This window comes from Elaeis guineensis, chromosome 11 (genome assembly GCF_000442705.2).
Source record: "Elaeis guineensis isolate ETL-2024a chromosome 11, EG11, whole genome shotgun sequence".
Classification (NCBI taxonomy): domain Eukaryota; kingdom Viridiplantae; phylum Streptophyta; class Magnoliopsida; order Arecales; family Arecaceae; genus Elaeis; species Elaeis guineensis.
The window spans coordinates 111,600,953-111,673,041 of NC_026003.2; the positions used below are offsets into that span (position 1 = coordinate 111,600,953).

At 36.9% G+C, this 72,089-nt stretch overlaps 3 protein-coding genes across 3 annotated transcripts in view; 2 read left to right on the top strand and 1 right to left on the bottom strand.

The window, feature by feature from the left end:
- LOC140852465 (bifunctional dTDP-4-dehydrorhamnose 3,5-epimerase/dTDP-4-dehydrorhamnose reductase-like) overlaps positions 1–9,375 on the top strand; it is a 20,882-nt gene extending 11,507 nt beyond the window's left edge. Inside the window, exon 2 of the mRNA XM_073245596.1 lies at positions 8,504–9,375. Within this exon, the coding sequence (XP_073101697.1) occupies positions 8,504–8,956 (453 nt within the window). The 3' untranslated portion in view covers positions 8,957–9,375. The remainder of the gene's footprint in view (positions 1–8,503) is intronic.
- Positions 9,376–33,814: 24,439 nt separating this feature from the next.
- LOC105054160 (bifunctional dTDP-4-dehydrorhamnose 3,5-epimerase/dTDP-4-dehydrorhamnose reductase) lies at positions 33,815–37,004 on the top strand. The gene is given in 3 exon segments (XM_010935606.4): positions 33,815–33,980; positions 33,983–34,386; positions 36,418–37,004. Coding segments are annotated over 3 exon segments (1,008 nt in total). The 5' UTR covers positions 33,815–33,829; the 3' UTR covers positions 36,871–37,004.
- A 3,500-nt stretch (positions 37,005–40,504) lies between these two features.
- On the bottom strand, positions 40,505–42,705 carry LOC105054159 (transcription factor PCF2). The gene has a single exon (XM_010935605.4). The coding sequence runs from the start codon at positions 42,456–42,458 to the stop codon at positions 41,415–41,417; it is 1,044 nt and encodes a 347-aa protein (XP_010933907.1). The 5' UTR covers positions 42,459–42,705; the 3' UTR covers positions 40,505–41,414.
- Between the last annotated feature and the right edge of the window lie 29,384 nt (positions 42,706–72,089).

Below are 72,089 nucleotides of genomic sequence, written 5' to 3' on the forward strand. Positions count from 1 at the left end.
CCGGGAACGAGCGCCTGCAAAAAAAAGAAGTCCGCACAGACCGGAGGTGGCTTCGGCGGGGACCCTCCGACGGTCAAGTCAGTGAGGTGACTGGGCAACAGTGAAATGAAGACAGAGAGCGCAATCGAGAGAGAGAAAGAGAGAGTTGGAGGGAGCAAGCCTGTTGTTTTTCAGACCCCCTGCACTGTTGCCTTCCCCGATATATATATAGTGGAGCGTGGTATGGCGCCGTCATTAATGGCGCGGACAATTGAGGAATTGTCAACTCACTGTAGACTGTCAGAGTCGCCGTGAAAGTGTCACATCGCCGTGGGGCTGTCAAATCACTAGGGTTGACAATGCCCTAGGCGGGATAATGCCCTTAGGTGGCAGTGCCGCATGTCGCTGTCAGGGCTGATAGTCTCTGGCGGCTGTACGGCGATCGGAGGAGTCGACCGACCCTAGGTCGGTGGCCATTTGTGTGGCGTTGGGCGAAGATTCGGGCCCCTCTGATAATCAGCCGGGCATGTTGCGAGAGTCGGCCATCGGACTCCCCGGTTCTGTCGGTAAAGGGCCGTTAATCGGGCGGTGATGGGGTCGGTCGGTCGGTCGGTCGGGTATGTCCGACCATGAGCCGTCGTGAGCGGGAACGGTCGGTATCCCCCAACAGGGCCCATGAGGACTTCCTTTCATTTGCCCGTGTAGGAGTATATGGTGTTTAGAAATATAAGCAATATGCTCTATAAAATTAAAAACTTCTGCATGTATTTTATTATAGGTAGTATAAGTTTGATCAGGACATGAGATACAATGAGATACATCTGTTCACTTATTTGTCTTTGATTAGAATATTTGGCTTTTAACCATGGAGAACAATCCTCAGGAGAGTGGATGTTGATTTTCAGATATGAACTGCTGAAAAATTATAAAAGAATTAATAGGAACTGTTGAAAATTTTGACAAGGCAGTTAGTCTATTGCTGTTTGTTAACTTTGTCATATGGATGTTCTCTTGTAAGTTATATACTACAACAGAGTTTTGTTTTTCTTTTCCTTGAATGAAATTGTAGAATTGACCAATTTCTGCTAGAGCATCATATTTGAAGCTGCTTTTGTTGCCTGTCTGACTGACTTTGCTGTTGCTATGAGATTTTTTACCATGAAAGATCTTATGCATCTGCTAGATGCATGCATTCAACCAGTTTTCTAGAAGATTATACTACATGCTAGGAACACATCTCTGCTTCATCCACCATCTCTGATTAGGTGAAAAATTCTGTCATATGTATCTTGATGAAATTTTTTCAAAATTCAGTCTGGTGCTACTTCGCTCTTTATTGTGATTTGGCCATCCTTTAATTAGTTTTCTAGAAAGTCAATTTTTTGTGCCCTTCAGTGCAGCTAACTTTCAGACTTGTCCATGCTCTTCTTAACTAGGTATTTAATGCCACTCTTTAGTAATAGCACAATTAGGTGGTTGCCCAAATACAAACTGCATGTTAATCTGTGAGAAATGAAAATATCAATATGTTAACTGAATGGTCATATCAAGGCTGACTGGAGAAATAACTTGCTAATGCCCTCATGGTCACTTTTTCCACTTGGCATTGCTTTTCCATGCATCATTGGTGATGTAATAATAACTATTTAATTCCAAATGTTAATTGGCAATTTAGATTAGACATATTCAAGAGATCTTTGGATCTCTATAATCTAATCTATAGACAGAGAACTCATGAAGGCAACGAAGACTCTACTTTCCTGATTGTCATTCCAGGAGTTCAATGGCAACTTTGACTCATTACCCACCGAAATTTCATTCTTTACTTAATCTAAAATATATATATAATAGAATGGAACAAAAAGCTATAATTTGAGAGACTCTAATACTCTATTTTGTATGAGATATTTAATTTTTTTATTTAGAAAGGTGGCGCCATTATCTAAATGATGTAGGGTCTTAGAGTGTATGAACTACAAAATGAAGGAAGAACTGTATCCTCTGTTGTTATTACAGATGCATAATTGCATAAAGGGAAATATTAAGATTTGAAAACATGGAAGAAAATCATGTGTTCGTTGCTCCTTCATGGGCTTCATGTGCTAACAGGATAAGATTTCTCATAATTATGTAGCCTGGTTTCATAGGCTTAAAAAATTCCTTAGCCATAATAGTAAGAAGAATTTTTGGACTTAATTATTTCTCAAGACAATAAATGCTTGGCCTTTTGACAATTCTTGGGGCTTGAAATGAGGTGTGTGGGCAATCACTCTTGAGGCCTGAGAATTTGTGAACTAAAATTCTTTTGTAAACTCAGAGTGTCAGCACCACGCCATTGATAGGTTTTGAAGATAAAGAATGCCTCTCTATAGAAGTCAAAGGATGATAAGAACTGGGTGAACAGGTTAACAAGCCTCTGTTAAGGAGAGATATTAAGATTATAGTGAACAGGAAGTAGGGGAACAATATTAAATTTAAGAATGTAAAGTTAAAATACGATGTGATGATTCTTGGTTGGAATATGAAGGGCATGGACTGGGGAGACATGAATCTTGTGAAGTAAGTTTAGAATTTATGCTTCTAGATAAACTTTATTGAAAGATTGTCGTTTTTGTCAATATTAAGCCAGCGATGACTGAAATTTTAAGTTGGTGTATTAGGATAGGTAAAATGTATTCCAGTTTGCATCTGAAAGATGTTTGCAGAGTTTTTCTGGAGGGGATGACCGATCTCCTTTGTTGAAATAAATCCACAGTATTCTTGCAGTGCAAGAATGCACCATGTACGCTTTGTTTTATTTTTCTTGCTTAAAAGTCCCACCATCATAGGTGCTTAAATTAAAAATGACTGCAAATAGGATTGTTGAGCCTCAAATTCTCTGATGCTTATCAGCTGAACATCTTATATGTGGTGACCATTTCGCTTGGTTTTCAGAGGTAAATTAAATGGCTACTGCTTTTTGTTATTCAAAGAGCTCTTATGAGACTTGAAACTGGTGTAATGCATGAGATTTTGTCTATTGAAATGAAATTAATGAGGGATGCAAGTGAGCTGAGTGAAACTTTGGGCTGTTCAACTTTGTCTTGGTTAAATCAAAGAGGTGTTCAGCCCCTACTTGAGCTAAAGCAAGCTCAACTATATGCATTCAGGCAGGGCTGTTGAGCTGGTTAAACAAGTCAATTCTCCAGCCAAGCTCAAATCAACTATATGTGTAACATCATCTGGTCTTTGAAGCATATGAGAATTAATGGGCCACATGGACAGCCAAGTCTGACCTGTTCATGAACTTGACAGTTAATATGCAGGGCCATAATTTAATATGCAGGGCCATAATTACTTATCCTGTTTGCTGGAATGGATGGCAAATGGCAAACAAAATACAAAGATGCCAAAGGGATCTATATTTTGTCTGAAAAGTAGAATGAAACATGATGTGATACTAGCAAGCGGTTGAAAGATATTTTGCATGTTTTGAAATAGAGTCTTATGGCAGCTTAGGAAGATGCAAAGAAGTAACGATATAAAAGATGATTTCAGTGAAGAGAACAACATAAGAACTATGGAAAGTTATCTGGACTTCGACAATTCTTTATATGGGTTTTTCCCCTTTAATCTTCAAGTTAAAAATAGGTTGGATTTGGGATAATTTCATGGTAATGCAGGTTTTATTATTTGGAAACACAAAAAGGGTCATAAAGTGATGCAAATCGTTCTGCACCAAACAAATGCTAGATGGAGGTTAAGAGGAATTTAAAAGGCTCGAATACTGAAAAATTATTAATAAATCATCTAATCTCGGATGTTATATTTATGGAATATAGATAGAAATTCTCAGGGGTTATTCAGATAAACCTGTTTTATGTTTGATAAATTCTGGAGGAAGACTAATAAGATGGAATATATTTCAGAACTTTGAAATAACTGTTAGACTTTTTATGGCAGAAAGTGAAGCAAATATAAATAACAACCATGAAGATCTGAGATAATAAGGGTTGAGCAGCATCTTTGCTTTGACACTGTGTTGGCATCATTTTGTACTGGTTCATATACTTATGATAAGGAGGGAGGGAGGATGGGAAAGGTAGAAAGAGGAGGAAAGAAATATAAGATCAAGAGCCCTTTTCTGAGCTGTAGAACATATATGCAATGGACTTAAAGGATTATTTGTGGCTCAAGGATCCAAATAATAAAACCATTCACCAATTAACTAATGGATGAACCAGTTTGAGAGGTCTAATCTTTTTCTGAATATGTTAAAGTTTTTAAAGCGAAATGACTCAACGCTTGGTAGCTATGGGTTCACATCCTGACTTCTTCACTTGTTTCTGATTGTTCTGCCTCTCTTGTAATTATAATCCAACCTACATTGTCTTAAATTTCTGTTGTACCATGATTGATGGGCCATTTGGTTACTTATTTCGTGTGCTTCCTAAAGCATATCTCAGATTCTCTGCTATGACAAGTGACTTCTAAACCGTACATGTATATGTTTCTGTTTTTTTTCCTTCTCCTTGTACTTTGGTGTTTGGTATTATTGGATGAAAAATGAACTACTTACATCCTAACCTAGTTCTATATCCGTGAATCATACTTTAGTTTATTGAGTGGCACATGACCAAAGTGGTAGGATCATTTAATTCATTCTTTGTTACTATTTGGCGCCAAAAAACAATTAAAGGCTTACAATAAGCTAGAGATAAAGAGAGAAGGGAGGTCAATAAAAAAATTTAGGATAAATTGCAGAAACACTCCCTCAAATTTAGGCCATTTTCACTTATACCCTCTGTATTTTAAAAAATGTCAAACTGGTCCCTAAAGTTTCAAAACATTCCAAAGAGACCCCGACGTTCACTTAACCACTGACGGTGTCCGCTTATTGTTACAATGGACAAAAATACCCCTCTCAATTTTAGAGTTTTTTTTTTCCTTCTTCACGGAAGAGAGGGAAGAGAGGACCCGTGCGTCCTTCTCTTCCTCTTTTGTTTTCTTTACTGAACAGGGAGCTCTTGCTCCCCCTATTCCCGGCAAGGAGGCCCTCCACCTTCCCCCCCCCCCAGCCGTCCACCACCTTGGCCGGAGGAGTAGGCCCTGGCGACGCCAACCGGCAGGGTCCGATGACTGGCGGCAGCCAAAACGGCAACGAGAAAATCCAAAACAAAAGGAAAAAAATAGGAAAAATTTTAACAGTTATTTTTCAAAGATTTTTCAGCAATTAATCGACAGAATTTTTGGCTTAGAATCCCATAGAAGATCGAAGGAGTGAGGAGATTACCTGGCTTTTGACGGGCTTTAATCGGGTTTTCCGGCGGCCAAAGCAAGCTTATTCCACCAGAAATCAGAACGAAAAGAGAGAAAAAAAATCAAAGATTGATCGGTGGTTTTCGGTGAGAAGGAACCAGAGATTGAGGCCTTTAAATAGACTTGCACAAGCAACCTTCAAGATCTAACCTACAATTTCCTGATTCCTTTGGGACATTTCACGGTTCACAGCTTCATAGTACTGCAGTTGATCTCTGAGACGAGAAATTTCATAATTTTTTGAATGAATGACTTCCTCAGCCGCAGCTTCTGCTTCAGCCTGTACCAAACCTCTTTCTATAGCTTCAGTTCAGAAACAAATCTTGAAACTGTGATCTCTTGGCAAATTGCTGCAGAATTTATCTCAACTTGAACATCTTCAACATGCTGGATTACTGGAAATGATACTCTTGTACAACTAAATGGCACACTTTGTGATACAACTTGATATCTTTGTATACATTTTGATACACCTTATGGTAGTTTTATATTATGAAATGTGATACCATTTGGTTGCAAGCAGCTTGGTTGAATGTGATACCTTATCTTTCAGTTGATTATGGCACTTTCAATTTTGTTTTAGTTGAATATGATACTTCGAGAAGCTTGGTTGGTTTGCACAATGTTTAGAATTTAAGTATCAGCACAATCTGCTGATACTTAAGTATCAACATATGTTTCGGCAGGTTCAATTGGTTTTTGTAATATTTAGAACTTAAGAATCGATAGGTTGGGCTGACACTTACGTATCAATTTATATTTCAGTATGTTCGATTGGTTTGCATAATGTTTAGAACTTAAGTATTGGCAAGTTGGTCTGATACTTAAGTATCAATTTATATTTCAGCAGGTTCTCTTGGTTTGTATAATATTTAGACTTAAGTATCGGCAGGTTGGGCTGATATTTAAATATCAACTTATATTTCAGTACCAGCTAAGTATCAGTAGGTTGGGCTCAAGTCATTCTATAACCTCATTCCATAAATTGAAAATGTGATTCCATAACCTTACAAGTATCAGCTATAGAGCCCTTAAGTATCAGTTGGAGTATGAGCTGGTTAGTGCTCTTAAATATATCAGGCTTAGTAGCTGAAATGTGATTGTATTATGTTGAAAAGATCATAAACATGATATAGTTAGCACCAAATACCATCTATGCTATGTTTCAAGGAGTCCATGTCATAGTCGAAAAGATTGTCTGTTTGAGTTCTGTCAGGCATTAGAAGCAATAAACTATTCAATGGAATCAAATAATAGTGTAGGTGCATCGCTCAATAGGGAAGCTGACCTCTTGACATTATTAAGCTGACTCATTTTGCGTTCTTTGATTCAGTTATTGTGGACTTATGACACTAATGCTAGAGACAATGTTATACATTGTTTCGCGACCTATAGAAACATACCTGCCATGTTATTCCTGGGCTGTAGGATTATTTCTGTGTCAACAAACATGCAAATTAATTTCCATGTTTCTCCAGCATTGTTCTCTGTCAATGAAAAAATAGAAATGAGAGAAGGATAAAACACTTGGCTTAATTTCATAAAGAAAATGACCTTCTTTTCTCTGGTACAAGTGTTTTTAACTTGTAGTTTTCTACGAAAGTGAAGTTCTTGTATCATATTTAAATTTGGCTGTTATTTAAGACCTCTCTGTTTTGAATGCATTCTTCTCTTTATCTTGCAGTATCTTTACTATTGAGGTGATGATGAAACCTCTTTTCGACCTCTCTCTCCTATTTTCCTTTTGCAACAGTGCATGGCAGTTGGGGCAGTCCATTTCTTCATAAACAACTGCTGCAGTCACTTGTTGAGAGGATTGCAGCAAAAGCATGTGAGGGTCCATGTGGATGTTTGTTTAGTCTGGGAGGTCATAGCAGGGCAAGGACATTAATTCATAACCTTCTGCTGATGATTAAACACTTAGATAAATCAGCACCACTAAGAAAAGGTTTCTCTAAGAAAAAGAAGTGAGGAAAATAATTTAAAAAGTTTTTTATATTCTGGATGAATAAGTAGTTGTTTTCAGACATTTTGGTTAATATTAATTTACCAGATGAATTGGTCCCATTGGAAAACAATTTCTTACGAGACTACCTGTTCCAATCAAACAGAGGCTCTTCGACCCTCCCTTTTCTGTCTCCATCCTCATTCTTTGACTTTAAGGAAAGAAAAATTTTGAAGAGGCCGTCGGAGAATATGGGGAAGGTCTTGGCATGGTATACATCTAACCAGTATGTGATCGGGGTGATGGCATACATGAGAAGATCCAACAGATCCAGGAGAGAGAGGTCAGTATCTTGAAGAGGTGGTGGAGGAGATCAATCGGAGAAGAGGGAGGAAAAAGGAGAGGCGGTAGAGGAATGAGTGAAGGTTAATCGGAGGAGGAGGAGGAGATCAATCGGAGAGGAAGGAGGGAGGAGGTGGACATAAGGGTATTTTTATCATTTTATAAAATAATAATATCATGTGATGATCATGTGACAAGATTTTATTAACGGAGATGGACGGAAAGATCTCTTTGGAACGTTTCGAAACTTTAAGGATCAATTTGATACTTTTTAAAGTACAAAGGGTGTAAGTAAAAATGGCCTAAATTTAAGGGGGTGTTTCTGTAATTTATCCAAAAATTTATGTGATTTCAACCCCTTAAGCTGCCTATTGTCCATTTCAGCAAACTATCATTTGATTGTTATTATCAATTAGCATTTTTCACTTCAACAGAAGGCCTCTCAAGCTTTTAGCCAATAAAAAAAGAAAAATATCATTTTTCAAGAGAACAATCGTCTACTTTTGTCTGCATCACTCAAGGCATGGCATTTTTAATCTCTTTATTGTTCTGGTTTCTAGATATGGTTGGGTCTACCCAGGCAACCCTAAGTTCCTCTTCTCCTATGAGGACAGTGGATTTGATTTGTGAGCAATTCATTTCAGATGGTCATGAACTATGTGACATCACAAGCTTTCTGCCTGCCCTACCATGCACCTAGAGATGGCTTGTCTGAAATTGTTTATAATAGACAAAACCTCCTGTTTCTGCAATAGATCTTTCCGATGAGTTATCAGCTTCAGTTTCTCCACTGAAGTCATTCTGGATGGTTCATAACTTCATATCACTTCATCACATGCAAATGTATATTACATAAAATTTTTAATACTGTTATGACTAGTTTCCTGCCAGTGTAATACTGTGCTTTCTTGATGCTGATTCTGCATATGTCACTGACAGGTTGAAGAGCTGCTAAAGAATTATGAGAATGTTTGTACCCTCCGTGTTAGGATGCCCATCTCATCAGATCTTTCAAATCCACGCAACTTCATCACCAAGATCACCAGGTATGAGAAGGTTGTTGACATCCCCAACTCGATGACTATCTTGGATGAACTTCTTCCCATCTCCATTGAAATGGCAAAGAGAAATCTCACCGGGATCTGGAACTTCACCAATCCTGGTGTGGTTAGCCATAATGAGATCCTGGAGATGTACAGAGACTACATCGATCCAAACTTCACTTGGAAGAATTTTTCTCTAGAGGAGCAGGCAAAGGTGATAGTTGCCCCTCGGAGCAACAATGAACTTGATACCACCCAGTTGAAGAACGAGTTCCCAGAGCTTCTGTCCATTAAGGAGTCCCTGATAAAGTATGTGTTCAAACCAAATCAGAATACTTCTGCAGCCTGAAAATCGAATCTCTGTTTACTCAGCTGATGATAAATGTAGTACTTTCTGGTAAGAATGAATGCAGTTATTTCAATTAGTGATGGCCACGCATTCATCAAGTAATAAAGAGTGATGATTAAATGTTTGTCATTGCCGGATACCCTTTGCCTATCCGGCTCAGTACTCTGAACAGCAAAGAGAAAGTGGAATCTTATCTCATCCGGTTGTTATTGTCTATGACATAGGAGCAGATTAGGCCTTCTTCGCTATGTACTCCCTTGATTTCTGTAGAAAAATGCTTATGCAAGTTTGTGTTTTTCTTTTGGTAGTATTTTTACGGTTATATGTAGTTCATTATTTTTTGTACTTCAGAATGTCAAAATAATAAGTTATTGATTCAAAAACCAAAAAAGTCAAATTAAGGTTGTTTAGATGATCAATTTCTCAAATTAGTGTTCCATGGTTTATCTTTGAATCTTGCATCTGTGCATCAACTTTAGATGATTTCTTTCATTTCCTGTTAGAAAAGGTTGGTCAATGGCACCTGGTATGCCGAATTGTTTATTCAGCTGCATAATGGTCTGTGTTCTGGGAACTCTACCGCCAGAAGTTCGGTCGTGCACTGGAATCATTTACTGCTTTAAGGTTGGAAAATTTCCTCGCTGTCGTTGAGTAGTTCAAATGACCGGAGTCTAGTCTTTGATTGAACTGATCGCATCAATCAACATGTTCATGTTCTTTAGCGGACTGCGTTCCTTTCTTGGATCTCCTATTGCTTAACGAAAAATGTGTGTGAGAAAGAGAGAGCAATTGAAATTTCTTTTTCTACCCAAAAAATAAAATTTTCTGGAAGAAATGATGCAGCTATTCAGGTGTGATAATTTTGATGAATGCATGTGACTGGGGGAAATGCGTTTGCTAAACCATGCCCTGAAGGAACTGGTTTGTTGTCACGACTGCTTTAGATCAAAGGAAATCTCAACCGTGAGAATGTAAGGAGGAATTCATGGTGGACACTTTGGGACGAACACTCTTAGTTTTGAGACCTTCTCCAGGCAAGGTGGGATTCAGAGGAGAGAAAAATGAAGGGAAATGAGAGGAGAAGAGAAGAGAAGAGTTTCGCGGGGAGAGAAAAAAATAGTCAGACAAAAAGATTTCTTAACAGTGATATTTAAGTGTTAATGCATGATTGGGACTTCGGATAAACACCGATGGCTAGATTTTTCCAGGGATATGACTTCAATAGAATGCCCTACTTACCTGCTGTGAGACATGGTCAAGAATCAGCTGGCTTCCCTTAGCTGGAGAGGTCTTGAGCTCGACTCAATCTACACCCATTGTTATGCAGAAAGGATAACAGGAAAAAAAAGTTAAAAAATATTTTTTTAAGTTTTACTTGTTATCGGACACTGCATGCAATATGATTTGGTAAGACTGAAATCAGATCGGATATCAGTATATCCATATCTATATTTATTTTATCTATAGATATTATTCGGATATAAAAATTCATATCGATATTTATTTTAAACAGATACAGATTTAATTCGGATACTGAAAGTATCGGTATAATTACGGATATAACTTAGATAATTAAACTTTATGATTACAAAAACAAGGATATTACTAGATAGGTGCTAAATAAATTAATAACATATTTATATGATTGTATATTTTTCTTAAAGATTAATAAATATTATATAAAATTATTTATAGTCACATATAGATTCAGATATTCGGATACGGATCAAATAGTTATCTATTCATATCCATCTTTCTTTGACAGAAATGGATATGAATACAAATATTAGTTGAATTCTCAAATTTCTGTCCATATCTGGATTGATTTGGATACAAAAATGAATCCAGATGGATAATATTTATGCCACTTTCACTCTTAAGGAGTTTAGAGCTAGATTAAGCTGATGATTGACTAATTCATAGCCGTATATTTCACATGATAATGTAAAGTGGATAAGTAGTCTAACCAAAATATTTTCGCTGCTATCATATGATAGCTATGGCAACATAGTAGCTCATCTTAAGTTTACAAAATCATCAAGCATGCGCATAGCTGCAGCAATCTAGTTTTAGATTTTATATACTCTCAATTTATACATAAAATACTTCAATCATTTCCGTTATAAATGCCATTGAATAATTGAAGGACAAATAAAAAAACTATTTGGCTTAGGCCATTGATCTAACAAAATCTTCATTAATTATGGGAAATAAGGCAATACTAACCCTCTCAATTGCTTCGATCACCTTGACGCTGATGGGCATGTCAAATGTGGGAAGAAATAGAGGGAATAGTTTTTTTTTTTTAGCCTCATAATCACTTCGAGATTGATTGGCATGTCACATGTATGAAGAAATATAAGTGAGGATTTTTTCTAGATTTTTTTTTCATGATATGTCCATGGAATGGAATGATAGATTTAGGCGTAACAGATTTAGATAAATTTTGGATTGTTTGTATGTTTTAATTTTTTTTATATATTTATTTTTGAAAAATAACAAATTTAGACAGAGATCGATATGATTCTTTTTTTATGGACTCTGGGCACTTGCCTTAGTTTTTTGTGCGGACTCTTAACCAAATACTCTAAAACAATAAGCATCGCCCTCACACCACACACACACACACACACACACACACACACACACACCAACTAATGCCTATGTAACTCACATTTCCCTAAAAGGAAAATAAACTTTAATATAAAAATAATATGTGAAGAATATTTTCACAAAAAAAAATAATTTTAAAAAAAATATGTTTAGAATATTTTCTAAAAAGAAAGTAATTAATACGAAAATGATATACTAAGAAAAGTCCGATTAATTTGAAATTTATGATATGGTATATTAGATTCTTCTATGATTTTTTAATATTTTTATTAAATTTTGAATTCATGCTTCTTTGAAAGAAAACTAATATTAATATGAAAATTGTTGCTGTGAGACTCAAAATCTGAAGCTGGGGTAGATAGGATGAAGTTGGACTGGAGGTCGGTAGCAGTCCAATCTGAAATGCTTTCAAAAAAACTTGCAAAATAAGTCAAAAAATTGGATGGGATTCTTCGGTTCTTGATCCTCCGATGCTTAAATTAGTTTTGATCCCGAGAACAGTAGATGGAAAAGAGTAGTAGAGCACAAGAAGAGGATGAAACTAGAGAAATTGAACTGAGAAGAAACTAGAGAATTGGACTGAGCAGGAACTAAAGTCCTTTTTCAAGAACTAGCAAAGTTTCTACCAGTATAGTTTTATTCTAGTTTTGAAATTAGGATTTAAAACTTACCATTGGAGGATCCCTAGCTTTCTATTTATAGAGGGGCTAGTGAGGCTATTACAGAGTTTGTTGGGCCGTTAGAGGAATTTGTTAAATAGTTATAGCGAGCCGTAAGTGAGCTAGATTACTGTACGTATTAGCTGAAAGTGAGATCATACTTAGCTGTATCTGCTAGTTGTGTATGAGATCGTAGCCAGCTATGTATGAGATCATGGCCAGCTGTGGCTTAGCTGTAGGGATCATGAATAAACTCTACAAAATGATTGTTGTAGATAATATAGAAGCTAACATCGGCTATAGGCTGATGTGAACCCGACAAGATCGGTTATTAGCTCATTTGAAGTTGATATTACAGATATAAGTATTATTGATGTACCTTCCTTCAAGTTGGTGAACTCCCGAGCTTGTTACTTGTTAGCAAGTTTATTCATGGCAACTCTGAACTTTGAGATCAGTAATTCAGTGATCTTATGTGATGATGCCATGTAGCATAAGGTCGGTTTAATGCACTAATATTTTACTTTCCACTTTCTATATCTAAAGCGATAGTTATTAGATCGGATATGGGAAGTAGAAATATCTGTCAATTTTTCCCATCAGAAATAAATACGTCGTACCTCGATAATATCAAAATTTATTACTTGGTTGAAAACGAAGAGACATGCACTCCTCTCTGGAAATGATACGGCAGATCTTCCTGCTATCATTATCTGAAAAGGCAGTTTCGAAAATATCAAATAGATATCTGTCATTTATTAGCACTTGATTAATTAATCAGTCTAAATGCGGATCGGTCCGACGTGGCAAAATCTGATGAAGGCATGCCGAACCGTCGTCTGACAAAGCTGTTAGATTAGTGCCAAATGTTACAAATTGGTGATAGGATCAGTTTATCTAAACCGTTGATTTGTCTATAAAAGACTTTCATTTCAAAACAATTGTTTATGTTCACTATTTTCCTACGAGGTGCTGCCGGCTTTTCTTCAGAGGTCTCCTCATGCTCAACGACCGTTGGAGTTCATCGAAGGTGGAGAAGAAGGGTTCTTTTTCATCTCTGGGCGAGTCTCATCAAAAGTTTTTTTGGTAGAAAATTTTTTCTTTCTGTTTCGAGCCTTTCCGTTTCAGTTCTCCTTTCTTTTTCTATTCTTCAAGTTTCTTTACCTTTAATTTTTCTTTAGAAAAACCTCTAGGAAATCATGCCTGCTCAGGGTGGTAAGGGAAAGGAGGTTGTAGGTGATCTAAGGATTCAGTCGACCCAACTTTTGTTAGAGTCTAGAACATCGTGCAGAATCTTCTGTACGTAGTCTCTTAGACTACTTCGGTCCGAAAATGGAGGAATCCATTCTGATCGAGAAGAACCTGATGACTCTTCGGAAAAACTATAACATCTCTAATAAGTACGAGATGTTGGTGCCTGGTTCGAAAGGTTAGATTTCTAAACCCTCAGAAGGTTGCATAATTTTCTATTATGAAGCCCTCCGATCTGAACTTCGATTTTCACTACATCCTTTTTTCTGTAATATTTTTGATTTTTATAAGATTCATCCTATCCAGATAACCCCAAATGCCATTAGGATGATCATAGTGTTCATAATAATGTATAACTTTCAGCACATAGAGCTTAAGATCTTCCTCTTTAGGTTTTTAGTAGTTCTGAAGAAACATCCATATGAGAAAGGTTGGTGGTATTTTTCTCATCGAGAAAACTATAAATTCAGACCTGGCCTTCCTTCCTCCATTCACGACTAGAAACGTCATTTCTTTTTTGCCTGAGCTCTTATTCCATGAGATTTTAGACCTTCCTGGGGGTGTCCAGATATCAAGTGAAACTCTCATTATGAAATTCTCCTTGGGGATGAGGAGGCGCACACACCTTTGATTACCACGGCAGTGCTCAAGCTATCAAGGCTTATTAATGATCAGGTATTGTACCATACTGGTATCAGTCTGTACTCTCATCAGGGTAAAATCGATTTATTTCTTCTTTGACTTTTTTCTTTTGCATCTTCTTATTTCTCTAAATATATTACTCCTTTGTGCAAAAATGAGGTTTGACCCGAAAAAGTTGATAGATGCAAAGAAGAGGAGAGAGGATCCAAAGCAAGCTTCTATTGCCCTCGTACCAAAGAGAATTAAAGATGCAGATCCTCCTGCAGCTCGAGCGCCTTCTCGATCTTCTTTAGCCACTCCATCCCTAGCCACTTCAAAGAAAAGCGACCCTCTAAGAGTCGCACAGAGCAATCCACCTCAGGCACCATCATCTGAACCTTCATCTCGCCCACCAACTGATGTGAGAAAATTAAGGAAAAAGGATAGTGCTTGTCCTGCCCCTCCAAAGTCAAGTCAGAAACCTACTTCCGCTATGGCATTGTCAACTTCGACTGAAAGAGATAGCGTCGGGCGGATATCTCTGCTGGAGCAACCTCAACTTGGTCACAATTTTCTTACCTTGGTGTTGCCAAAGGTCGATATGGAGGCACACTGAAAGAATAAATTGGAAGAGATAACGAATCATGGCTTTAAGCATTTCATTTATGTAAAATTCTTTTTCTTTTTTTTCATCGGTGTTTAGCCAATCTATTATTTTTTCTGTGCAGGTCGTTGTTGACTTTCAGGTCATATATGAGAATATGGCTTGGCTTGTAGAGAATAAAAGGGCTATGAATGATAATATGCTGGTCATCGAGGAGCAGAGAAAGATGGCTGAAAAGAAAGCTGAGGAGAAATCTCAGCTTGCTGAAGGACTCAAAACTCAGCTCAATGAGAAGATGACCACACTAAAGAAAAAAAATCAAAATCTCCTGGACCTTTAGTGTAAAGTAAATGAACAAGAGATAAGTATTTTTAAGCTACATGAACAAGCCAGGAGGAACGAGGAGTTGGAGCTGAGACTTCAGGAGGCGATGAAGGCCAATGAAATTCATGAGAAGGCCATTGAGGCTCTTAAAAAGCAAGTTAGACAAGAGCAAGATAAGACAGCCAAGGCAGTAGAACAGTACAAGGCCTTCAAAGAGTTTCAGGATGAAGTGACTGAGTGCTCTGAGTGGGCATATGACTTCAGATTCTTTCAATGTCGGAATCTGGTCAAGAAGTTGTTTTTCGAAGTTGACATTTCCAAGATGACTTTGAAGATTGCTGTTGACATGAGCATTGAAGGGGAGCTCGAATCACCTGTCGAAGTATCTGAAGAACAAGTTAAGAAGGTGGATCGAGATGTTACCAAGGTCACTGTCGCAAAGCCTATCCCAGTGGTTCCTCTAGCTATGACTGAAGTCCCCAGTACCGAAGTCATATCTATAGAGTCTCCTATTGTTGAGGCTGCTAAGGAGCTAAAACAGATTAAAGAAGAGACAACTCCAAAGAATTTCGATGCTCCTGTCGTTATCTTGTAATTTTTTTTTGGATGTATTGATCCGATATGGGTCTTTTTGATCTGTAATGACCCGATGTGGGTCTTTTTCTCCATTTGAAATATAAGGACCTGGTGAGGGTCTTTTCTCAACATATTTTTCTTCCAGATTAATGAAAGTAGAATTTTTGATGTGTTTTGATCTAATGTATACATCTTTGTCACTTGGACAGATTTTTATAATTTTTTCAAAGTAAAAGAACTTTGTATAACTTGTAGGATCATAATTCAATCAAACTAAATAATTAACAAAGAAAATCTTATCAGTTAATAACTGATTTAAAGTTAAGGTTCAAATGAATCCTTTGTTTGATATGGCCTGGAATAGATCGGGCTCTTATTAGAACCTCAAAATTTGATCTCGATCTTGAGATTACTATTTGATCTTGGCTTTTGGATATATTCAATTGATCCGAAGATTAGATGGACATAGGCTTGATCTGGAGATCGTCATTCATTATCCGATGTAGCTTTGAATAAGTCAGATTCTTAATTAAAAGATAGTCTCGATCCGGAGATCAGTGCTCTTTATTTGATGTAGCTTCGAATAGGTCAAATTTTCAATGGAACAAAATAATTTTGATCAGAAGATCGGATTTTAATTGATCAGGAGATCTTATCTTCATCTTGGCCTTTCAAGACTCGAGCTCAATCCGAAGATCGACTTTTCACTAATCATGAGATCTTATCTCCATCTTGCCTACCTAGACTTGCCGATTTGAAGATCAAATTTTTATTTATCCGAAGATCTTATCTCTACCTTTGCCCTTTAGGGCTTATCAATTCAGAGATTGAATTTTCATTGATCAGAAGATCTTATCTCGATCTTGATCTTTCAGGACTTATCAATCCGCAGATCAGATTTTTATTGATCAGGAGATTTTATCTTCATCTTTGCCCTTTGGGGCTTACCGATTTGGAGATCGAATTTTTATTGATCAAGAGATCTTATCTCCATCTTAACCCTTCAGAGCTTACCGATCTGCATATCAAATTTTTATTGATCCAAAAATCTTATCCCCATCTTTGCTCTTCGATGCTTATCGATCCAGTGAATGAATTTTTATTGATCAGGAGATCTTATCTCCATCTTTGTCCTTCGGGGCTTGCCGATCTGGAGATCAAATTTTAGTTTTCTCATACAATATATGATGTGCAAGAATGAGCTTCTTGGAGTATTTTTATTGATAATACTTCTTGAGATTTTTAGAATTTTAGGTATGAAGAATAGAAGACCTATCTAGGTTTATAATTATATAAGCTCCTAGGCGAATAACATTAGTGATTCGATAAGATCCTTCCCAATTTGGAGCGAGTTTGTCCTGTTCATTTGGTTTAGAAACTTCAGCTCGTCTCGGGATGAGTTCACTTTTTTGGAATGGCTTTGATTTTATCTGAGCATTATAATATTTAGCAACCCTCTGTTTATAGGCTGCTATTCTGATATGGGCTTACTCTCTTATCTCTTCAAGAAGATCTAGATCGGTTCTCAACCGATCAAAATTTGTTGCCTCATAAAAATATCTTACCTTATCAGATGGTAAGCCGATCTCAACTAGAATTACAGCCTCGGCTCTAAAGATAAGTTTAAAATGAGTTTCTCTAGTTGGAATCCGATATGTGATTTTGTAGGCCCATAGAATACTATAAAGTTCTTCAACTTATAATCTCTTCACTTCTATAAGCCTTATCTTTAATCCTTGAAGGATAGTCCTATTCGTGACTTAGACTTCACCATTCGACTGTGGATGCTCAACAGAAGTAAGCCGATGATTGATATGAAGTTTGGAATAAAATTCTCTGAGCTTGGGATTGTCAAACTACCGATCATTATTGGTAATAATTATCTGAGGTAAATCAAATTGGCATATTATTAATTTTCAGATAAAATTCTACATCTTTTTCTCAGTAATTTGAGCCAGAGATTCTGCATCCATCTACTTAGTGAAGCAATCAATAGCAACCATCAAAATTTTTTTTTGACCTATTGCCACTGGGGAAGGCCCCAATATATCCATTCTCCAAATTGCAAAGAGCCATGGTGTAGTAATAGAAATGAGTTCGACAGTAGGCTGACGTTGGATATTGGCATACCTTTGATATTGATTGTATTTATTGACAAGATCGACTGCATCTTTTGGATGGTTGGCCAATAATAACTTTATCGAATTACTTTATAGGCAAGCGATCTGCCCTTCAAGTGATTTCTACATATTGCTTCATGCATTTTTCGAAGTGCATAATCAGCCTCAGATAGTTTCAAGTACTTAAGTAAAGGAAGTGAATAAGATCTTTTATATAACTAATCTCCTTGAAGAACATATCATGGAGATTGTCTTTTGATACTTCTAGCTTTAATAGGGTCATCGAGTAAAATTTTCTTAGTTATATAGCTAACAAGGGGGTCAATCCAGCTCGATTCATAACTGACCTGAAATATAGAAAGAATCTCAATACTAGGCTTTTTTAACTACTCGATCAAAACCTTTTGATTAAGTTCTAAAAATTCTGATGTAGCAAGATGTGACAAGACATCAGCTCGGATATTTTTTGACCTCGGGATTTGTAGGACTTCAAGCTCCTCAAAATTTTTAGGTAATTCCTTTATATTCTTCAAATATCAAGCTATTATGAGGTCTTTAGCCTCAAATTGATCTCGTACCTAGCTGATGACAAGCTGCAAGTCGATAAAAATATTCAACTTTTTGACTCTAAGCTCTTTCGCCATCTTTAATCCTGCAGTCAGGGCTTCATATTCAGCATCATTATTAGAAGTATTAAAATTGAACCTTAGGGCTTGCTCGATAATAAATCTTTCAAGACTTATCAAAATTAAACTAGCATCACTTTTTCGAGAATTTGAAGCTCTGTCCACATGCAGAACCCAGGATGAACCATTAGTAATGTCTTCAAAATTTTCTGAAGTTGATCCGTCATCAGGAATAGTGCATTCCACAATAAAATTAGTTAATACTTAGCCTTTTATAGCAGATCGAGATCGATATTAAATATCAAACTCACTGAGTTTTATAGTCCATTTAGCAATCCGATCCGACGTATCAACTCACTGTAATACCGATCTCAATGGCTGATCTATTAATACTATAATTGCATGAGCTTGAAAATATGATCAAAGTCATCGGACTGATGTGATCAAAGCATATATCATCTTTTCGACTTTCTTGTATCGAATCTTGGCATCTCACAATAATTAGCTTGTATAATAAATCAGCCTTTGAATACCTTTATCTTTTCGGATAAGAATCGAGCTAACAGCATTAGGTGAGACAGATATATACATATATAATTCTTTCCCTTTAACTGGTTTTAAGAGAAGAGGCATCGAGTTGAGATATTTTTTTAAATCATCAAAAGTACTTTGGCATTCTTTTGTCCAGTCAAAATTTTTAATCTGTCTTAATGTCTTGAAGAATGGAAGACATCTTTCAGCTAATTTAGAGATGAATTGACTGAAAGCTGCTACTCGTCTAGTGAGTTGCTGGATTTCTCTGATGGTGGTCGGATACTTTATTTTTGATAATGCATGAATTTTCTTAGGATTTGCTTGTATTCTTCTCTGATTTATAAAAAAATAAAGAAACTTATCCGAGGTCACTTCGAAAATATATTTGTTTAGATTAAGCTTCATCTGATGCTTCCTGAGCTGTCCAAATACTTCTTCTAGATCGATAATATGGTGATCTATTTCAGTATTTTTTATCAGTATATCATCAACATAAACTTTCATATTTCGATCAATTTGATGCTCGAAGACTTTGTTGACAAGACGCTGATATATTGCACCTGTATTTTTAAGATCAAAAGGCATCATTTATAACAATACAAACCTCTTTCGATAATGAAGGCTATGTTTTCTTCATCTTCTGGAGTCATTCTGATCTAGTTATATCCTGAAAAAGTATCCATAAAACTAAAAAGTTTATGACCTGAAGTGGTATCCACTAGCTGATCAATCTTTGATAGAAGAAAGCTATCTTTTGGGCAAGATTTGTTAAGGTTGGTGTAGTCAATACATATTCTCCACTTGCTATTAGCCTTCTTGATCAAAACAATATTAGCTATCCACTTCGGATAATGAGCTTCTCTGATAAATTTTGCATTTAGAAGCTTATCAACTTTTTCATCAATTTTTTTTTGTCTTTTTGGACCAAAACTCCTCTTTTTCTACTGAACTGGCTTAAACTTTAGATCAACATTCAGTTTATGAATAATTACATTAGCAAAAATATCAGGCATGTCGGAAGTCAATCAGGCGAAGATGTCGGTATTTGTCTGAAGAAACTTGATTATTTTATCCCTCAGGTCAAATTTGAGATTTGACCTATTTTGAATTATTTTTTCAAATCATCTCCCAATGGAATAACTTTCAATTTTTCAGCAGGCTCACCTCATTTTTTTTTGACCTCATCTATTGGATTTGGTACTTCAATTGGTGTGATTTTCGAGGATTGCTTCATCTTGGAGGCAATCATAAAATATTGCCGAGCTACTATCTGATCTCTGCGTATTTCTCTAGTCCCTTTCTTAGTCGAGAATCGCACCAATAGATGATATGTGGAGATAATAGCTTTGAGAGCATTAAGATCAGATCGATCAAGAATAGCATTGTAAGCAGATGAGACTTTAACCATCAGAAAGGTAAGCTACACTATTGATTACCTTAGTTTCTATCCTACTGTAACTGGTAGAGCAATTTCTCCTTCAATAGCTACTGAATTTTTTGAGAATTCGATGAGCGGAGTGCTGACATGCTTTAGCTGATCTGTCATATTTATTTTTGAGAATGCATCATAGAACAATACATAAACATAGCTTTCATTAGCAACTAAAATTTTTTTACATCATATTTTACTATTGTCATAGAAATAATAACAGCATTATTATGAGGGGTTTGAATTCACTTTACATCATCCTCAGAAAAGGAGATAATATCTTCAATCTTCTATCTCTTAGGGGATAGATTAGTAGTCTTCTACAACACATCAAATATCATGTTGATGACCCCAATAGTTGGCCGATTATGATTCTCAAAATTTTCTTCTATCTGAGGTCAATATTCAATGATTTTGATTGGCCTCACGAATTTATCGAGATAGCCTCAACGCACCAGAGCCTTTATCTCATTTCAAAGTTGCCTACATTCCTTGGTATCATGGCTATGATCTCGATGGAAGCGATAGTACTTTCTTTTGTCTCTCTTTGCTGGTGGAGCTATCATTGGCTCTGGCTTTTGGAGATATCTCTCTCCTTCAATTTTCATAAGGATCTATGCACGGGGGGCGGACAGAGGAGTGTAGGAATTAAAATGTCGAGGCAGGCTTCTTGATCTAGAATTTTTTTGAGGTCAGTCAGAGCCTTTGCTTTGTTGAGCTCCATCATCCTCTCTCAATCGCTTCTTCTCATTTTTATTTTTATTTTTATTAGTCTGCCTGGTGATGGCTTCTTCTTCTCCAGCCTGAGCATACTTTCATACTTGATCGAATATCTCATCATAGATATTTGAAAAATTTTACTCAAAGAAAAGATTAGGTAATTGCTCTGAAGTTTTCTTTTTAAGGCAGACATGGAGACCACCTCATTAAAGTTTTTTACGTTCAGAGTAGCTGCATTGAAGCGAGCCACATATTTTCGGAGGTCTTCTCCCTCCTGCTACTTGATAGAGAATAGATTATCCATGTGCCTCAGATAAGGTCGGTTAGTACTAAAGTATGTAACAAATAGTCTTTCGAGCTGCTCAAAAGAAGAAATGGACCCCTGTGGGAGTTCAAAAAAATCATATCCTCACTGCTTTCTTGAGGGTAGCAGGAAAGATAATGCACAATAGGGTATTAGAAGCCCCCTATAAGGCCATGAGAGCTTTGTAGCTCTCAATATAATTCATTAGATCGATGGAGCCATCGAAGGACTCAATAGTGGGCATCTTGAATTGATTCGAAATCGATTCATTCAGGATTTTTTGAGAGAAAGGAGATCGAGGTTATAGCTATTTTTATTTTGAGATTGACCTCCTACCTGGATCTCCATCAGGCGCTTTTCAAGATTTTGAATCTTGTGCTCCAGATCATCCTCTCTCTGAGATTTTATATTATTGGGAGCAAATTCACCATTAGCCTCATCATCAATATGGTTTTCATCTTGATGGACTGATTGACGGCTGTGTTGAGACATAACTTTCGAAGGAGAAGCTTCTTTTCGATATCGCTCCTTAATCTTTTGAAGCTATTAAACTGCTGGTGTCAGAGCTTGAATTTGTTGAACGAGTAGAAGGAACTGTTGAGGATTAACAGTAACTGATTGTTGTTAGGAAGCTTCTGACAGAATATTCGAAGAGGACGGAGATGCCAAAGAATTATTTGGTGCCCATGCTCTGACCATCTTTTTCACAAAAAAGCAGTCAAAAGTTCTTCTTTTAGTGCTAATCTGTTGTTGTGAGACTCAATATAAGGCTGGGGCAGGTCGAATGAAGTCGATTGAAGGTCAGTAGCAGTCCGATCTAAAATATTTTCGAAAAAACTTGCAAAATAAGTCAAAAAATCAAATGAAGATCCTCTGATTCTTAACCCTTCGATGCTTAAGTCAGTCTTGAGCTCGATAATAGTAGGTGAAAAGGAGTAGTAGATGTTGACCCCAGGATTAATTTTGATGATAACAAAAGTATTTGAGTACAAATTGTTAGATTAGTAACATGGATTGTTGAAGATGTGTAGCTTTGAATTCAAATTGCTTATTTGTTTCAAGTATTTCCTAGTAAATCAAAATGGAAAACCACCAATCAAATTATTTGTGAAAGCTCTCCAGACTAGACACACCTTGGAAAAATTTTAATGAGAAATAAAATCAAATAAACAAGGTAAGTCTAGCCTAAAAAAAAATTAAAGAAAAAAGGCTGTCAAAGGACTAATGGCATGTTTGGCATACAAACTGAGCCGATCCAGTTTTAACTGAGCCAACCCAGTAGGAGAGAACAGTCAAAAGATAGAAATACTGAAGTTTTATGGAACAGTTCAGTTAGTCATCTAGTACAGTCAGCCAGTTCAACTGAGCCGATCCAGTTTCAGATTGAGCCAACCAACTGAGTAGTAGAGCAAAAAGATAGAAAGCTTAATTTTTAGCCTTCTGAACTAAGCCGATCAAGTTTAAAAGTGAGCTGACCCAGTTTAACTGAGCTGATCAAGTTTCAGGCTGAGCTGACCAATTGAGCAGTAGAGCAAAAAGACAGAAAGCTTAATTTTCAGCCTCCTGACACTGAGCCAACCCAGACAAAATTTAAGCCGACTCAGTTGGAAATTAAGTCGACTCAGAGAAAACTGAGCCGACCCAGAACTGTAATGGCTAGTTTTTTTGAATAGCCATTTTTTGCTTCAACACGCCTCCAACGGCCATTTCTTCCTCTCCAACAGCTAGAACATTTATTGCAGCCATTCCTAGTGCCTTGCATTAATGGGAAACATCAAGAATTTAAAAGGGAACACTCTTTGTACATCTAAGGGACTTTTTGAAGAGTTTTGAGAATATACATTCAAGTGCATTCATACTGAGCTGAAAAAGTATGAAAGGAAGGAGTTATTTTTGCGAGATTCTTTAGTCCTTCCATCATCCTCAAAGTGAGAGGAGCTTGGAGTTAAGCATTGATGATCTTTACCAACTCTTACAAGTGTTCAAAGAAAAGAAACCAAGCCGATAAACAAAGCAACTCCAACTTCCTCTCTGGGCTTTATTGAGTATTTCTCTTTTTTAAATTTTACTTTTATTATGTTTATTTTTAAGTTTTCTGGGATGAAAAACTTGGGTTGGTCTAAGCTTAGAGTTGGACATTGTATTTGGTTTGATTGGTAAGCCAAGTATAAAATCAATCACAGTTGATTGTTAGCCCGTATAATAATTATTGTACATTATGGTTGGCGAGCCTAGGATAGAATCAATCAGATTGGATTGTGATCCCCAAAAAAATAATCAAACTGTAATTCTTATAGTGAATTATAGTTGAATTTTCAAGTGATTTACTTAGGAGCAGACGTAGATGTTGAGTTTGATGCCGAACTACTATAAAATTTTGAGCTTGTGATTGTGTGCTTATTTACTTATTATTCTTACTTGTTGTATATAGTTTACTTGTCTTATGAAATATTTAGTTATTAAATTTTTATACACAAGTAGCTTAAAATTTTTAAATACTTAATTCACCCCCCTCTTGGGTAGTCATCCTTGGACAATAAGTGGTATCAGAGTGGGTGCTCACTTGTTCCTCAATTCTTTGAGCTAAAGATCATATGGCAAATCCTATTGAGACTTCATTGGTTGAGGAGCAATCAACGAATAGGCCCCCACTTTTCAATGGTATTAACTATATCTATTGAAAAGTAAGAACGAGGATATTTATTCAAGCACAAAATTATGATATATGGAATATCATAATAAGGGGCCCACACACACTCACTATAATGGTAGATGGCATGTCCATTCCCAAGTCTGAAAAGGATGAGGATGAACATGATAAGAAACAAGCTTAATTCAACGCCAAAGCAATGAATATCTTATATTGTGTTTTAGATGCTAACGAGTTTAATAGGATATCAACATGTTTATCCATCAAAAAAATTTGAGATAGACTTGAAGTCATCCATAAGGGTACTAGTCAAGTCAAGGAGTCAAAGATAAATATGTTCTTACATAAGTATGAACTATTTAAAATGAAACCACATGAAATAATCACTGAAATGTTCAATAGATTCACGAATATTTTGAATGGATTAAAAAGTTTAGGCAGAGATTATTCTAACAGTGATGTGGTGTGTAAAATTCTTAGATCTTTGCCAAAGAATTAAGAGCCAAAGGTGACCGCTATTCAAGAGGCAGAAGACCTAAACAAGTTAGCTTTGGAAGAACTTATCGGATCGCTCATAATACATGAGCTCAATATGAATCGAGGCAAGAAAGAAGAGGTAAAGAAGAAGAAAAATATAGCACTCAAGGCCGCCGCCATCCATGAAGAAGAAAGTGAATCCAAAGAAGATTCGAAAGATGATGAGGAGATGGTCATGTTAGCAAGAAGGTTCAAAAAGTGCATGAAGAGAAAAAAAAATTTGAACCAAGGAAGAGATATAATAAGAGAGAAGGTAGCAAAGAGAAAAAGAAGAAAAAAGAGAAAGAACAACCACCTCTTTGCTATGAGTGCAAGAAGCTCAACATTTTCGAATGGATTGTCTATTTTTGAAGAAAAGCTCTAAGAAGCCTAAGAAGAAAGCATTTAAGGCAGCATGGAGCAATGGTGAGAACTCTTCTTCAAGTGAAGAAGAATTTTCAAGAGAAGAAAAGGCAAATCTTTGCCTTATGGCTCTAGAGGATGAGATAAGTGATGATGACCAAATTTCTGAATTTACTTTTGAAGAACTTTACGATGCATTTAATAATTTACTTGGTAATTATATGAAATTATCTTATAAGAACAAGGAACTTAAGAAAGATAATCAATCCTTAAGCAAAGATAAGGCTAAAGTAGAAAATGACTTCAAAGAATCACAAAGTGAATTAAATAAATTAATTAAAAGAAATGAATCACTATAAGAAGAGGTAAAAAAACTAAAATTCATTATAGATAGATTTATATTAAGCTCTCAAAACCTATAAATGCTTATTGAAAATCAAAAATTGATCTTTGACAAAGCCAGAATAGGATACAACCCATTAAGAAAAAAAAAATCTTAAAAAATGTGTACACTAAATCACAAAATCAAAGTAGAAACATAACTTATCATAGATACAATAAAATTGGACATAAATTTATTGAATATAAGACCTTTAATGCAAGAAAAGTTATTAATACAAATAAGTAAAAGATTAAGCAAATTTAGATTTCAAAAGGAACCATTCATGCTAACCTCCAAGGATTCAAGTTAACTTGAGTACTTAAATTTATTTGATTTGCTTGTGTAGATGTGCTTGGTATCTGTGACAGCAAAAAAGAGATAGTATCTTGATAGCGGATGTTCGAGGCATATGACAGAAGATAGATCACAATTTATCTCTTTTGAAACTAAGGATGGGAGTGGTGACATTTGGAGATAATGGTAAAAGCAAAATCATCAGTCTCAGTAACATCTTGATTACACCCTCCACTAGCATAGAAAATATATTATTAGTAGAAGGTCTAATGTATAACTTACTTAGCATAAGTCAATTATGTGATAGAGATTTCAATATTGTATTTAAATCATCTCATTGCATTGTAACTAGTTCATTTGATAATAGCATTAAATTCATAGGAAAGAGGTATGGTAATATTTATATTGTTGATCTTGATGAGCTTAAAAATAAAAACATTGAATGTCTAGTTGCTATGATATTAAAGCAAATAAATCTAGTTAGATTTGGCATAATAGACTAGGTCATCCAAGCATAGACTCATTGACAAGATTGATTAAATATGACTTAGTAAAAGATTTACCTAAAATAAATTTTAAAAAGATAAAATTTGCAAAGTATGTCAACTTAGTAAACAAACAAAATCTTCTTTTAAATCCAAAAAAATTGTTTCAACTACTAAGCCACTTGAACTTCTTCATATAGATTTATTTGGATCGATTTCAACTACTAGTCTTAGATAAAAAAGATTTGATTTTATAATATTGATGATTTTTTTAAATTCACATAGATATTTTTCTTGGCACATAAAGATGAAACTTTTGAAATATTTATTGATTTGTTTAACAAAATTACTAGTGAAAAAAGAATGTAAGATTTTGAAATTAAGAAGTGACCATAGCATCGAATTTGAAAACTATAAGTTTGAAAAATTTTGCTCTAAAAATAGAATTAATTATAATTTTTCAGCCCCTAGGACACCTCAACAAAATGGATGGTAGAAAGAAAGAATAGAATCTAAATTAAAATGACACGGACCATGCTTTGTGAAAGCAACCTCTTAAAGTATTTTAGGTGGAAGCTATTAACACCATATATTATGTGCAAATAGAGCATTAATTAGACCTATTTTGAAAAAAACTCCATATGAACTTTATAAAGAAAAGAAACCTAATATTTTATACTTTAAACTTTTAGATGTAGATGTTTCATTTTAATTAATGGTAAAAATAAACTAAAAAATTTGATGCAAAATTAGATGAAGGCACCTTTCTAGGTTATTCATCTCATAGTAAAGCATATAGAGTATTTAACAAAAGAACATTAGCTGCAGAGGAATCTGTGTATTTATTTTTGATAAACTAACTCTCTTAAAGTAAAAGAAGAACTTGATATGGATGCAGGTCATCTTCAAAAAAATTGAAAGATATGACACTTGAAGATGCTCTCTTTCAAAAAAAAAAGATGAAGAGCAAGATATAGAAAAAAAGGTCCATAACTCTAAGATGAATAAGGTACATCGAATTTATTAAAAAATAGAGGTATGATCACAGTCACCTTAAAAATTAATAATAGATGATCCATCTCATGGTGTTAAGCCTAGAGCATCACTTATGGAAGCCATGAATCATTTTGCATTTGTTTCACATTTAAACCTAAAAATATTATAAAGCTAAAAAGATCTAAATTAATTTTAACAATATAAAAAGAATTAAATCAATTTGAAAGAAATAAAGTTTGAAATTATTTAAGAGACCTAAAATTTTTAGTAATTGAAACAAAATGGATCCTTAGGAACAAGCTAGATGAGAAGGGCAATATAATCAGAAATAAAGCTAGATTGGTTGCACAAGGATACAATCAAGAAGAAAAATTAATTTTGATGAATCTTTTGTACCCCAGTTAGACTTGAAGCTATTAGATTGCTCTTAGTATTTGCTTATTATATAAATTTTAAACTCTTTCAAATGGATATCAAAAGTACCTTCTTGAATAGAATAATTGAGAAAAAATTTATGTAGAACAACCTCTAAGTTTTAAAAATAAAAAATATCTAATCACGTATATAAACTTAAGAAAGTATTAAATAGATTAAAACAAACATCTAGGGCTTGGTATGATAGATTAAGTAAGTTTTTATTAGATAATAATTTTAAAAAAATTAGATAAAATATTATTTATAAAAAAATAATGATTTATTGATTGTACAATTATATATGGATGACATTGTATTCGGTGCTACTAATAAAGATTTGTGTAGAGATTTTACTAGATTTATGCAGGGAGTTCGAGATGAGCATGATGAGAGCTCAACTTTTTCTTCAGATTTCAGATCAAGCAATCAAATGAGGAGATCTTCATCAACTAAAGCAAGTACATCATAAAGATACTAAAAAAATTTGGAATGAAGAATGTTAGAGGAAGTGGCACCCCTATGAACACAAGCTGCAAACTTGATTAAGATTTGAAAGAAAAGCAGTGGATCCTAAGCTATATCGAGGTATAATTGGATCCTTACTTTACTTAACTGTAAGTAGATCGGATATAATGTTCAGTGTATGCATATGTACAAGTTATAATCTAATCCTAAAGAATCCATGTAATTATAGTTAATTTTTTTTTAAATATTTAATAAATACTCAAGATATAGATTTTGGTACTCTAAGTAATCTTCATTAGAATTAATTGGTTATAGTGTTCTAATTTTGTTGGTTGTGCTTAGATAGAAAAAATATAAGTGATACATGTCAATTTTTAGGAATGAATTTGATCTCTTAGTTTAACAAGAAACAAAACTCATAGTCTTATCAACGATGGAAGCGAATACATAGCTCCTGAGAGTTATTGTGCTCAATTATTATAAATCAAACAAAACTAGATAACTATGGCATCACCTACAATAACATATCTATTCGATGTGACAATACTAGTGCCATAAATTTAATTAAAAATTCAATATTACACTCAAAAAAAATATATAAAGTAAGACATCATTTATTAGTGATCATGTGCAAAATAATGATATAATGCTTGAATTTATACCAACTGAAAATCAAATGCTATATCTTCACTAAGCCATTAAATGAAAAAGATTTTGCACAATTAGAAAATAATTAAATTTATTTGATCCAAATTGTTGATTTGATTAAATGTGCCAAAATGAATGATTGATTTGTCGTATGTACTAAATTAAATACTTTTAAAGTATTGAATTTTTTGAATTATTCATGGTTATATTTGAGTCGACTAAGTTGCTAGTCAACCCAAATTTTTAGTCGACCCAGCATGGAGCCGACTCAAAATTAAACTTAGTTAACCCAGTTTGTTGGGATCCTACTTTTTAATGGGACTTTCACAAGCCCTATTTCATTTCATTTTTGATTTATTTGGAGTGTCTCACTGTAAAGAACTCTAGGAACCCCAAAAACCCTCCCTAGAACCCTAATCCACTATATTTTTGGGAGAATTTTTGGATCCATGGTGCCCAAGAAATGTATTGCATCAAGATTGAAGCATCATTGCCCCTTTCCATCGTCAAGACGTGGGATTAATGGTGAATGGCAGACAAGTTACACGAGGACAGTCGCGTTGAGCCATCTCAGCCCGCGCAGCTCATCTCCATCTCCTTCTCCTCCAGCAGCCGCTGCTCCTTCGGTATCTTCATCCTCTCCTATGCAAGGTCAAAGTTAGATTCTCTTCTAGGATAGTGACTGAGGGAAGAAATATTGACTTTGATTTTCTGGAGACTGAGGATTTTGAGATTGGGGAGCTTTTGAAATTTCAAAGATGGAAGTATCTTTGTTCCTGAACTTGCCACTTACCCAAATTTAGTGAGGAAATTGTATGCAAATGCAAGGGTTAGTCCAAGATATTTTGTGTCTGAAGTAAAAGTATTAAAATTGACTTGACTAAAGAGAGATTGGATCATTGCTTAGGGTACCCACTGAGGGAGCTATAAGACTCTCTGATAAGGTTAGTGGGTTACAATATTGTTTGGGAGAGAGGATCGATGCACTTTGAGAGATACATGCTAGAGATCTTTTAGTAGAGCATCATCTTCTTCACCATATGGTTGCGAGGATTCTCCTCTCTAGAATCAGTAGATTTGACTTTGTGACTGCAAAAGATATTGCTATTCTATATGATTTGATTAAGAAAGAGAAGTTTAATCTACTTGCTGTAATTTTGAGGACAATGTAAGAAAATATTTCAAGGGTAAAGACTGCTTTACCTTATAGAATGTTTTTGACTTTGATCTTTAGAGATTTTGGTATGGAGTTGAAGGAGAATCGTGCAAGTTGTTGCAGCATTTTGACACTTACCATGCCAAATCACTAAAGAGGATGAAGTACAAGAAGGTGGCTGACTGTACTTGGATAAAGGTGGATGAGTAGAAGGAAGAGGAGTGCCAGAGCATGTGCCGCATCCAGCCCGATCGATGCATCAAGAGTCGGTTGCATCTTCATCTACTGTTCGTCTCACTGAGGATCAAATTGAGGATATTGTACAACGGGTTGTTGATCGAGTATCTGGAGACATTGTCAGCGAGTTGTTGATCAGATTGACAGCATTTCTACTTCAATAAAGGTTGCTGTGCGTGAGGTGCTAGCTGGGCAACATTCTTCTGTGCCCATAGATCCATCTTCCTCCTCCCACCTAAGCCTACATTAGATGAGGATGCATGTAGTGATATGTTCATTTTGAGCCTTTCTTATGCCAGCATCCTATGTTTTGATCATGCTTATGTCATATCTTATATGTTCTTTATATTGAATGAATGAAAATTTGGAGTTTGTTTTATATGCCAATGTTTCTATTTGGGTGATCTTTTGATTATGTGCAATGTTCACTTTTTTATAATGACAAAAAGGGAGATGAATTTGAGTACTTTTTGAAGTTTGAAATTTTCAATTGACAGGTTATAGAACTAATGGCACATAGTGAGACTATTTGAAACTATTTGAAACAAAGCAATGTAAAAATGTGAATATTGAATTTGATTTGAAGATGAAACAAAGTGAAATTTGAATTTTGAAACCCAAAAAACAATTGGCACATAGTAATGGGGAGCAATACAAATTTTTTAAATCAAATTGTACTTATATATCATACTCAGGGGAGTTTATGATAAAGTGAAATTGAATATATATGATGTGATTACAGTGAAGTGAATTTAAAATTTGAGAGAAAGGTATACTCAAGAATTTTATCATCACAAAAAGGAGAAGATTGTTAACCCCGAGATTGATTTTGATGATAACAAAAGTATTTGAATATAAATTGTTAGATTACTAATATGGATTTTTGAGGATGTGTAGCTTTGAATTCAAATTACTTATTTGTTTCAAGTGTTTCTTGGGAAATCAAAATGGAGAACCACTAATCAAATTATTTATGAAAACTCTATAGACTAGACACACCTTGGAAGAATTTTAATGAGGAATAAAATCAAGTAAACAAGCAAGTCTAATCTAGAAAGACAATTGAAGAAGAAAGGCTGTCAAAATATCAATGGCATGCTTGGCACACAAACTGAGCCGACCCAGTAGGAGAGAACAGTCAAAAGACAGAAAGGCTGAAGTTTCATGGAACAATTCAGTTAGTCGATCCAGTTCAAAGTGAGCCGACCCAGTTTAACTAAGCTAATCCAGTTCAGACTGAGCTGACCAACTGAGCAATGGAGCAAAAAGACAGAAAGCTTAATTTTTAACCTCCTGACACTGAGCTGACCAAGTTTAAAATGAGCCGATCCAGTTCCAGACTGAGCCGATCTAGTTCCAGACTGAGCCGACCAACTGAGTAGCAGAGCAAAAGGCAGAAAGCTTAATTTTCAGTCTCCTGATACTGGGCCGACCCAGATAAAATTTGAGTCGATCCATTAGAAATCGAGTCGACTCAGAAGAAACTGAGCCGACCCAAAACTATAACGACTAGTTTTTTTGAATAGCTTTTTTTGCTCTAACGCCTCCAACGCCATTTCTTTCTCTCAACGGTTAGAACATTTATTGCAGCCTTTCTTTGTACCTTGCATTGGTGGGAAACATCAAAGATTCAAAAGGGAACACTCTTTGTGCATTTAAGGACTTTTTGAAGAGTTTTAGAATATACATTCAAGTGCATTTATAGTGAGATGAAAAATATAAAAGGAAGGAGTTATTTTTCTGAGATTTTTTAGTCCTTCCATCATCCTCAAAGTGAGAGAAGCTTGATGTTAAGCATTGAAGATCTTCACCAACTCTCAAAGTATTCAAAGAGAAGAAGCCAAGCTGACAAATAAAGCAACTCCAACTTTCTCTCGAACTTTATTGAGTATTTCTTTCTCATTTAAATTTTACTTTTATTGTATTTGTTTTCAAATTTTTTGGGATGAAAAACTTGGATTGGTCCAAGTCTAGAGTTAGACATTGTATTTGGTTTGATTGATAAGTCGAGTGTAAAACCAATTGAAATTGATTGTTAGTCCGTGTAAAATAATTATTGTATGATTGTGATTGGTGAGCCTAGGATAAAATTGATCGGATTAAATTGTGATCCCAAAAAAATAATCGAACTATAATTCTTATAGTGAATTATAGTTGAATTCTCAAGTGGTTTACTTGGGGAGTGGACGTAGGTGTCGAATTTGATACTGAACCACTATAAAACTTTGAGCTTGTGATTATGTGTTTGTTTACTTATTTTCTTACTTATTGCATGTAGTTTACTTATCTTATAAAGTACTTAGTTGTTAAATTTTTATACACAAGTAGCTTAAAATTTTTAAATATCTAATTCACCCTTCCTCTTAGGTAGTCATTTTTCGACAAAATAGAGCACAAGAAGAGGATAGAACTAAATAATTGGACTGAGCAGGAACTAGAGTCCTTGTTCAAGATCTGGCAAAGTTCATACTGGCATAGTGTACTCTAGTCTTGGAATTAGGATTAGAACTTACCACTGGAGAATCTTTGGCTTTATATTTATAGAAGGGCTAGTGAGGCTGTTACAGAGTTTGTTAGATCGTTAGAGGAGTTTGTTAAGCGGTATAGCCAGCTGTAAGTGAGGTAGAGTATAGCTATATGTATTAGCTGGAAGTAAGATCATATCTAGCTGTATCTGTTAGCTGTGTATGAGATCATGGCTAGCTGTATCTTAACTGTAGGGATCATGAATAAACTCCATAAGATGATTGCTGTAGATAATAAGAAGCTGACATCGACTACAGACCGATGTGAATCCGATGAGATTAATCATTAGCTCACCTGAAGCTGATATTATAGATATAAATATTATCGATGTACCTTCTTTCAGGTCGATGAACTCCCGATCTTGTTACTTTTTAGCAAGTTTATTCATGGCAACTCTAAATTTTGAGATCAGTAATTCGGTGATCTTATGTGACAATGCCATGTGGTATAAGATTGGTTTAATGCACCAACAAAAATAATATATTAAAATATTTTTTACATGGAAAATATTTTTGTTCCATAATTTTTTTTGCATAATGATTTAGTTATACTAGATTTATTTGGTTCATAGATATAGAATATTTAGAGTTTTTAATATATTTTTAGATAATTTTTTATTTTTTAAAAATATTATATGTTTTAGATGAATTTTTTATATTTTTTAATATTTATAAATTTTTAATTATTTAAATTTATGTTAAGATCGGCTTATGGGGCTCGACGGCTTCCAGTATCGATCCAGCAGAGTTAAAACAACTAAGATAAAAATATTATTAATATATTTAACTATCATTAAAATTTGTTATTTATATATATATATATATATATATATATATATACACACTTAGCTATAAAATTTTAAATTATTATTTTATATTTTAAAATAATTTTTTAAAAAAAAGAAAAAAACTTAATCGTACGTATTATGAGGTTCTGAGGCTAGGTTCCTGCAAAGTTCTCTGCCCTCACTCCTCGTGCAGATGCACACCACACACCTACCCATCATCCAACATCGGTCACGTTCCTACTCAAAACAACCGGTAGTCACCTATGCCTCCCACCTCCGAGGAGATTTTCTATTGCCATGAACTAACGTAGACCATGCTGTCACTATCTCCACCCTTCCCTACTCAAATCTCGGAGCAGGTGCAAGTGAACCAGGGCAAATCTCGGAGCATATGCACGGTGGAGAGCGCGCAATCGGGAATCGGTGAAATACAAGGGTCGCGTGGCGTATCATTCACCGTGGGATTTGCGCGGTTCAATTGCACCTGGTGCATGCAATGCGGAGGCCACCATCCGTCCCCAAGAGGCAACCTCCGCACCAAAAAAAAATGACGTGACAATATCAACTCGGGCTATGATAATTACCCGGCACCAGTCTCGCTCGCCGGTGCCACTATCGATACTCCCCTCCCTCGACTCCCCGCTCTCAGATCCCGATCTCCGCCTGTATCTCACCATGGGGCTCATGACCACCGGTTCGACCACGGAGGCTTCCGGCCTGAAGTTCTGATCTACGGCCGGACCGGGTGGATCGGCGGCCTGCTGGGCCAGCTCTGCGAGACGCAGGGCATCCCGTACGCGTACGGCTCTGGCCGGCTCGAGAACCGGTCCCAGGTGGAGGCGGACATCGTGGCGGCAGCTCCGACCCACGTCTTCAATGCGGCCGGGGTGACCGGCCGGCCCAACGTGGACTGGTGCGAGACTCACCGGGTGGAGACCATCCGAGCCAACGTGGTCGGGACGCTGACGCTGGCCGACGTATGCCGCGAGCGGGGGCTGGTGCTCATCAACTATGCCACCGGATGCATCTTCGAGTATGATGACTCCCACCCGCTGGGATCCGGGATCGGGTTCAAGGAGGAGGACACTCCCAACTTCACCGGATCCTTCTACTCCAAGACCAAGGCCATGGTATCCGATCCATCCATTCCCTCTCCATCTCCCAATTTTACTATGTTTTTGGTTTCTAGATTCAATAATTTGTTTGCTCGAGCTCCGGATCTGAAATCATTTCGGCTGTTCGTTGGTTTTCATAGATCTAATTGATGAAAGATGGATTCTTTATCTCGTTGAATATTATGATGTAATGTTATTAGATCTTGATGATGTTCGAGTTTTGATCATCTATGCTTCAAAAAACAATTTTATTGATGAGGAACGATGTGATTAGCTTTGGTTCATTTGCTGGTTGTTTAAAAGAAAGATTTTTGGTGTGTGGAATTCGAGGATCTTTGATCGGAAGGCCATGAGATTGAACAAGGTGTAGGAAGGATTAAAGAGTGAGGGAAGACAGCTAGACAGGTGCCGTCAGGTGTCGGAAACAATGTTGGACATGTGGACAGCTTGAGCGGTAAGGTTGGTGCCACTGAAGGCTTCCTTTCATTTGCCTGGGTCGGAGGGCATAGAGTGGTGTTTAGAAAATGCTGATGAGGCAGCTTGCAATTTGAGTATTATGATGGCAGACATATTAGCACCTATATGCAATATGCTCTGTAAAATTAAAAACTTATGCCATGTGTTTTATTGTGGGTACTACAAGTTTGATTAGGGCATGGTACACATTGATGACTACTTGTAAAGGATATTTTGTCTTTACCCATGAAACCAGATTGGATGGATGTTGATTTTCAGATATGCGAAAAAATTGTAAAAGAATTAGTAGAAATTGTTGAAAATTCTGACAGGGCGGCCAGTCTCTTACTGTTTGTTGATTTGTTATAGAAATTGGCCAGTTGCTGCTAGAGTATCATATTTGAAGCTGCTTTTGTTGCTTGTCCGAATGACTTTGCTGTTGCCATGAGATTTGCTTCAATGTAAGATCTGATGCATATGGCCTATGCATGCATCAAGCCAGTTTTTTTATATGTGCGTGTGGATCATACTACAGGCTAGGAGCACATCTCTGCTTCATCCACTTTTCATATTAGTTGAAAATTCCGCTCTGTTGAAAATGACAGTGCAGTGCTACTTAGCTCTTTGTTGTGATCTGGCCTCCCTTTAATTAGTTTTCTAGAAAGTCAATTTTTTTCTGCCCTTCTTAGTCCGCCTAACTTTCAGACTCATCCATGCTCTTCTTAACTAAGTTACTAATGCCACTCTTTGGTAATAGCACACTTAGCTGCTTGCCTGACTACAAGCTACATGTCATGTCAAATTTGACTTGAAATTCCTCTTGAGACAAGCAGAACTTCCTCTGCCACGGAATGGATGTAAACATTACACGGATAGTTCATCTGTGAGGTAAGATGCGAGTAGGTATAAGAAAATCAAAAGGGCACCCAGGAACCTAAATAGATGCCTCCAAAATGCCAAGCATCTTTAAGGTCCTTAAGGAAGAAAGGAAGAAAAGAGAAAGTTTCATGGTTTTTGGGATAGAAAGGAATAAGAGATGGAGAAAAATTCCATCTCTAACGAGAGCAAAGGAAGTAGCAGAGCACATGGAGGTGAGAGGATGATCAGGAAAAAGTAGAGAGAGATAACCCAATATGAAGCGCCATGAACTCAGTTAAGTCATTCAAGAAGAAGGACAAATAGTTCACTCTAAAACTCAATCCAGATTAATCATTACTATCTTAATCTAATTTATAATCGGAGAACTCGTGATGGCAATGAAGACTCTACATCACTGATCGTAACTCTTGGAGTTCAATGTGAACTTTGACTTGGTTGGTGCACACATAAATTTCACTCTTAGTGATCCCAAAATATATATAAGACAGAATGGAACGAAAAACCATGATTGGGGGACTCTATCTTGCATGACAGATTTTTCTAATGTGTTATCAGCTTCAGTTCCTCCACCTAAGTCATACTGGATGGTTCATATCATTGCATAACATACGATGTATATTACATAAAATTTTTAATACTGTAATGGCAAATTTCCTGCTAGTGTATAACTGTGATTTCTTGATGCTGATTTCTACATCTGTCACTTGATAGGTTGAAGAGTTGCTAAAGAATTATGAGAATGTTTGTACCCTCCGTGTTAGGATGCCCATCTCATCAGATCTTTCAAATCCACGCAACTTCATCACCAAGATCACCCGGTATGAGAAGGTTGTTAACATTCCCAACTCCATAACAATCTTGGATGAACTTCTCCCCATCTCCATTGAAATGGCAAAGAGAAATCTCACCGGGATCTGGAACTTCACCAATCCTGGTGTAGTTAGCCATAACGAGATTTTGGAAATTTATAGAGACTACATTGATCCAAACTTCACTTGGAAGAACTTTTCTCTAGAGGAGCAGGCAAAGGTGATAGTTGCCCCTCGGAGCAACAATGAACTTGATACCACCAAGTTGAAGAACGAATTCCCAGAGCTTCTGTCCGTCAAGGAGTCCCTGATAAAGTATGTGTTCAAACCAAATCAGAAGACTCCTGCTGTCTGAAAATTGAATATCTGTTTGCTCAGGTGCTTCTGAATGTAGTTGTTTCCTTTTTTCTGATGAGAATGGACGTAATTGTGTTTTAATTTGTGATGGCCTATCTATTCATGAAGTAATAACAATGATGGTTGAAACCATGTCGCAGCCCTTTTCCTATCTGGTGCAGCACTATGAACAGCAAAGAGAATGTTTTAGTGGAGTCTTATCTCATCCAGTTGTTACTGTGTGTAACATAGGAGTAGATTAGGACTTCTTGGTGAGGTATTGTTTCAGCTTCCTCGATTTTGGTGGAAAAGTGCATGTGCAAGTCAGTATTTTTTTTGGGGAAGTTCTTCTATGATTGTATGTAGTTTATTGTTCTGGTACTTCAGATTGTCAAAATAAATACAAGTTTTTGATTCAAAAAATGTCAAAGTAAGGTTGATTAAACTATCCATTTTGCAAACTGATGTTACATATTTTATCTTTGAATCTTGCATCTTTGCATCGAATTAGACGGTTTCTTTCATGCCTATCAGAAAAGGTGGGTCAATGGCACCTGCTATGCCGAAATGCTTTTTTCAGCTGTGTATGGTCTCTGTCTTCAGGGCATTTTGCCACCAGCTGGATGTGCAGAAGCAAAAGCGGTTGGTATGCACTGGAATCATATGGTGCTTCAAGGTTGGGAAATATGTTCGTGGTTGTTATGTAGTTCAAAGGCAGGGCTCTAGTGTTTGATTGAACTGATTGCGCCAAGCAACATGTTCATGTTTCTTTGATAGATTGCGTTGAGTTGCAAAGTTTGTCGAACCCTGTTCCATTAAGAGTGTGTGCATGTTCATGTTTCTTTGATAGATTGCGTTGAGTGCAAGTTGTCGAACCCTGTTCCATTAAGAGTGTGTGCATGTGAGAGGAGAGAGAGAGAGAGAGAGAGAGCAACTAAAGTTTCCTTTATTTCATGGAAGGTAAAATTTTCTTTTGGCAGCGAGTGATGCTGCAATTATTTAGTGCCGACAACTTTGACGAATGCATGTGACCAAGAGAGTGCTTTTGCTAAATTACTCCTTGAAGGAACCTATTAATTGTTTTGATTGCTTTAGAGCTTTGAGATTAGGAGGGATTCTCAATCATGAGGATGTAAGGTGGGAATTGAATGTGGGGACTTGGGACAAACACTGTTACTGTTGAGACCTCGTCCAAGCTAGGTGGGATTCAGAGAAAAGAAAAAAAAAGGGGAACAGGAAAAGATATTTGTATAGCCGAGAAACAAGGAATTCTTCACAATAACATGTATAAGTATTAATATATGGTTGGGACTTCGGATAAGCAGTGATTGCTTAGATTTTCAGCAACATGCATGGCACATCTAGGGATTGTGACTTCAACAAAACGCCACACTATCTTCTGTGGGACATGATTAATCCAATCAAGTTCACTCAACCCGCTGGCATCCCTCTCCTCAGCTGGAGAGGTCTTGAGCTCGACTAGAGTTAGAAAAAAGACAACAGGAAAAAAGAAATAAAAGAGTATTAGATCTTGAACGAGTGCCATGAAATGTGCTGATTGTACTACAGGATGACCCACACCCGGAAAGCTAGCTAAAATGCATTAGTTATGTTCCTCAACTAGCAGGCCTCATACATTTCTCCATCTGAGCCTCATTCCCTAAGCTAAGGGTCTCATGACTCTAATCCAATTAAATTCAATCTTAAACCACATGATACGACTCTAATATCATTTGTAAGGATCCATGACCTCAACTAAAAAAAGTTAGCTGGAAAGTATTATTTAAATTTTTTGATTTTATATAAATATCGAAGATCCTTCCAAAATATGGATCCTCTCTCTCTCTCTCTCTCACGCTCACTCATATATACACACACACATATTTATATGTATGCATGCATGTATGTATATATATATACATAAACACACATGTATATGGGTTTTTTTGGACTTCTCAAATTGATTTCCACTTGACTTGAATGGCAAGTTAGTTAATTACCCTCATGTTTGCTTTGTTACAACCAAGCTTGAATTATGCTTTATTAAATATTAACTGAATCAAACTTATGCCAAAATTCTGGCTTGAAAGTAATTTCAAACCAAGCTTACTTAGATGCTTGCTCGACCAAGCTTGACCCAATCACACCGTACCACTAATTATATCTATATGCTATTTAATTTTTTTTCTTTTTGCATATTTACATATTATATAGGCAGTGCACGAACTACAAATTCTGCTATCTTAGTTTTTTGTGTTTTCTTTTGTGCAAGCAAAATATAATCATGATAGTATATATGAATATGTGCTTTCCAAAAGTAATTTTTAATCAAGTTAGAAGTTTTTATCATTTATACAATCTTATTAATAACTCACAGTTTAACGATTGGTACATATGCCACTGTTGATGCTCAAGTCAAATTTATAACTTCAGTAGAATTTAGTTTTGTTAATTATTTCACATATGGATGCTGAAGAATTGGCTTAAAAGAAGCAGAATTTATACACATGTAATCACTCATTTAGTAATATCATAGGACCTTTGGACCACCAATTGGCCAAACAAGAATGATAGAGCAACTAGTATTTGAGCAAGTAAAAAAATGACTTCATTGATAAAACTTGTTCTTATAGACAGCAAAACAGTGATTAAATTAAAATAACCAAAGAATATAAGTAGAAAGCCATACTAGAAGAATCGTGAACCATTAGTTCTATTTACATCATTGTTAGGATATCTCATTAAAATTTTAGAAATAGCAAAGTCAGACCTATTCTAGTAGTAACACAAGATTTTATATGACTGAGTTATATATCAAGTATGTCTGATTAGATTTTCAAACCCTTCTTATTACCACAATTATTGCAAGCACTTAAAAGTGAAAATCTTTGAGTATGAGAAACGTTGTCATTATGTTGCATCATTTATTTATGCAACTACACATTTTCTGCAGTTCCCACGAAGTTATTAATCCATGAAAAACCATCTGTCACTCCCTCTCTCCCTGCCTCCCCAATGCATCCTTAAAAGTGAAAATCGTTTAGCCCAGTTAGTTGAAAACTATGAAAACTTATTTAAGTTGCAAGCATGAGAAATATGGTCCTTATATTGCATAATATATTCATGCAGCCGGTATTTCTCTAATATTCCCTCAGAAGTATTTGATTCATGAAAAATCTTCTCTCAAACTAATATAGGAGTTATTTGCCACAACCAACATTAGTGCAAACCAACGAGAAAAATCCTATAATTAAATACGAGCAACTCCCAAGCAGAGTTGAAATATTTGTAGCTTTGCCACCACCATGGTGGCCTGATCAAACTTGACTCTTTCGACTGCAGTTGAAAAGCACTAAACTCTTTCCACTGACAAAGGTACCATGCCGAATACTGTCTTCACGGAAACTGTCCGGATCCCTCCTGAATCAACTTCTAACCAACCCCACTCTCGCACGCGCCATTTTTTCCTGAGGTTGCAAACGAGCAATAAAGAAAGCACGGATTCAGAAGAATATTTGAACAAGACCAACTTGCTTGGACTTCATCCAGCCTTGGTGGTGGGTCAAGACCAAACATACCACAAATAAAAGTTCATCCCATTCTAATGCAGCCATGTAATGTCTCTCAGTCTGATCCCACCAAAAGCACAAATGTAGATAACCAAGTCAAAAACAACATAAAGATTCCACCGCTACATTACAAAAGACCGTACAGAGCTTGTGATTAGCTGAGAGAGAAAAGGATACAAGTCTAAACCCTCATTCTAAGTGGTACATCTGATTAGAAAATATAACATATCTTCATCAGTCATGCAATTAAAAACAACAGTAGAGAACCAAGAGCCGTGGGACCCTTTGAAGGGCAACAAACTAGAGGATAATCCGTATCCACGTCACCCCATCCACGTATCATCCACCTGCGACCCCGTCCCACCGCCCCACCGAACTAGCCGACTCCACCCAGCACCGGACACGCGTACCCAAACACCCACCCCACACACACCTCCATTGGGCCCCGCCACCCAACAAACAAAAACCTCCACCTTTATCTTGCCTTCCGCCGTCGTCATCCACCCGCCCGGTACCGCGGGGACCACCACGCGTCATACCGGAGGACGCAGCGGGGTCCGCCCCACATCTCCTCCTCACGCCCTTAGGGCCCGCGCCCACCCGCCTCACATGACGGACAGGTTGTGGCCCACCGACGCTCTCGCTTCCCTTCCCCTTCCGGCCTTCCCCTGCCCTTCCCCCAACCTTCCCCTGGCACGGCCCACGGTCCAACCACCCACCGTCCCACCCTCTTAGCTGTTTGACCCCACCTCTGCCACGGGGACCACCAACCCACACGAGTTAAAAAGCAGCTGAGTAGAGCTTAGACAACACGGATCTCGCACGTGCGCACGTGCCGACCGCTACAGGGAGACGGCCAGCTATGGTCCATGGCCGCCGTGCTTCCCCGAACTACAGACCAAGTTAATCAAGTTCAACAGCAAATAAGAAGAAAAAAAATGAAAAAGAGGGAGAAGAAGAGAAAGGGGGGAGAAGTTCTCTATGTTAAAATAATTCAATCTTCGGGACTGCTCTCAGAGAGCTCCTCCTCCTCCACCTCTTCATTCTCTTTTTGCTCCTGATTTTGCTCCTGGCGGTGGCGTTGCTCGCCGGACTCGCCCATCAGTAGGAGCTCCGCCTTATCTTCTCCGGCCGACAGAGCGCTCGCCGTGGAACATCCGCCAGCGGTGGTGGACGACGGCGGCTCTGCCGCCGTGGGGGTGGCTACGGCTGGGATTGGCCGAGCCGCCGCCAGGTTGATGATCTGTGGGCCCTGCGGGAAAGTCCAAAGCTGTGGCTGGCTCGACGGCCCCGCCATGGCGGAGGGTGGCGGAATCATCCACAGCGCCCCCGGCGGTATCAATCTGCCGCCGGCAGTGGCAGCCCACATCGGCACCATTCCCTGCGCCGCCCCGATGGGGGCCAGCCCCGTGGATATGGATATCGCGCCGCCGCCCGGGAGCAGCGGGTCCTGGACGGGGTAGTAGGCCGCCGCAGCGGCAGCAGCTGCGCCGGCCCCCGCTGCCCGGGAGGGCTGGAGCTTTCGCCGCCTCTTCCTGCCGGCCTCCCCGGCAGCGTCTGTTGCGGGGGTGGATGTGGAGGTCACTGGGGCGGTCGACGGGGCCTGGGTCGGGATCTTGAGGGTCCCGCCGACGTTGGTGGCGATGGCGGGGACCGTGCCGGTGCCCGTGGCGGCGATGATCGCTGGCTCCGCGTGCTGGAGAAGCCACCGGATGGTCTCGCCATCGGACTTGTGGCCAAGCTCGCGCGTCAACTGAAAGATCCGGGCGGCGCAGGCGGCCGGCATCCGGATCCTCCGGCCGCGACCCTCCACCTTGGTGTGCCGGTCCTTAGTCCGACCGGTCGGCCGCCGTAGTATCTGGAAGCCGCTCATCATCTCGATCGGCTCCGGTTTGGGGATTATCAATCGGTGAACCGGCATGGCAGCTGGGGGCGGCACTGCCGTCCCGCCGCCACCACCTCCTCCGCCGCCTGCCATTCTCAGGTCGGTTCTCCGGCGGTCGTCATCCTCCTCCTTCTCCTGTTTCTGAGAATCCATCTCGGCTTCCGTCCTCCCCGCTTCGAAAAAGCTCACATCTTTTCGCTTTCCCTCCTCTCGCTTCCCAAATAACAAATCACTCGGACACACCAAAAGGCGAGAGCGAACAAAACCCTAGAAACCGACCCCCACCTAGTTTTATTCCCCCACCCCACGGCGAGCCAACTCGCATCCCCGGATGGACCCCACCGGCCGTCCGAACCGAACCAGGGTCCACCGGTTCAAACTGTGGGCAATGCCGACCAGGGTCAATTTGGGAATTCTGGGAGCTGGAGATATATGGAAGATTATTAAAGGGGTGGAGCGTGCGGATGGGGATTCCCGTCCTGCTCCTCCCCTCGTTCCCTTTTCGCTCTCCCCCGCGAAACTTCAAACTTTTCTTCCCGATTTACGCACCCGGCTCCGCCGGCCCAATATGGACTAGCTTAGCTTTGCTCCTCTCTCCGCAGTAGGCACCCTAAAATTGCCCCATTGAGGGGCCCAAGCCGGCCCGGCTCTTATAAATGCCGCCGTATCATGCATCACGTCACCTGTGGGGCTCACCACTACGTGATCCGGGTCCCAGCGGCCACCCGAAGGCAAAGTAAAATGAGGGAGATGAAACCCGAAGCCAGACTCGGTTTATAGGATTGTGGGGCCCTCGAGAATTGCACTCCTGGTTGACTGCCTGCCAGGTCTTTTGCTCCAAACGACCATCTTGGTATATACGATAACGGATGATCAGGCACGATCGCGAATCGCAAAGTAGTTTCCGAAGCGATCGCACGCGCGTGAAAGGCCCCGACGGCCTTTCACGTGAAAGATCGGCTGCCCGCCTCCGAAGGGCCCCACATTTAGTATCGGTTGGTGCGGGACGCGTGGGTGACGTTGCGGGCACGGCGTCCAAACGGCGCCAAATATCACGCGGATGAGTGGCGGAAGCAATGGGAGGAGGGTGTGGACCCCACAGCGGGCATGGACACGCGTCGGCCTTGCGGTTGGTGGAGTTTTAATATTGGGGTGGACCAGGCATAGGGAACTGGGTGCCGCGTGGGGAATATTGGGAAAGGGGGATTCACCGTTTTGATATCGGATCCGACGGTCACGGAATCCGGGTTTGGCCAGGTGGAGCCAACTGTAGGTTGGACCACCAGATTGCCAAGGGATGGGTCCCGCGTCTGACAATTTTTTTGTTTCCGTCAGCTTGTGTAGCTGAGAAATAGCGTTTTGGAACGACCGAGACCGGCAACCTCGCCTGAACTTGTGTATGCGTATTTTTAATGCTATTCTTTTTTATTGGTAGAACATATTTTTAATGCTATTCTTACTCTGTGTAAGTTTCGAAGATTGGAGAAATAAAAATATTCGAGGCAATTCACCCGTTGGGCTACTTCTGACTACATCTTGAAGAGAAGTATCTGTAAAATGTTCTTTGTCTATGATACAGTATTAACAATATTAATGCGCGATTTTCTTTACAAGCAACTGAATTTTTGTAAGATGGTTTACATGACTATCAAAAATTGAAAGGAATATCTATGATATTAATCGTTAGGGGGTTATATTCAAAATGCCTTAAAATATTTATGGAAGGAACTTTACTAGCACATTTTGGCAAGTCATGTCTAGGATTTTTTTTTTTTTTTTGGTAAAATGTCTGGGATTATTGAGGCAACTCCGAAAATAGATGAACACTAGCACTGTCAAGTTGGTCTTAGTTATTTTATCTTAACATACCATTAACTTCTGAGTGTAGTTTTTTTTTGTTTTTAATGATAGTTTTTGAATAGTAGACAGGATGATTGAGTAGTAGAGAATAATCTAAGAGGCTCTGAGTTTTTTTTATTTTGAGTGTAGATCAAGTGATGAACACAATGTCAATGTACAATGGGGCCTACTTTTAAGAATAACTACCCAGGCCAAGTTTATTTGAAGAGGAGCTAGTTGCTTTCCGAGAGCACGAGCTGTGGGCTCACGCATATCTACCAAAATACTTTTATAAGAGGAGAATATAATATATATTGCAATAAGACACGCATACCTTCTCTAAAAATTCTTTGCGGACGTTAAATGCGTACATTAATTCCAATGCAAGTTGTTGTGCAAGCCCATGTAAGGTGCAATATTCATATTATTGCAATCAAGATCCCATGGCTTAGAAGAATTAGTCTTCGCTTCACATATATGAGGTATTATCCGCTTTAGGACTAATAATACCCTCCTTCCCTCCTATACCACAACATAACTCCTCAAAAACTCATAGATCCGATGAGTCGATCTCCGCTCCTACGCGCATGAAGTATTCTCTACTCTGATCTCTAATCGCTATGATATTAGTCCTCATAGTTTTGTACTTCAAAAGATGTCTCATAAGAGAAGAAGATCCCATTCTATATAAGTCAGATTCTCTCTTCATTTATAACTAATGTGGGATTACTAATATCGTCCTTCCACAATACATATCATTCTACAATGCATATGGTTCATTTGTACACTATTATTTGAGTTTGTATTTTTTATATAGTTTATTTAATATAAAAGCTATATAATGATTCTCAATTTTTATAGGCACTCGAAAGAAAAAAAAGGCATTTGCTGGATGCCTACTTTTCCATCAACCAACAAAAGGATATTCAAAATATATAATGCATTTTGGGAACCAGCAACTTGTCTAGTATTTTTTTTTTTTTGGTAAATCAGCAATATGTCTAGTTAATAAGCATTCGTTCATCGTTTGGCATTCGTCTTCACATCGCGAAGAGGTCCAAACCCCAATGATAAAATGATAAACCATCCAACAAGGAAAAATTTTGATGAGAACTTTTATCCATGAAATATTGGTGGTACATGTAGCACAAGTGATCAATTTAAAAGAAAAGAATTATTAATTCAATGAATAATTATGATTCCTTAGACCAATAAAGTACGTGTAGTGAATATAAGGCGCATGACTAGTTCAAAAGGAATGAGGATTTGATAAATGATTTATGTACCCATCAATCAGCCATGTAGGGCCTGGTCTAATGCTACTCTTTCATCCTCTTCGACGTGAACTATAAATATATCTAGCTCTCCACGTGCCATCTAAATCCCGATATGGTCTTGCTCATAACAAATTGGTCATAGCCCCTCTAATATCCCTCTTCAAAGAATGAACAACTATTAAAATTATATTATGTAGTTTTCTTTAAAATTTTTATCTATTTTTGGCTCAGAAAGTTTGTATCCATTTGATCTAAAAGGGAAACTAAAATCAATACCGTGTTTGAGGGGTGTTGTCAGAAAATTTCTTCTCCTCGTTTTTCCATCCTACACTTTGAAATCCTACCTGCACGCAAGAATTTAAGCATGGTATTCTAGCTCATACAAAATGAATGATTGTGATTTTAAATCCTTACTAAATGCCCAACCAGCACCATACAACTGGTGTCTCTTTGCAAAGGCTCAGCCACCTCATCCACAACAAGCAAAATGGGTCATGGCTCCCCAAATTGTCTCGACTCTTGTCACGTGAAAAAAAAGGCACAAAGAGGTGAGGATGGGGCAATGCGAAGAGGATGCCGGTGTCACTCTACTCGTCACCATCCAACATCTGTTTTAGAGATGATTAGACGTCATCCATGGTTTGGATAGTTTTGATTGATGTACTCCAGGCCTCGCCTCTACCTTAGTTTTCAGTCACTTCACACTAATCAAACAATGGTCTTGCAGCGAGCATGGGATAGTTCGGCTTTGTCATATGAAAAGGAAGACTTGATGTGGCTGATGCTCTGCAAACAAATTGCAGGAAAATCTTATAATTGGCACGTGGTGGAGTTTGGTTGGCTGCAAACACCTGAAGTCTTCTCCCACTCCCAAAAGAGTGATTGGTTTTTAATGGAGAAAGTCTGTTAGGTTCCCGAAAAGAAGGGTTTTGGAATCCTCGTTGTCAAATTGAAAAGCCACGAACGTAACTTTGTTGGAGCTTGCTTCACTCAAAGAGCAGGAGCCAAAGAAAAGTTTGCACCTATTTTGGATGCTAAAAAGAACACTAATAATGATTTATCAATATATATATATATATATATATATATATATATATATATATATATATATATATATATATATATATAATTGATGATAAAAAGATCGATCATGGAGTAATTAAATACATCTCGACCTATATAACACACAAATACAGCAAAAATAAGATCATTTTGTAGAAGAAAGATAACTAGAACAAACATAGAATATAAAATATATAGGAGAGATAACTAAGCAATAAAAATAAAAATAAAAAAATATATTAAATTTACGTGGTTCGATCTGATTGTTGGTCTACGTCCACAGACAAGACCTCCTCAACGTTTTTCTATTAATAATCCACGGCACAACGAAGTACAAATTTAGAGAAAAAATAAAAGGCTCACACAGATTCTCTTTTACAAAAAAAAATACTTTTTTCTCTCAAAAAAATCTCACGTCTCTCTAAAAAAATCTCTTATTTTTTCTCTGCTCTCAAAAAATCTCTCTTATTTTTTCTCTGCTCTCAAAATTTTTATGTGTTCACTGCTCTCAGGCTACTACAAACCTCTCCCGAGACCCCTCCTTTAAATAGAGCTCGTAACATGGAGAAATCTGATCCAAACCGCGTAAAAAAGGACTCCGTTTCACTGTTGAATTGAAACTTCCAAGTCAGCGGTCGGATCTGCATCGCACGGTCCAGAAAATGCCTCAAACAATCATGAAACAGCCCAAAACAAAATGAAAAAATGCCATCAGCTGTTGGATCAAAATCAGGAGAGAGAGAGAGAGACCATCAGATCGCATTATTGGTCCACCAACAATCTCGTAGATCGTGAGAAACACTAGAGAAACGGACACCGATCCACCATGGATCATGAGCAACACCCTAAAAATAGGCGCTCAGTCCACGCACCTACCGTGGACCACGAGAATGCGGCAAACCGCAGTACACCGCATCCCTGAGTGAGCTGGGCCGGCCCGCGAGCACTCCCGCATGTGCCCGCACTAGGCTGTGCTCGCGCATGGGTCTGGGCTGTGCCTGGCCTGGCTGCTGGGTCCGGGTCTAGGCTTCTTCACATGGGCTTCATCCTATCAATTCTCCCATTTGAAGACATATGCGGAACTCATAAAAATGTTGTCCCTGGAGGCCTTGCCAACCTCTCACTCCTCACATAGCTCCAAGATCGGGAGAAGCTTTGCTCCAATTGAACTTGTTGAAAAATATGTCCCAAAAATCAATCGTCAACCTGTTGACGGTTGAGCAACCTTGTATTGTAATTGATTTATTAATAAATAAAATATATTTTTGATATTTTTATCATAAATTTTCATCTTCTAATGAACTCCGTTGTTGTGATGAAGTCCTTAGGACTATTTAGGTTCGATAAAGAGAAGATTTATCGATTAGTCCTTAAAACTATTCACGATCAAATGATAAGCTGTTAATGAGGACGACAGCTTCTATCGAGCATAGATCGCTGTAGGCCATATGGGTTGGTTGTCCTCTTAACCAAGGAGTGTGGAGACACTGGTATGACATACAGGTGCGATGTAAGGGTACATTGTCATAGAACGTGACCAACTCTGGAGCATTTTATTGTCGAAAATATCTCTGATGGGATATAGGTATAAGTGTCCCTTAAATCTGAGATCGCTTCAGCGACTTGCAAGCAACTCACTGTGCTTTGGTACTAGACTAACTGAATTTCTAATTCAGTGATGAAAGACTTTTGGGCACAGTCAAGTACTTGTGAAGTCGGAGTGTGATCAAGATGGGATTGACCACTCCAAGAGTTGGAGAAAAATGAGTCGCTGTATTGTAATTTAGCAAAATCTTGACCAGGATAATCCATCAGATGGATTTGATATTTTGAAATACAATATGGACAACCTGATCAGAGTTGACAGTTGAACTCTGAGGTGTCCTATGAGTATTTTGGTCAAGAAAATGAATTATATGGAAAACTATATCCGCATGGATTCTAAGGATGTTGTTATATACATTCGATCTATCCAGCCGTCGGGTACCATTGCTAGATGGTCACTTCGATTGGTACAGAAATTTATTTCTGTGTTATCGACTTAGGTTCGGACCTATGAGGTCACACACATTAGAGTTCACGATCCGATCGGATGGTTGATCAACGATTAAAAATTATTTTAGGATTAAACGATCAATACGATTGACATTTAACTTAGTGCAAGTGTTGCAGGAGGATCGATTAGCAATTCGATTGCTAATTGGCTTAATTTGATTAAGCCAATAGGTTAAGATTAAGTCTAATTGAATATAATTTAATTAGATTTAGTTTGGACTTGATTGGATCAAGTCCAATTGATTTATTGGATAAGCCAAGTGCAAGAAAAAACTAATCCTAGTCCAATTAGGACTTGGATCAACCTAATTTTTAATTCAATTAAAAAATTAAATCAGATTTAAATCTAATTTAATCTGATTAAATTAGATTTTTAATTAGGTTAAGACTTATTTTAATTGGATTGATTTAGTTTTGATTTGATTTGGTTTGAGAAACCAAATTTGAACAAGTCATAGATTGAATCCCGGTAAGACTAGGATTCCACCTTGCACCACCTTAGCCCCCCACGCCCACTGTTTCTTTTTTTATGTGACAAAACCTTCTCTCCCAGGCCTTCACGCATGCCCAAAGCTTTTCACTCTTTCTCTCTTACATGGAATATGGTTGTAGACCAAGTCAAAGTAGGAATTAGTTTGGATTTTAAATTCTATGAGATAGAATTTTAGGAAACCAAAACTCTTTCTTTATGGTACTGATTTTACCTAGATTTTTTTTAAAATTTTTATGACTTTTATGGCACATATTGTGCACACTTTGTTGGTGGTCCATGGCAGAAAAAGAAGGAGGGGGCGCCCAAGAGTTGGGCACCCTTTGTCTTGCCCTGTTTGGATTTTCCTTGACTAGGTATTTGACCTAGACAAGGATTCTTCATATCTCATTATTTAAGATGATTTTTTTCTTAAAATTTTTATGGATTACAGAACTTTGAGAGACTTTTGAGGCGTGTGAAAATCAGAGAGAAAGAGTGTTGGATCGTGGAGATATAATAGACACAAAATTAGGTGTCTAGGTTAGAACAAAGAGAAGAAGAAGAGGGTCTTCTTCTAGGATTGCTGAGTTCACCTCTTTCCTTCCTCCATCTGTTAGTTTTCTGAGAGTGTCTCATATCTAAAACTCCTTCTCCTACTTCGCATCTTTGAAAGAGTCTAAATCAAGAAGAAGGAGGCATCTGATCGACCATCGAAGAAGGATCAACACAGTACTAGCATACTGTACTGATTTTCTGGACTAAAACTTCTGATCGTGATTCGTGAGCTCATGTGGACGACTCCTAGAGGTCAGACACGTGTGTGGCTCGTAACATCATCCTCAAATCTGGATCAGCAAAGTTAGAACGTCTAACTTGTAAGGTAATAAATCTGATCTATTATATTTTACATACATTAGATGTAGTATAGAAATATGTTAATATGATCAACATGTAGTTCTTGATCTTTATATTTTAATTTTTAATTTAATATCATAAAATAATTATGTAATAGGATCTTAGATCTAGAGATTCTCTGATTTTATAAAATAAATTTTGATTTATTTTAGTCTTCGTTGTCTGATCTTAAAAAAATTTCAAGATCTAACCCTGAAACCCTAGATCTGATTCCTTCAATTGGTATCAGAGCCAGATTATTTATTACATGATTATTTATACATGCTTAGATTATTTATTCGATTAGATCTAATTTATAATCTGATTATTAAATCTAAAATTAAAATTTTTAGATCAATCATGAACTGTAGGTTGTCCTGCTGTAAGGTTTATCTCTTACAGTGCAAAGGTTGTCCTAGTTCGTGTAGATCTATTTTTAATCATAAATTTGTTAGATATGATCTAGATTAAATTTATGATTTATTAGATTTAAAAATATTTAAATCTAAAATAAAATATCTTTGTTAATAATTTTTACGTAAAGAACCATCATATATTTATCTGAAAAATTTGCGCAGTTTAAAATTAAAATTGTTTCAATTACATGATTCTGTTTAGATTAGATCTAAAGTAGTTTCATGCTTATTTCACTTGCATTTTGATTATAAATCAAACATGCAACTTGGTTGGTAGAATCATGTTGTAAAAATATTTTATAAATATAAAAATTATTTTCGAAAAGCCGAACTCCAACCCTTAGCTCAAAACTTAATTGAGAATTAAAAAGTTAATTGATTAGGTTCTACGATTGTAAATTGAAGAACCTAAGACACAAACCATAACACATTGGATTAATGGGTTAGTGAGAATTAGGTCCATTAATTGAGTTAGACCTAAGGTTAGATTAAAGATGGATTTAATTAGAGAATTGACTAAATCTAATCAATTGTTGTCTTAGATTAGGTCAAAGATTCTCTAGATCAATTACAATAGTTGTAGTTGGTCAAGTCCATGTCTTTAACGAGAACTAAATAGACTTAATTCTTGGCTAAGCGATTTAGCACGAACTGTTAGGTTGATCTAATCGAAACTAATTAAATCAGTTGGTGTCTAAGGTAAACCAGATCAGTGGTTTTTAATTGACAGCCCGCTTACCTGGTCATTTCTGATGGTGTCTAAAGCAAGCTTTGGCAGACCCTCCCATCGATCGAACTTATCTGGTCTATTGGAGAAATTATATTTTGATCGGATCACTTGACTATTCGAGCTGATCCATGTCAGCTAGGTAAATCAGTGTGATTGATTTAGGTGCTCCTAGACCAGCCCTTTTAATGGTCTCCCTTAAGCTGACTTGGTGAAGCCAGTGAGAGGATCATGATAAGCTGGTTCATTTGACCTCCACCTCTAAATCAATTAAATCCTCTAAAATTATTAGGTCCTTAAAATGAAATAGTTATGGTGATAACTAGATCATAGCCTCCCATTAAGTGAATGATAATGAGTCCATAAGTTGGATAATCATTAGAGGCCCAAAGGCCTGGTGCTTATCGGCTGATGGAATTGTCATTCATAATATGATTTCTTGACTGCATCTTTCTAAATAGTAGTTAGGTTAGCTAACCAAAGTTGGGCCTAATCATTCATTAGCTAGATGGGCCAAGTATGGTTATGTTAATGGTTGGACCTAATCAGATCTTTTCAGTGGAGGCCAAAACCTACTGATTAGGGACTGGGGCAAAATTAAAATTACTAGAAATTATTTAGAAAAATAATTGGTTATGAACCTACCCTTAGATGTATATGGGTTGGCCAACCAAAGTTGGGCTTGTGTGCAGTCTAAGTGGATTCTAGTACCCACTAAAAAATTAGGGTAATTTCTCGAATTAGAGGTAGAGGCTACCAATTCGAATAAAATAGTGAGAGAAATCTTTTGATTAAAGTCCAAATCTTTAGGTTTAATGAATCAATTACTAATTATGTTATAATTTTTCTTTGTGCAGATATGGCCACTCCCTTATCGCTCCGATCATTGTTGGACAATAAAAATTTGATGAGACCCAACTTCGATAGCTGGTATCGAAAGTTGAAGATAGTTCTGGAGCATGAACAGATCCTATATATGATAACGGATCCTGCACCTGAGGAGCCAGCTACCAATACACGTGGAACAGTCAGAGATACTTATCAGAAGTGGCTCAGTGACTGGATCATGGTGCGCTGCATCATGCCGGCTGCCATGAGCAACGAGTTCAATCATAGATTTGAGACAGTTCAGCCAAAGGACATGCTTCAAGTGTTGAAGGATGCCTTTGGCACATCCGATGACGTAGAGAGGCACAAGACTAGTTGTGCCATCTTTAACGCTAAAATACGAGATGGTGCCTCTGTCACTGATCATGTATTGTACATGATCGAGTTGATGGAGCCTTTGAGCAAGCTCGGCTTTTCCTTGCATGAGCAGCTTGGGAAAGATGCAATACTGAACTCGCTGTCCAAGTCTTATCTCCCATTCCTCACTCATTATAGAATGACAAAGCCTGAAGTAAACTACCATGGGTTACTGGGGTTGCTTCAGAACTTTGAGAAGGATCACCAACTCCACAAGGAGTCGGTGAACTTAGTGGGAGGTTCGTCTTCTAGTTCTCGATCCTTTAAGAAAGGGAAGAAGAACAAGAAGAAGAAAATGAAGAAAGTGCAAGTTCAGACTGGGACATTAGTGCAGGGCCAGACCAAAAAGATCAAGCCCGATAAGAGTCAAGCTGAATGCTTCTTTTGCAAGAAGTGGGGGCACTAAAAAAAGAACTATCCTCAGTACATTGCCTCCATAGATCCGAACAGACAGAGAAAGAAGCAAGCTGTTGCTGGGCAAGGTATTTATATGATAACTTCTTACAATTTCTCTATTTGTGATATAACTGACTGGGTATTGGATACCAATAGTCCTTACCATATTTGTAATTCGTTGCAGAGGTTGTAGGTCAGTAGGAGATTCGAGCAAGACGAGAGGTTCCTGAACGTTAGAGATGGAAGATCAGTTTCAGTTCTAGCATTAGGAATCTTGAAACTTATATTTGAGTCTCATACCGTTGTTCTTAATGATTGTCATTTTTATCTCAATTTTTTTTTTAAATATTATTTCTGTAGGCCTTCTGGCCAAAAATGATTATGAAATTTCAATAAAGAAATAAGTTTGTAATATCATTATGAATGGTGTTACTATTTTTTGTGAACATTTGAACAATGATGTGTATATGTTATCACAACCTATTAATGTAGTCTATTCTATTGGCAAGCACCCTAGATTAGATAGTGTATCAGATATCTACTTATGGCATTGTAGGCTAGGTCATATAAACAAGTACAGGATAAACAGTTGACTCAAGAGAAAATTCTCGAAGTCAGTGATTGTGAATCACTTCCAACCTGTAAGTCCTGTCTTCTTGGTAAAATGACCAAGTTACCTTTTACTGAAAAAGGTGAGAGAGCTAATGAGCTCTTGGGCCTAGTACATACTGATGTATGCGAGCCCATGAGTATAAATGCTAGAGGTGGATATTTCTACTTCATCACTTTCACGGATGATCTATCCAGAAATGGATATGTTCATCTGATGAAACATAAGTCGGATTCATTTGAAATATTCAAACGATTCTGAAGTGAAGTAAAAAAATAAATTGAAAAGAGTATTAAAACTCTTCGGTCTGATCGAGGAGGGGAATACCTTTCTGATGAGTTTCTCACATATCTAGGAGATAATGGGATTCTCTCCCAATGGACTCCTCCAGGAACATCACAGCATAATGGTGTGTCTGAAAGGAGAAATCAAACTTTATTAGATATGGTTCAATCCATAATGAATTTTACCAGCTTGCCGATATCCTTCTGGGGATATGCACTCGAATCGGCCTATTATCTGTTAAATAGGATTCCAAATAAGTCTGTAATTAAGACTCCATATTAGATATGGACATGACGCAAACCAGCACTTTCACACCTTAGGGTCTGGGGGTGCCTGACCTATGTCAAACAGTTAGTTACAGATAAACTTGGACTTAGGTCTGACAAATGCACATTCATAGGGTATCCCAAAGAGACCAAAGGATATTTTTTCTATCATGTCGATGAACAAAAGGTGTTCGTCAGCATTAAGGCAACCTTTTTAGAAAAGAAATTCCTTTGTGAAGGAATCGTTGCCTCTAAAGTTGAACTTGATGAAGTTCAACAGGTAGAAGGACCGACACCAATAGCTGAATCTGAGTCGGATTTGATTAGATCAGATCCGGAGCCCAATGTACCTATACCATTAAGGCGATCCGGTAGAGTACTGTGTCAGCCGGATAGATACTATGGTTTCTTGGTCCGGAATGGTGATCCCATCGAGCTCGATGAGAACGATGAAGATCCGATCACCTATATGGATGCAATGCAGAGATCTGATTCTGAAAAATGACTTAAAGCCATGAAATCAGAAATAGAGTCCATGAAGGTCAACGATGTATGGACATTGGTTGATCCACCTGAAGGGGTTAACCCCATTGGGTGTAAATGGGTCTTCAAAAAGAAGAGGGGCACAGATGGAAAGATGGAGACCTATAAAGTCCATCTGGTTGCCAAGAGGTATTGTCAACATTATGGTATTAACTATAACAAGACGTTCTCCCTGGTGGCAATGCTCAAATCTATTCGGATAATGCTTGCAATAGCTGTCCATCTGAATTATGAGATCGGGCAGATGGATGTAAAGATAGCTTTTCTGAATGGAGAGCTTACCGAAGAGGTGTATATGATACAACCTGAGGGGTTTACATCCACAGATGAGTCTAAGGTGTGCAAGCTTCAAAGATCCATTTATGGATTGAAGCAAGCTTCTCAGAGTTGGAACATGCATTTTGATAAGGTGATCAAAACGTATGGCTTCATTAAGAACGGAGAAGAGCCCTGCATCTATAAATGGGCAAATGGTCTAATTGTGATATTTCTTATCTTGTACGTGGATGATATTCTCTTAATCGGGAATGACATCCCCACACTACAGGGAATAAAAGTTTGGTTGTCATCGCAGTTCTCCATGAAGACTTGGGTGAAGCATCCTACATCCTAGGGATGAAGATCTTTAGGGATAGATCTAAAAGAATGCTTGGGTTATCCCAGTCCACGTACATAGACACTGTGCTGAAGAGATTCAGCATGAAGAATTTCAAGAAAGACTATCTATCGATAGGCTATGAAATTTCTCTCTCTAAGAAGGATTGTCCGACAACTCCTGAAGAAAGAGAGTGTATGAGTAGAGTCCCATATGCTTCGACCGTGGGATCTATCATGTACGTTATGACATGTACAAGGTCAGATGTGGCATACTCACTAGGAGTAGTGAGTAGATACCAATCTGATCCGGAAGAAAATCACTGAAAAGTGGTTAAAGCCATCCTTAAGTATTTGAGAAATACTAAGGACCTATGGTTAGTTTATGACGAGTCAGATCTGAAACTTGTGGGGCACACAGACTCCAGTTTTCAATCTGATCATGATAACAGCAGAAGCGTGTCAGGTTATATTTTTACTCTGAACGGTGAAGCCATCTGCTGGAAGAGTTTCAAGCAGCATACTGTGGCAGACTCTGTTTGTGAGGTGGAGTACATCACAGCATCGGATGCTGTGAAGGAAGCTATGTGGCTGAGAAAATTCGTCATCGAACTTGGATGGTCCGGTCCTGCTATACTGCGATAGCACTGGTGTCATTGCTCAGGCGAAGGAACCCAAAGCACACCAGCGGACAAAGCACACATTTTGCGCCGCTTCCATCTGGTCCGGAAGATCATGGATCTAGGTGACGTTGATCTTCAAAAAATCGACGAAAAGGAGAACCTGACCGACCCCTTCACTAAAGCCCTAGCGATAAAGGAGTTCGACAACCACAAGTCGAAGATGGGTATTAGATACTGTGCCGAGTGGTTTTAGGACAAGTGGGAGTTATTGAAAAATATGTCCCAAAAGTCAATCGTCAACCTGTTGACGGTTGAGTAACCTTGTATTGTAATTGATTTGTTAATAAATAAAATATATTTTTGATATTTTTATCATAAATTTTCATCTTCTAATGAACTCCGTTGTTGTGATGAAGTCCTTAGGACTATTTAGGTTCGATAAAGAGAGGATTTATCGATTAGTCCTTAAAACTGTTTACGACCAAATGATAGGCTGAGGATGACAGTTTTTATCAAGCATAGGTCGCTGTAGGCCATATGGATTGGTTGTCCTCTTAATCAAGGAGTGTGGAGACACTGGTATGGCATACAGGTGAGATGTAAGGATACATCGTCATTAAACGTGACCAATTCCAGAGCATTCTGCTATCGAGAATGTCTCTGATGGGATATAGCTATAAGTGTCCCTTAGACCTAAGATCGTCTGAGTGACTTGCAAGCAACTCATTATACTTTGGTACTGGACTAATTAAATTTTTAATTCAGTGATGAAAGGCTTTTGGGCACAGTCAAGTACTTGCGAAGTCGGAGTGTGATCAAGATGGGATTGACCACTCTAAAAGTTGGAGAAGAATGAGTCGCTGTATTTCAATTTAGCAAAACCTTGGTCAGGATAATCCATCCGATCGATTTGATATTTTGAAATACAATGTGGACAACTTAATCAGAGTTGACAGTTGAACTCTGAGGTGTCCTATGAGCATTTTGATCGAGGAGATGAATTATATGAAAACTATATCTGCATGGGTTCTAAGGATGTTGTTCTACACATTCGACCTATCCAACCGTCAGGTACCATTGCTAGATGGTCACTTCGATTGGTATAAAAATTTATTCCTATGCTACCAGCTTAGGTTTAGACCTATGAGGTCACACACATTAGAGTTCACGATCTGATCGGATGGTTGATCAACGATTATGAATCGTTCTAGGGTTAAACGATCAATACGATTGACATTTAACCTAGTGCAAGTGTTGTAGGAGGATCGATTAGCAATTCGATTGCTAATTGACTTAATTTGATTAAGTCAATGGACTGAGATTAAGTCTCATTAAATATGATTTAATTAGATTTGGTTTGGGCTTGATTGAATCAAGTCCAATTGGTTTATTAGATAAGCCAAGTTCAAGAAAAAATTAGTCCTACTCCAATTAGGACTTGGGTTAACCTAATTTTTAATTCGATTAAAAAATTAAATCAGATTTAAATCTAATTTAATCTGATTAAATTAGGTTCTTAATTAGATTAAACCTATTTTAATTGGGTTGATTTGATTTTGATTTGATTTAGTTTGAGAAACCAAATTTGAACAAGTTATAGATTGAATCCTAGTAAGACTAGGATTCCGCCTTGCGCCACCTTAGCCCCCACGCCCACTCTCTCTTATTTTGTGTGACAAAATTTTTTCTCCCAGGCCTTCACGTACACCCAAAGCTTTCCACTCTTTCTCTCTTACATGGAATGTGGTTGTGGACCAAGTCAAAGTAGGAATTAGTTTGGATTTCAAATTCTATGAGATAGAATTTTAGGAAATCAAAATTTTTTCCTTATGGCACTGATTTTATCTAATTTTTTTTAGATTTTTGTGGTTTTTATGGTACATATTGTGCACCCTTTGTTGGTGGTCCATGGCAGAAAAAGAAGGAGGGGGCGCCCAAGAGTTGGGCACCCCTTGTCTTGCCCTGTTTGGATTTTTCTTGACTAGGTATTTGACCTAGATAAGGATTCTTCATATCTCATTATTTAAGATGAATTTCTTCTTGAAATTTTTATAGATTACAAAGTATTGAGAGACCTTTGGGATGTGTGAAAATCAGGGAGAAAGAGTGTTGGGGTGTGGACATATAATAGACACAAAACTAGGTGTCTAGGTTAGAGCAAAGAGAAGAAGAAGCGGGTCTTCTTCTAGGATTGCTGAGTTCACCTCTTCTCTTCCTCTATCTGTGAGTTTTCTGAGAGTATCTCACATCTAAAACTCCTTCTCCTACTTCTTATTTTTGGAAGAGTCCAAATCAAGAAGAAGGAGGCATCTGATCGACCATCAAAGAAGGATCAGCACAGTACTAGCATACTGTGCTGATTTTCTGGACCAGGACTTCTGATCGTGATTTGTGGGCTCGTGTGGATGACTCTTAGAGGTCGGATGCATGTGCAGCTCGCAACATCATCCTCAACCCGGATCAGTAAAGTTAGAACGTCTAACTTGCAAGGTAATAGATCTGACCTATTATATTTTACATGCATTAGATGTAGTATAGAAACATGTTGATATGATCAACATGTAGTTCTTGCTCTTTATATTTTAATTTCTGATTTAATGTCATGTAATAGAATCTTAGATCTAAGAATTTTTGATTTTATAAGATAAATTTTGATTTATTTTAGTCCTCCGCTGTCTGATCTTGAAAAAGTTTCAAGATCTAACCCTGAAATCCTAGATTGGTTCCTTCAGAACTTCTTTCGAGTCACCAACTTTGTCAACACATCTGTTGGATTTGCATCAGTATGAATTTTTAATAATGAGACTAGACCATCATCAACCACATCTCTTACAAAGTGATAGCGAATGTCAATATGTTCGTTCGAGAGTGAAACGCCAAATTTTTTATTAAGTGCAATGCACTTTGACTATCACAATTCACTCTCATCACATCTTGCTTCACCTTGAAGTCTCCAAGAAGCCTCTTGAGCCAGACAGCTTTTTTACATACGTGTGCCACTGTAATATACTCTGCCTCTGTCGTTGATAATGCTACCACTGATTGAAGCTTATACTCCCAGCTAATAGCATCGCCGCCTATGTAGAACACATAGCCTGTGGTAGATCTTCTCTTGTCCCGATCATCTGCAAAATCAAATCAATATATCTAATGCATTCTAAACCTGCTGAACCATAATAGAGTGAATGATCAATCGTCCCCTTTAGATATCAGAGGATCTACTTTACTGCTGTCCAATGGTCGCTATCTGGATTCGCCATATACCATCTCACAACTCCCACTGCTTGTGCAATGTCTGGTATTGTGTATACTATAGCAAACATAAGACTCTCTACTGCTGATAAATATGGTATCCAAACTATATCAGTCTTTTCTACGTCCATACTGGGTGATTGCTCTGCTAACAGTTTCAACTGAATAGGAAACGGGGTAGACACTGGCTTTGCATTCTGCATCTTAAAGCGTCGCAGACTTTTCTCCACATATCCTTTTTATGAAAGCCAGACTTTTCAATCTTTCTTCTTCCGTAGCACCTTCATCCCAAGTATTTGGTTCACAGCTCCTAAGTCCTTTATCTCGACCTTTCCAGCCAACTGAATTTTCAGATCTGATATCCGACTCCTGCTATTTCCTGCGACCACCATATCGTCGACATACAACAGCAAGATACAAAAATTTCTGTCATCATAACTATAGAAATATGCATAATGATCTGTCTCCAGTCGATCAAATCTTAAACTCACAATAAAAGAATCAAATCGTTTGTACCAACACCTTGGCACCTGTTTGAGATAGTATAACAATTTGTTCAATCGACAAACCAACTCCTCCTTGTCTTTTTCAACAAAACCTTCAGGTTACACCATATAGATCTCCTCCTCTAAGTCACTATGCAAGAAAGCTGTCTTTACATCCATCTGCTCAAGCTCCAAATCCATGACTGTCGCGATCACCAAAACAATCCGAATAGTAATAAGACGAACCATCGGTGAGAAGACTTCATCAAAATCAATTTCTAGCTTCGAGTATAATCCTTCACCACCAACTGTGCTTTGAATCTCTCTATATTTTTATCTGTATCATTCTTCACTTTATAAACCCACCGACATCCAATTGGACTCCTCTCCTCTGGTAGAACTACAAGCTTCCATATTTTCTTCTTCCGAAGTGACTCCATCTCTTCCTCTATATCACAATGCCACTTTCCAGCATTGGTGGACTCATATGCCTCTTGTATGAAGTTGACTTGTCCTCCTCCGCCAAAGCAACATAAGCACAAATATAGTTAGCAGAAGGAATGAAAGAAATGACATAGTCATCATACTTGGCAGGAGGTCTAATAACTCTCCTAGGCCACTCAGACTTCGTTGGTGGCTCTTCTAGTGAGATAGCATTATCAGGAGATTGCAGAGACTCTGCATCTGATCCATCATCAAGTATCTCATCGTTCACCTGTACTTGCTCTACTTGCACATCATCACCTGCATCAAAGAACTCAAAAGAAGTAATGGCTTTATCATCTTGCTTTTCCTTGGTGCCTTAAAAAATTCTTTATTAAAAACAACATCTCGGCTAACAACGATCTTGGGGATAGTAAGATCCCATAATCGATACCCCTTTACTCCTTTAGCATAGCCAAGAAAGATGCATCTCCGAGAGTTTTTGTCCAATTTTGTCTTCTTCTCTTTTGAAATCCACATATATGCATCACATCCAAAGATACGGAGATGAAAATAATTTATTGACTTACCGCTCTAAAGTTTTTCTGAAATTTTCAATCCAAGAGATTTTGTCGATGCTTGATTGATCAAGTAACAAGCCGTGCTTACAGCCTCTACCGAAAATCTCTTGTCAAGTTTTGCAGTGCTCATCATACTACGGATCCTATCCATGAGTGTTCTATTAAACCTTTCTGCCATATCATTTTACTGTGGTGTCCCAAGAATCGTAAGCTATCGTCGAATTTCATGCTCACCATAAAACTCATCAAACTCCTTGGAGCAATATTCCCCTCTATTATCAGAACGTAGGTATTTAATTTTCAAACCTTTTTCATTTTCCATCAGAGCCTTAAATATTTTGAAGGTTTCAAAAATATCAAATTTTCACTTCAGAATATATATCCAAGCCTTTCAAGAATATTCATCAATGAAGGAGATAAAGTAGGAATACCCACCTACTGATCTATCAGGCGACTCTCAAGTATCTGAGTATATTAGCTCAAAAAATTTTTTACTCCGCTGCTGTGATAAAGAAAGAGATTCTTTTTGTTTACCATAGATGCAATCTTCACAAAATTCTAGTGGCACTGACTTACACCCCGTAAGAAGCTCCTTATTTGATAATAATTGTAGCCCACGCTCGCTTATATGTCCCAAATATCGATGCCAAACCATCGGAGACACCATATTTGAACTTACTACTGTCGCCTCTCCCACATGAGTCTCGCTCATCAATTTATAAAGACCACCTATTTCTACTTTTTTTTATCACCACCAAACACCTTTTGAACACCTTCAATTGATCTTTCTCTCCGATAAACTTTAAGCCTTGTTTATAAAACTTTTTAAGTGACAGTAGACTCTTACGAAGTGTAGGAACATAGCGTATATTAGAAACCGTCCGAACTATACCATCAAATATCTTAATCTGAACATCTTCCACTCCAATTACAGGACAAGTTGTATTATTATCCAAATAGATATCTCCTCCATTCAATGATTTGTATGCATAAAACCACTTTCTAAAAGAAGTCATGTGAAAAGATGCTCCTGAATTCAAAATCCAATAACGTACAAGCTCAGATCTCTCCAATGCCGTCAATGCATCTCTGTCATCTGAAGTAGCCGAATCAGTTTTACTTTCTGCTATATTGTCTTAAAAGTTTCTCGATTCAGATTTTGTATCAACTCCTTTAGCCCGGCAATCTTTCTTTACATGTCCTATTTTTTCCCTAATTCCAGCATTTCATCTTCTTTTTGTCCTTGAATTTAGATCTTATTTTCCATCGATCACCATGTTCCCTTTCGAAAGGTCTGCCCCATGCTACCATGGCCTCTCCTGAAAAGCTTTCTTGGCTAGATTTCCGTCTCATCTTTTCTATAAGCAATGATGCAACAACTGACTCCATCTTGAGGATTTCAACATGACTTAAGTTCATAATAAGATTATCCCAAGACTTTGGCATAGAACAAAGTAGAATGTCAGCCTTCTCTTCATCATCAATTCTGACATCTAGGGCCATAAGCTTGCTCACAATGAAATTGAATATACCCAAGTGTTCTTAAACTGATGTCTCGTCTTTCATCTTTAGATTGTATAATTATCATTTTAAATAGATTTTATTTATCAAAGACTTTTCTTCATAGAGATTCTTCAATTTTTTTCAAACCCCTTTTGCAGTAGTCTCGACCTTGATATTGAACAATATCGAATCATCCAACACCAAATAGAGGTTCGCCATTGCCAGCTTGTCTTTCTGCTCATATTGCCCATCTGTCATCTCTTATGGTTTGCATTCTTTTCCTTGCAGAGCAATTTTACAACTATCTTTGATCAATACTGCCTGCATCTTCATCTTCCAAAATATAAAGTTTGATCCATCAAATCTCGATATCTCATATTTTATTGTCGTCACCTTGTCCACCATTGTTTCAAATCAAACTAGCCACAAAAATATCTCCTTGCTCTGGTACCAAATTGAAAGAACCAATCATAGGGTAATCGAGCACACCTCGATCCACACAAGCACAGCAGAAATAAGATTGTTTTGTAGAGAAAGATAACTAGAACAAACGTAGAATGCAAAATAGGAGAGATAACTAAGCAATAAAAATAAGAGAAAAGAAAGCACACTAGATTTACGTGGTTTGGTCTGATTGTTGGCCTACGTTCACGGACAAGACCTCTTCAGTGTTCTTCTATTAATAATCTACGGTATAATGAAGTATAAAATTGACGAAGAAAAATAAAAGGCTCACATAAATGCTCTTTTACAAAAAAAATATTTTTTTTTCTCTCAAAGGAATCTCTGCCTCTCTAGAAAAATTTCTCTTATTTTTTCTCTGCTCTCAAATTTTTTCTGTGCTCATTGTTCTCAGGCTGCTACAAACCTCTCCCGATATCCCCCCTCATTTAAATAGGGCTCGTAACATGGAGAAATCTGATCCAAATGGCATAAAAAAAAAAGACTCCATTTCGCTATTGAATTGAAACTCCAAAGTCAGCCATCGGATCTATATCGCACGGTCCAAAAAATACCTCAAACAATCACGAAACAGCTCAAAACAAAATGGAGAAATGCCATCAGGCATAAATCAAAACTGAGAGAGAGAGAGACTGTCCGATCGCACCATCGATCCACCAACACTTCCATAGACTGAGAAACGTTAGGAAAATGGATGTCGGTCCACTATGGACCATGAGAAACATCTTGAAAATAGGCTCTCGGTCCACGTGCCTATCGTAGACCGCGAGAATGTGGTAGACCATAGTACACCACGCCTGCGAGTGAGCTAAGTCGGCCTGCGTGCGCTCCCATGCACGCCCGCACTGGGCTACGCTCGTGCATGGGTCTGGGCTGGGCCTGGCCTGGCTACTAGGTTCGGATATGGGCTTTTTCACATGAGCTTCATCTTATCAGATGAGACATATCATCTATTCTGGAGATGGATCGTTGTCACTCATTTGAGAAATGTAAACGGTTATGCTCCGTGCCAAATACGAAATGCATGGCATGCAGTTGTCCATCTCCAAAATAGATGACGTGGTGGAGGACCCTGTGTTCTATTTTCTCTGAAGAAATAAAAGGGGATCTTGTATGGTTAAAAGAGGGTAGTTTGTCCATATGCCAAGGAAGCTTGCTAGGTCCTTTGTATTCGTGGCATTGCTCTTGTGGTTGTATTGGCAATACAATATTATCCATGTAGCGACAAATTATTAGTTGGATTCGGTCTACCGACTCAGTTGTAGGCTAGTTCTATCAAAAAGCACCATACAATCCAAATATCTACAAGAGATATACATAATATTCTACCTTTCTTCTCTCTTGAATGTGCTCCACCCTCTCTCCCTATGTCCTCTCCCATCATCTCCTGAGAAATTCTAGGGTTATGCATGCACACTGATCTTTGACTCCCATACGCTGACGATCTATGGTCTCTGGCAAGTGGAGAAGGGCAATGCTCATCCATCTAAGAAAAAAAAAAGGGGGGGTTGGGGGGGTTGGAGAATGCGAAATGAGAGATGGGGATGCCAGTGGTGGCTTTTCACCCGAGGAACAGAGGGATCCTATGGCGGTTAATTTGATGCTCAGGCTATATGTCTGGTGCTTCAACAGCAATCCAATACTCAACCGACTTCCTCTTGGAAAGGGCCTTTAGCTCGGAAGTGGGATGTGCTCAGTAGGCAGAGGAGGTGGCGCAAGTGACTTAAGGAAGGTGAAGGAGTCGGATGCTCAGAATGGAGCGGTACATAAGAAGCACAGCATCTAGAGTTGCGGGTTTCTCAGGAGTGAGAGGACAGAGTGCTTGGGATGGGAGAAGGCTTCGAAGAAGACAGAGCTTTCTCTCTCTCTCGCAAAAAAAATTAACATGAGGTCCAACGTTCCATCCATATGGTAGGATTGGAATGGGCTCGATCCACAGTCGAGCTAGTGGACCGGACCAACCTAATAATTTTTACTATCTAGCAGACATGATGTAGTGTCACGCCTCTGGCTCAAAATTATAAATTAAAGATCATAACAATCACTATATACTCATAGAATATTCTTCCTATAAGCATACAAGGCATCTTATCATACTATCCTAAAATAATAGCAGAATAATTAGTCAATAATTTAAATCCAAAATATAACAATATAAATTTTAATTTTAATATCTTAATAAATTCAATAATGTTCAATACAGCTTACATAAAATTCAATAAGATTTTTAATTTAAAATAAAAGTATGAAAATTCTGCTTCTAATCACTCTTCCATTCCTATCTTGTATCATCTTAATTCCTCAACATCTGTAAAAATAGTAAAATAGGAGGTAATGAGCTAGACAGTCCAGTAAGTAATGATCACTTTCAACATATTTTATCAGATATTTAAGTAAATAATTATTTATAAAAAATAAGTATATAGAATTCATCAATTCAAAATCAATTTCGATTATGCAACATAGTTTATGTCAAATTTTATTTTTTTTTGAAAATTCAATTTTCTTTCGAGATTTTAATTTCTTTCATTTTTAAGTTTTTTTCATCAACTATGAGCTATGATCATATTTTCTCTATAGCAGAGTCATAACACCGCATATCTTCTTGCGGTGAGATGCGAATCATGGCAGCAAAGTCTTTCAGAACTGCTGTTCTCCCTGACGGTTTGTCGCTGATCTCTCTGACGGCATAAATCCTCAAGACAAATCAATTACCAATGCATATGCCCCTATTGGCAGGTCCTTTACATAGTTAGGTGATAAATTCATATTGTTCTTATATTAGAATTCTTCATAAATCATGTTTCATATTCTAATTTCGATAAGAAAACATACAACTATGTAGTATCAAAATCAATCAATGTAATGTATTATAAAATTAATATGTTCAATCATGCTTCATCATAATATTTCAAATAAGATATTTTCATAACAAAATATCATTCATCCAATTCATGCATCGTTCTCAAATCATGTCAGAAAAATATATTATAATTTATCGATAAATCTAGAAAAAATAAAACATTACTTACCTCAAACGTATTCTAATAAATCCACATAATTCTATTAATTTTTTTTCAAAAATTTTGTTCGTAGATTATATCACGATATCCTATGATCAAACATCCACAATCCTATACAGGATCAATTTTAATAATTAGAAAGGATCGAAATAATTAAAAAAAATAGAATTGATGGACACCCATATCCTATCATCCAGATTGGTCCGATCATCTAATTTCATCTCATCAAAATCTAATTAAGACATAAACGATCCAAAGTTTGACTATCAGATCAAATCAGATTCGAAGTGATAGGACTGAGATTTCTTCATTGATTTCATAAATCAAGTGGAGAGAAAAAATTAGAGGAGAGAGAATTCATGAGATACAATTCAAATTAATCAGGTGCCATAGTCCAATATCTCGATTGGTGTAATCAAAATAATCTAATCCAAGTCATGGTTAAATCGAAATCATAGATGATCAAACTGAGAAATATCCGATCTGATCAAGATGAGTACCAGTACGCTGTCCGACAATCATGGATCAAGATTCTTTATTAGAATCAGATCAAAAATATTAAAAAAAATTCTTTATTGATAAATTTTTTTAGAGAGAGAAATCAACCAAGAGAGAGAAATAATTTTAGAGAGAGAAAATTCTAAAGAGAGAAAAATCATCTTGGACTCTTTAGATGATATGATTCAATAAATCGGATCGATCAGATCAAATCATACTGAAATTATCATATGGATAATTCAATAAAATCATGAAAAATAGAATCTTAAAAAATATTAATTCTGATCAAGATAGATGCCGGTATACCGTCCGACGATCACAGATCAAAATCTATCACTATGATCAATTTTAATTTATCATCATTCTTCTCAAAATTTTAAAAATCTTAGGAGAGAGAAATAACTTAGAGAGAGAAAATAGAGAGAGAAAGTAGAGAGAGAAAGAGAAATTAAAGAGAGAAAAAGAGAGAGAGAAAGAGGGAGAAAGATAAATGAGAGAGAGAGAGAGTCTTCTTTTTTTTTTCCTTCTTTTTTTTTTTTTCTTTTCCTTTTTCTTTTTCTTTTTTTTTTCTTTTTCGATCATCCTTAAAGAGAGAGAGAAAGAGAGAGAGGACGGATCCCCTCCTTAAATAGAGCTAGAGGGGGCCTCTTTCTGACTTCGGTTGGGAGTCAATGAGAGGAGGAAGTTTCTTCCTTCTTCTTTTTCGTTTGTATATTGGGCTGGGTTTAAGGCCCAATGGGTTGGGCCATGACATTCTTCCCCTCTAAAAAAAATTTCATCTTTGAAATTTTTCTTTCTTAAGTCTTCATAATTTTTTACTTGAGATTTATGGTAAAAATCTCACTTACAAATATTTCAATATTCTAATTCTTGATACAAATCTATTCTTGAATCATTTCATAAGAAAAAAGTCAATACATCAAGTGTTGATCTAAACAGAACCATTTATTTTCTTATTATCAAAATCAATATTTCTAAGATTTTTAATTTTTAAGATTTCAAAATCATGCTCTCATTTCCTATAAAATAATATTCAATACCTCATAACTAGATCAAAATCAAACATATCTCTTGTAAATAGAAAAAAATCAATATCTTAATTTCTGAATAAGCATTTCATTTATCATCATCATTTATTTTTTTTTCAAAATACTAACCACTCTTAATTAATCAATCCATCATAAGATAGGAAAACATACTTATATGAATCATACAATGACATCCCAATCAATCAAAATTCAAAAATATTTTCTCTTATTCGTGCTTTCAAAGGTTGAAAATTTATCATTTTAATCTCATTCTTAAACTTTTAATATTTTAATTCTCGATGTAATTTTATTATTAAATATTTTATAAAGATCAATATCACCAATGTTGATTCAAGTCAATATCACTATTTCTGATCATCGAAATTAATCTCTCAATTCTAGATAAGGATATCAAATTTTTCACTAAAAATTTTTAACTGCTCATGATTTAATCAATTCATCACAAGATCATAAATAAATTTTACTACATTCTTCGTAGATAAACTTTTGAGTATAAAAATCTAAGATCAAAATCATTATTCGATAAACAATCTCAAATTCTTTTTAATAAATAAAAAATTATTAATTCTAAGATAAAAAATTTATCTCTAAATATTCTAAATCTAAAATCAAAAATCAAAGATCCACTCATCCTATAATTAGGATGCTAAATATTTTTGTAGCATAGTAGGTGGAAGCACTATTTTTAAAAATTACATTAAGGATATCCAAAATTTTTTTAAAAAAATATTATTCTTTCTAATATCAATGAATTTTTTATATCAAATTATATCATCTATTATAATTCTTTAATTAAAAGAGTCAACATTTCTGACTTGCTCAAAATAATCTATATCACCGTGCTTCCACTACGCACTATGTTCTAACAATCAAAATTTTTTAGGTTCATCAAAAAATTTTGATCAAATTTTTTTTTATCTTATCAATAAAAAAGATCTAAAATTTTAAATTTTAATTGAAGCCAAAGATTAATTTTGATTCTTATTCATACTTTTACTGGTATACAATAATCTTGATTAACCCTTGAGTCCAATATCACATTCAAAACCATCATATAGGTCTACTATAATCAATATAAATCAAATCTTAATTCTCATATCAATTCAATTCGATAAATTTCAAATCAAAATCTTTATAAATCAAATCAACGAAAAAATCTTTCGATGCTCCATTGAGTTAGGACATAATCAGAACATATAAGAATTTCAAATCAATATCTTTTCTAAAATTTCTATCATCAATATCTATCAAGTATCCTTTCATAACAATCATATAAACCCCAAAAAATTAATTCCCCACTTAATAGATTCCATCAGGAATCTCATTAACCAAAGTAAAAAACTTCATATTAATTTTTAAATCCAAAAATTTTAAATTATAAATTCACATGGATCCCATAATCTCGAATAAATATAAATCAGATCTTTTATCTTAATCTAAAAATATCAATTTTTATTAACAATCTCAACAATAATGTTAGAAAATCTCTTGATTAACTTAGATACAAAATCTTTAAATTAAAATTTCATACACAGCATGTAGTCTCCAAAAGACATAACAAGATCTATTATTTAGATCTAAAGATGATAATTAAAGATTCCAGCACAATGAATATCTTATAATCTCATAATCGATTTCATCAATAAGAAATAGGCTTCTTTGCAATATCCTCAAATATGCATTCATTCTAATATGCCACTTTATATATGATCCACATACCAAGTTTAATTTCGATAAATATTTTAATCAAGCATCATAAAAGACTTTCTTAGTCCATCCTGGAATAACATTTTATCATCAAATCTTTATCTTGTCAATAATAGTCAACTTCTCAACTAGAAGTAATATCATAGTATTATTCTCATATCGAATTTGAGCTTACGATTCACTTGAATAATCAATGATCAAATTAATAACCATAATACATAATAAAATTTTTATGTCAATCCTTTTGTAATTACTTTCGATCAAAATCTAACTAATCATATCATAATTCATAGATAATCCATCATATTTTAAACTCTATATGTCATAATCTTTTGTGATCCTTTCATACATAATCTCATTGTTTAATCAAAAATTATAAAGATTTCTCCCACTACAATCATCAAAGATCTACACCATGATATCCCTAGTGTCTATCCACTGATACTCATTCTATACACATCTTAGTTCATCCACTAATGCTCTGATACTATCTTAATTGTCATGCCCCCAACCCAAGATTATGAATCGAGGGTCATGACAACCGTCGCATATTCATAGGAAACTCTCCCTATAAGCATGCAAGACATCTTATCATGCTATCCTAAAATAACAGCAGAATAATTAGCCAATAATTTAAATCTAAAATATAATAATCTAAATTTCAACTTTAATATCTTAATAAAGTCAACAATATTCAATACACCTTACATCAAATTCAATAAGACTTTCAGTCTAAAATAAAAGTATGAAAGTTCTGTTTCTAATCACTCTTCCGTTCCTATCTTGTATTACCTTAATTTCTCAACATCTGTAAAAACAGTAAAATAGGAGGTAATGAGCTAGACAGCCCAATAAGCAATAATCACTTTCAACAGATTTTATCAGATATTTAAATAAATAATCATTTATAGAAAATAAGCATATAGAGTTCATCAATTCGAAATCAATTCAATTATGCAACATAGTTCATGCCAAATTTTATTTTTTTTCAAAAATTCGAGTTTCTTTCAAGATTTCAATTTCTTTCATTCTTAAGTTCTTTTCATCAACCATGAGCTATGACTATATTTTTTCTGTGGCAAGGACATAATATTGCGTATCTTCTTGCGGTGAGCTGCAAATTATCTAGTAGTAAAGTCCTTCGAAACCGCTGGTCTCGCTAGCGGTTTGTCGCTGGTCTCTCTAGCGACATATTGCTGGTCTCGCTGGCAACATAAATCCTCAAGACAAATCAATTACCAATGTATATGCCCCCATTGGCGGGATCCTTTACATAATCAGGTTGTCAATTCATATTATTCTTATATCAGAATTCTTGATAAATCATGTTTCATATTCTAATTTCAATAAGAAAACATATAATCATGTAGTATCGAAATCAATCAATATATTGTATCATAAAATCAATAAGTTCAATCATGCTTCATCATAACATTTCAAATAAGATATTTTCATAACAAAATATCATTCATCTAATTCATGCATCGTTTCTCAAATCATATCAAAAAAATATATTATAATTTATCAATAAATATAGAAAAGATGAAATATTACTTACCTCGAACGTATTCCAATAAATCCACATAATTCTATAAATTTTCTTTCAAAAATTTTGTTCGTAGATCATATTGCGATATCCCATATTCAAATATCCACAATCCTATACAGAATTAATTTCAATAATTAGAAAAGATCGAAATAATTAAGAAAAATAGAACTAATGGACATCCATATCCTATCATCCAGATTGATCCGATCATCTAATTTCATCTGATCAAAATCTAATTAGGACATAAACGATCCAAAGTTTGATTATCAGATCAAATTGGATTCAAAGTGATCGGATCGAGATTTCTTCATTGATTTCATAAATCAAGTAGAGAGAAAAAATTAGAGGAGAAAAAATTCATGAGATATAATTTAAATTAATCAGGTACCACAGTCCAACATCTCGATTGGTGTGATCAAAATAATTTAATCCAAATCATGGTTAAATCGAAATCATGGATGATCAAATTGAGAAATATCTAATCTGATCAAGACGAGTACCAGCACGCTGTCCGACAATCATGGATCAAGATTCTTTATTAGAATCAGATCAAAAATATTAAAAAAAAATTTTCATTGATAAATCTTTTTAGAGAGAGAAATTGATCAAGAGAGAGAAATAATTTTAGAGAGAAAAAATTCTAGAGAGAAAAAAATCATCTTGGACTCTTCAGACGATATGATTTAACAAATCTGATCGATCAGATCAAATCGTGCTGAAATTATCATGTGGATAATTTAATAAAATTATGAAAAATAGAATCTTAAAAAATATTAGGTCTGATCAAAGTGGATGCCGGTATACCATCCGATGATCACAGAACAAAATCCATCACTAGGATTAATTTCAATTTATCATCATTCTTCTCAAAATTCTAGAAATCTTAGGAGAGAGAAATAATCTAGAGAGAGAAAGTGGAGAGAGAAAGTAGAGAGAGAAAGAGAAATTAGAGAGAGAAGAAGAGAGAGAAAAAGAGGGAGAAAGAGAAATTGGAGAGAGAGAGTCTTCTCTTTTTTTTTCTTCTTTTTTTTCTTTTTCTTTTCCTTTTTCTTTCTTCTTCTCGTGGTCTCCTTTGGGCGAAACAGGGGATCGTGTGGTCCCCCCTTTGACCGACCGATCAAGGGCCACAGCCGGCACGACGGTGACCAATGGTAGAAGGAACAATGAACCCACGGCCAGAGAAGCTAAACTGGTGGCCGGCGGTGACTACCGGCGTCGGAAAATCAAGAAAAGAGGGACGGAACAAGGGACTCTTTCTCCAACAAAATCCAACGACTTCGATCACCGGTGACCATGCACACAAGCAAAGGAAGGAAAGGAGAGAAAAGAGAGAGAGAAACCGGGGCTTATCTCAAGCTCCGGTGATGTCCTCGGCGCGAATTTGGGGCGAGCACAATGAAAGGCTTCCATGAGCATTTTTCGACGATCGCCGTCGATGAACTTCGAGATTTTCAATGGAAGAGAGAGAGGAGGGATCTCCTCCTTAAATAGAGCCGGAGGGGGCCTCTTTCCGACTCTGGTTGGGAGTCGATGAGAGGAGGAAGAAGACTCCCTTTGGGAGTCTTTCCCTCTGTTTCTTCCTTCCTTTTTTTTTCATTTGTGTATTGGGCTGGGTTTAAGGCCCAATGGGCCGGGCCATAACATTCTTCCCCTCTAAAAAAAATTTCACCTTCGAAATTTTTCTTGCTTAAGTCTTCATAATTTCTTCTTGCTTAAGGCCTACGGCCGCTCCTTCCAATGCGATTCCGCCCTCCGTGGCCTCCGCCGCGGGCTCGATCCTGCTCTCCTTGACTTCCGCCTCGGTTTCATTCAAGAGCTCTGGCGACTTGTCGATTTTGGAAGCGATCTCATCTATAGCCAGGATCGAAAAACTAAATTTTCTTCAAACGATGGAGATCTAACTGCAGCTAAGAGACTCTATGGATTTTTATTTTTTTTTAACTCTCTT

Excerpts from the sequence above, each read along its gene's own strand:
- LOC105054159 (XM_010935605.4), bottom strand. The coding sequence starts at position 42,458 with ATGGATTCTCAGAAACAGGAGAAGGAGGAGGATGACGACCGCCGGAGA.